At 36.0% G+C, this 62,175-nt stretch overlaps 3 protein-coding genes across 4 annotated transcripts; 1 reads left to right on the top strand and 2 right to left on the bottom strand.

Moving 5' to 3' along the window:
- Window positions 1-3,872: 3,872 nt before the first annotated feature.
- LOC145068497 (cucumisin-like) lies at window positions 3,873-7,710 on the bottom strand. 2 transcript variants are annotated; one of them, XM_079015466.1, is made up of 5 exons: window positions 7,613-7,710; window positions 5,410-5,498; window positions 5,093-5,202; window positions 4,773-5,010; window positions 3,873-4,385 (listed from the first exon to the last, which is right to left on the bottom strand). In XM_079015466.1, exons 2-5 carry the CDS (start codon window positions 5,481-5,483, stop codon window positions 4,133-4,135), a joined length of 675 nt encoding a protein of 224 aa, XP_078871592.1. In that variant the 5' UTR covers window positions 5,484-5,498; window positions 7,613-7,710; the 3' UTR covers window positions 3,873-4,132. The 2 variants fall into 2 exon arrangements, with proteins under 2 accessions (XP_078871592.1, XP_078871593.1); XM_079015467.1 differs by lacking the exon at window positions 7,613-7,710 and having other exon boundaries at window positions 5,410-5,719.
- A 23,419-nt stretch (window positions 7,711-31,129) lies between these two features.
- LOC145070624 (cucumisin-like) lies at window positions 31,130-35,696 on the bottom strand. Its single transcript, XM_079017580.1, has 10 exons — window positions 35,568-35,696; window positions 35,305-35,393; window positions 34,096-34,187; window positions 33,772-34,009; window positions 33,159-33,672; window positions 32,939-33,039; window positions 32,614-32,829; window positions 32,415-32,526; window positions 31,900-32,113; window positions 31,130-31,801 (listed from the first exon to the last, which is right to left on the bottom strand). Exons 1-10 carry the CDS (start codon window positions 35,658-35,660, stop codon window positions 31,266-31,268), a joined length of 2,205 nt encoding a protein of 734 aa, XP_078873706.1. The 5' UTR covers window positions 35,661-35,696; the 3' UTR covers window positions 31,130-31,265.
- Window positions 35,697-51,288: 15,592 nt separating this feature from the next.
- On the top strand, window positions 51,289-54,220 carry LOC145067680 (replication protein A 70 kDa DNA-binding subunit B-like). The gene is made up of 11 exons (XM_079014765.1): window positions 51,289-51,438; window positions 51,551-51,818; window positions 51,928-52,027; window positions 52,107-52,220; window positions 52,844-52,985; window positions 53,053-53,061; window positions 53,119-53,255; window positions 53,345-53,465; window positions 53,547-53,726; window positions 53,805-53,873; window positions 53,963-54,220. Exons 1-11 carry the CDS (start codon window positions 51,289-51,291, stop codon window positions 54,218-54,220), a joined length of 1,548 nt encoding a protein of 515 aa, XP_078870891.1.
- Window positions 54,221-62,175: the final 7,955 nt, after the last annotated feature.

Below are 62,175 nucleotides of genomic sequence, written 5' to 3'. Positions count from 1 at the left end.
CTATAATTGAAAAGAAAATAAAAATTAATTAATGTTATAATTGGAAAAAACACACACACACACACACACACACACACACATATATATATATATATATATATATATATATATATATATATATATATATATATATATAATTGTTTAATTAACCAATAGGTTATATAGTTAACTTATAAATTATTGTTATAATTGGAAAAAAAAACACAAAAAAAATTATAAAATTGTTTAAAAACTTATATATATTTTAATCTCGACGGCAAAAAAGAACAACACAACAACATAATGTCTACTATAAAATTATTTAAAAACTTACAATTAATTTTAATTAAAATTAATTAAAAAAATGCATAAATAAAAATTTTAATTTATTTTTTTTATTTTTTTTTTACTTAATTTTTGTAATATTTTAGATGTAAAAAAAATGTGGATTGGAAAAAAAACAATGCTAATTCTGTATACTAAACTCTAAACCCAAAATTATGTTTCAGCAATATCATGTCTATTGATAAAAGCTAGACTACTAATCCATATCGAAACCATCCCGAGTTCCAAGCAGGACTCAAAGCTTTTATCGAGAAGTCCAAGTCGCACCTTGATAGTAATGGTAAAATCAGATGTGCGTGTGAAAAATGTGATAACCGTTACTTCAAGTACCCGACTGCAGTTGAACGCCATATATTTATAAATGGTTTCAGTAAGGCGTACAAAATTTGGATCTATCATGGTGAATCTTTTATTCCCCTAGTCGTCTTGCCAAGTAACGAAATGACTGATTTAATCAACGATGTGATGTGGGAGTCGAGAGAAAATGATACCAACCTCAATGAAGGAACCTCGAATACAAGGGGTAGCGGTGTGGATGATGATTTTGCACAATTGTTGGAAGAAATGGAAACTCAATTGTATACTGGTTGCATCTTTTCTTCCCTTGAGTTTCTAGCAAAGTTAATGCATATCAAGGTAATATAAATTAATAAAGGTAATATAAATTAATAAAAAAATTTGTTTCATTGATCTAACGAATACATAATACATATTAATTTATAATTGTTAGGTTCATCAAATGAAAATAGAAAAATCTCCAGAATTCCACAAAGAGTTGTCGGTTCTTGTAATGGGCCCGCAAATGAATGCCTATTCTTACACCGCATGCATAGTCAATGGTGTTAGGTTTATGGTACTTAGTCGTGACACACAACGTACAACACAAAACTCTGGGGTTTTAGCGGTGGGTGAGAAAGGCGAGAAATATTATGGCCAGTTAGAAGAGATCATAGAGTTGAGGTATACACATGACTATTCAACTGTACTATTTCGTTGCAAGTGGTTTGATACTCGAACAGGAGTTATTTCTAGTGATAGTTTCACCAGTATCGACACACGACGCGAAGCATACAAAGATGATCAACTCATATATGCATCACAAGCCAAACAAGTGTTCTACATCAGAGAGCCAAACAATAACCATCAGTGTGTTGTCGAGCATGTTAATCATCGAAGTATTTGGGATCTACCATCGAACGATGACCTTGTTCAAAATGTTGACAATGTCTCACACGAAAATGTAGACGATGTCGATGTACTTCAAAATATCTCTTCATCCGATGCTCCACTTTTTATCGATTTCAGCATGTACTTTCAAAACATTCCTAGAGTCATTGTTGATGTAGAAAGTGCATCTGAAGTTCCTCCACCAACTGGTAGAGTCAATGATGTTTCTGATTGCGAGACTGATTACAATGACACCGATTCTGACTATGATACCGAAGAAGACACTGAAGGATATGAGGAAGATTCTGATTAGAATAGTTCTTATGTAATGTGTATTTGTAATATGTGTTTGTAATATGAACTTTATTTGGATTTCTAGTTTAAATAGAAATGTTTATTCCTATCTAAATGTTTATTCCTATCTAAATATTTATTTCTATGTAATGTGTATCTATAATAAAAATTGTATTTGTATATCTTATAATTTTTCAAGAAATGATGAGAGTGTGGCTTTTGTTTATGTTTACCATGGCTGCTGTCATGGGTCGTGGACATGGGGGAGACGGAGCTAAGGACCCACCTTTCCCAGGTGGTAGAGGTCCTGGCCAGCACGAGCAGGACGGTAAGTCTTATCATGAATTTTTATTTACTATTTTTGTTCAATTATCATAAATTAAATATCGTTTCTAATAATTTTTAATTACATTTGTAGTTGAGGGACGTGCCTGAAGGAAAGTTCGAGGAAAAGCAAAAAATATAAAGCTTGAAAAAGCAATCTTGCAGAACCAGGGGAAACCAATAGGCATGCAATATGAAAGGGATATCACCTTAAATCCCGTAGGAGAGGCGGGAGACATGTTTTCCCGAGAAGTTGGGAAAACAATGTGGCAGATGGTCCCTTTTGACAAATGGAGTTGGAAAAGAGTTTCCCCTGATATAAAGGACACTATATTACAACATTTAGCGGTAATTATTTATTTAAATATATTTTATAGGTTTAACTATAATTGTCTTTTACTTGGTTAACTTTTTTTTTTTTTGTAGACAAAGTTTGTTCTCAATCAAATGTACCAGGATGCACAAGCTACTCTATTAACAGAGAGTTTTCAAGCAGCCTTGTTAAAAGGTTATCGAGAGCGTAAAGCCGACGCAAAAGAATATTTCAAGATGGTCGGAGGGTATGAAGATATCCCGAGAGCATTGGCCAATCCTCCGGATGGTATGCTTGTTGATAACTGTGCGAAGACAATTGAGTATTTTCAAACTGACGAACACATAATTGCTTCAGAAAGGAACAAAAAAATCCGTGAAAAGCAAACAAATGTGAATCGTGGGGATTCAAGCTCGTATAGCAGTACTTGCTATAAGAAGGTACCTTACGATACATGTAATTATTTATTTAAAATATAATCTAATTTTTAAACTTAAACAGAACCTTAAGAGAGTGGAAACATTTCGCAAAGCTCATACCAATAAGAATGGTGTATTTGTTACTGCTGAATCGGAACAACATTATGTAAGTATTTAATTATAATTTTATCATATATTTAAATATTTATTTATACTTAATTGTTACTCACTTTTGGGAGTTACAGAATCGGTTAGTTGAAGAGCTGTTAGAACAAACTCAAGGTGAAAGTGAGTTAACGCCCGCTCAAGAAAGAGCTACGTTCTAGAAAGTATTAGGAGAGCGACGTGGCCACATTAGAGGCATTGGCCGCAAACCTTCTGGTCACCCGACGATTCCACAGCCTTCGCAACCATCACAACCACCATCACAACCATCACAGGTAAAATAGCAATCTACTTTAGCATCGTAAAATGCATGTAGATTTGGTAGTTTTGGTTTTGTGGTGGTTATTTGCTAAAAAGTTTGGTAATTTGGTTTTTGTCCCAAGTGCAAAATATAGCAATGTACTTTGATTTTCTATCTTTGTTTAAAAATAGCAATGTATTTTGATAGTTTTTGTTTATGTTTGACGATCTAACTTATAAGTTTATATATATTGTTATTAATTATGTAGTTGGAAAATCTTCGTGCAATGCTCGCCGACCCGACATGTAGGGATGAGGTTTATTCGTTTTTTCAATCCCAAAATAATCAAGGAAACGATGGGAACGACGATGATGGTATGTAAGGATGGGTTTTATTTGCATATGTTGTCTCGTTTTGCTACTTGGTAGATTGTAAAAATTTTGTTGTTTGCTACTCGGATATTATGACTTTTGATATTTAATTGTATTTGGATGTTTGTTTGTAATTTGCATTGAAACTATTATGTTTGATATTTAATAGGATGTTTGTTTTGTAATTAGCTTCGACACTATTGGTTTTGATATTTAATCGAATATTGATATTTAATTGTATTTGGATGTTTGTTTGCAACCAAAATCATTATTTAAAAAAAAATTGAAAAAAAATTACCGGCGACACTTTTACCGGCGACAAAAGTTATTACCGGCGACACTTTTGCCGGCGACAAACGTCATTACCAGCGACTAGCTTATTAGCGGCGACAATACTCATTAGCGGCGTCATAATCAATAGCGGCGACTTTTTTCATTAGCGGCGACAAACTGATCAATAGCGACGATGCAGTAGCGGCGACTTAGTACCGGCGACGCGTCGCCGTTATTAGTATTACCGGCGACTTTTGGCGCCGGTAATGGCCTTTTTCCTTGTAGTGCAACAAATTTTATATACTACGATTCTGGCCCTGGGCACACCCCCACGAGCTGTTCCTGAGTGGAGGCTAAGAAGATTGGCATTCGATACTATGTTTCCTGCAGCGGTGGATGCGGTGTGGGATCCATGACCATCATCGTCGCGTGGTGATTTGAACTCTTTTGGGTCGTACATTCCGTCTGCCTTAAAATGTCGAGCTCCAATTATGCTGTTTACATTACCAAGAAAAAAATCAGAAACTCGTAACATTGATAGCATCCACAATGGGAAGTTCAATGACAGAGTTGAATTTGGTGATAAGTGTATTTGCAATTTGGCATTCAATGGATTTGAAGTTTAATGAACACTTAGGTATTCAACAGAAAAAAAAAGTTTTCTATTTTTTAAGTAAATACTATAAATTAACATTTATAATGTTATATATATTGAACTTTTGAGGATTTAATGCATTGTAGGAAAACGTCATGGATTTGTATGAAGAAAGATGATGTAGCAATCCATAAAACTTTATAGAATGCAATGCATTGTAAATGATCTGAAAAAAAATTGGTGCAGGATTTAAACAAATATACATATAAAGAAAATTAATTGTTACTTATTGCAAGTGAAATTGGCTTCGCAAATCCCCTTCCATTTAGCAGGTGGAGGACCATATCCTTTATCACTGAAAGTAGGTGATTCCGGCCAAATGCCCGAGTCAAAAACCCCTATAATGATATCACTTTCCTTTGTTGATCTTTTGGCTGTAATAGGAAAACCTAAGAAATCCCATGAACTTGTTGTTGCCATTTTGTTCATTCTGCTTGGGAACACAGAAACAATCCCCTCCATTCCTATATGTATATATGAAATTTCCAAGCTTAAAATGAATTCATATGATCTCCTGCATGTTTAATGACACATATATATGCGCACCTGAAAGTTTTGCAGCCTCCTCTTCAGTAAGTCTTGCTGCAAATCCATGGAAGCTTTTAGTGTATCTTTGAAGCATATTGTATCTTTGAAGCATATGGTTCGCTGAATCCCTACATGCTTGTCAAATGTCAAAAATATCAAACCTTCCAAATTTAAAATTAACGAAATCACTTTAATTATGGTTTCCATTTAACCTCTTATATCAATGTCCATAGTTCTTGTGCTAGTGTCTGTTCAAATGTTGGGAACATTTGAAACTCTAACATAAGAAATATCATGTTGTACATTAAATATAGAGACTAAAATGAGGTAGTGACCTGCCAATAACTTGTTGTAGCATGCTCAAGTGAAGGGAGGAGGCAGATGCATCGTCTAGAGTATTGTGTCCCATATACACCACTTATACCTGCATGATACCAGTTACTTCGACTGGCCTATATACACCATGTATCCCTAGCTAGTTTCTCGCTAGCTTTTCTTTTAGTTATACAATTTCTTGACATTCAAAATAAATAACGATTGCTTATCAATTGAATCGGAAGCATTTTTATTTAGAGATTTTCTAATGTGTGCGTAAGGGATCATATTAATTATGAAAATATTACCATAATTCAATACAAAATACATTTATTATGGAGATTATTAATGTATTTCACATTTAACTATATTAATAATCCTTACAATTAATGCATTTCATATTTAATTATCATACGATTTGTCATTAATTAATGTTTGTCATTTGTGCCCTTATGGCACATGTTAGAATTTCCCTTTTTATTTAAGATAAGGCACTTGAGGATCCGTGCAAGGTTCATTAAATCAAAAGTATTTGGTACTAGTGCTTCGGCGACTGAAACATCTCAATGGGCGAATATCTTGGGCTGTGAGGCGGGAACTATGCCGTTTAAATATCTTGGCGTCACTATTGGTGCAAACATGAACCAAGCAAAATATTGGACGCCTATAATAGAAAAATTCCAGTCTAAGCTCTCAGGGTGGAAATCCAGGACCCTGTCATTTGGAGGGCGCCTTACGCTTGTAAAAGCTGTTCTTGGGAATTTACCAACTTACTTTATGTCCCTATTTAGGGCACCTAAGAGAGTTGTGGAGTCCCTGGAAAAGATTTGGCGTAGATTCTTGTGGGGAGGATCGGAAGGAAACAGGAAAATTAATTGGGTGTCATGGGAGAAGGTCACTTCACCAAAGGAGCATGGGGGACTGGGGATTGGGTCCATCAGATCTCTAAATATCGCTTTGTTGATTAAGTGGTGGTGGCGTCTAAATAAAGAGCCGAAATCACTTTGGGCTAGGGTCATTAGTGGGATTCATAATCTCAGAAACAAACCAATGGCATATTTACATAAAAAGAAGATTGCTGGAGTATGGGGAAACATTGCAAACATTAAAAATGATATTGAAGAATTGGGGATCGGGTACAACAATATTTTTAAAAAATCTGTCAAGTCTGGGACGGAAACGCAATTTTGGAGAGATTATTGGGTGGGAAACACCACTCGCAAAGAAAAATACCCGGGTCTATACGAGCTGGAGAGGAAAAAATCGTGTTCGGTGGCTGAGCGCATTGGGGAAAACGGGTTTACAGGTAGGTGGTATGTATGCCCTAGTTCGGCTGGCTTGTCAGTACAATACAACCTTCTACTGAGGGATATCGCTAATACGACCCCTAGTAATGGAGAGGACCAGTTTCGGTGTACCCTTGCACCTGATGGGGACTACTGTGTTGGTTTAATGAGAAGCAGAATTGAAAACAAATCAATCACAAATGCAGGTGAACTGAGAATTAGTTGGGGGAAAACTGTTCCGATAAAGGTATCTGCTTTTGTTTGGAGAGCCAACATGGGGAGGATTCCTTCGGCCATAGAACTCAATCGCAGGGGCTTGAAGTTAGGCTCTACTTATTGTAGCTCGTGTATTAGCGGAGACGAGTGTTGTGACCACCTGCTAGTTAAGTGTCCTTACGCAACTATGGTGAGGAATATGATTTTTCAATGGTGCAACATCATCAGACCTCAGATGGAAACAGTCGGAGACTTGATACAATTTGCAGCGAACTAGAGAGGTAATGGGAAGAGTAAGGTAAGGCTCACAGCAATATGCTATTGTCTCATATGGTGCCTATGGAGAGCCAGAAATGAACGAATTTTTAAAGGAATGTTTATTGCGCCTAATCGAGTAGTGGAGAACATTAAATCCCTTGTATTCCTATGGGTGAAATGTAGAGGGAGTGGCAACTGTGAGAGGTGGGAAGACTGAGATATTTCCCCATCTCTTTAATCTGTATTTTGTTTTTGTACTTTGTTATTGTACTGTTTCTTTTATCCTGCCCCCTTTTAGCTTCTCGTTATTTGGGTTGCTCTATAAAATTTCGGCTGTTTCAAAAAAAAAATTAAGATAAGGCGGCCTCTATATATGCGGGGGATTCCTTTTTATTGTCATACAAATTGTATTGATTATTGTGGGTATGAATATGTCTTAAAAAGTTGGAATAAAAACATGTACCTGTCGGTTGCCTTCAGATTCGGCTTGAATTGATAAAGGTAGAAGCAATAGTAGCAAGCATAGGTTTAAAAGCAGAGAGAGTTGGTTTGCCATTGAAGATATGTTTGGCTTGATAATTCAACATTCATATGTGTGTATTTATAAACAAATTTGTCTAGCTGTGTTTGATAAATATCAAGGAAAATGTCCATGCCTTTGAATAACCACCATGGATATATGGTCCTGTAAATCCACCAACGTCTGTCTGCAACACCATAATGAGGTATCTTTAACTTTAAAATACCACCACAAGTCCACAATTTCATGAGGAAACTCATATTTGCTACTTTTATGATATATATTCTTCATGAAAACGATCACAGACATATTTGAGTCTCAACAATCGACCCTCCAAAGAAAATAATGTCGTCAACATTAAATATTCACTTCTTTGAATAAAACGTTGTAAATATGAGTTTTCTTGGTATTTCAAATTGTCAAATCTGGAATGAAATAATTTCTTGCCTTATCTGTGTAGTTTAATTCTGGAATGATATTTTTTTAATAGCTAATAGTATTAAATACAACCCTCTAGCAAGGTACACCATTTATAAACAAGATACCAAACGGAGAGAAAAGCCACCGCAGAACCAAAATCCAAAAAAAGAACCTGCCTTGAGACAGGAATATAAGATCGGACTTCATGAATAGCTACTGCTTAAAACTCAACAGCACTAAAACCCAGATGCTCAATGAAAAAAGAATGCATGCATTGAAGAGAGAACATTGAAACGCACCAGCACTTGATCCAAACAACTGAAGTAGAGCAGCAAAATATGACAGCAAGATGAACCATTCAACATTCAGAAGTTTCTCTTGACAGAACAGAGTGGAATGCTTTGTGACCCTTGGGGAAAGCAGAACAACACCGCAACCAACAAAAAAGTGAGCTTTGAAGTGACTGTTGGGAACTTTGATCTAAAGAACTCAAATATGAGAACACAACAATCTTTAATGATTACTTAGCTCACTGTGTCAATAGGCTCAAGCAGTAATTCAATACTAACTAGCGGTTGAAGTGCCGAATTCCGTAAAAAATATTCTAGGTTTAAACTTTGTAACCCAAAATATTATTAGTGTTCCACTGTTTGCCATTGCACAATGGGCCCTGTGGTGTGGTGTAAGTTGGTGTTGGGCGTGGGCGTTGGCTGTCAAGAGGATGCTTTATTTATTTATTTATTTATTTATTTATTTTTTTCCTACCGAATCCAAGGGGATGCAGTATATCAGCAATATTTCATAAAACATAAATGGATGTTATATGAGAACCTTCTATTTTTTTTTACCTAATCCTAGGGGAAGCAGGAAATATATTTAGTAAAACATAAATGGAAGTAATAAGAGAACCTAAAAATCAGCCTCATTTAGCTAAATTAGAAAAACTTACAGCAACCAAGAAAACTAACACTACAAGAATAAAGTCCTTTAGTGGCGACAAAGCATAGGTATTAGTGGCGACGGGTCGCCGCGAAAAGGTCGTCGTTGTTGGTTCATCGCTAATACTCAAAAAGTCACCGCTAATGCTATGCATCGCCGTTAAATGTGTCAACCATTATATATATATATATATATATATATATATATATATATATATATATATATATATATATATATATATATTTGTACGAAATATGAATTACAAATCAATAGATCGAAACATAAATTTAATAATACGATATTAATCGCAAAATATTAATCAACCGTTCAAGTACAAATATGTTAGAATTTTAAAAACATTACATAAATCCTAAAACTAGCTACATGTCATCATCGCTCCGCTCGTTCTCCCATCTTTCCCTCTAGTATCACTTCTTCATGGTGTCAATGATAGAAACCGTTCTTCAAGTGCCACACTACATATTGAGTCTCTTAGCATTGTTTGAACCATATCCAACTACAAAAGAAGCAACATAATACCAAACTACAAATTACAAACGTATAGCTAAACTAACGATCACCAAGCTACAAAATACCATATATAATATCAAACTATGACCAAACTAACAATTACCAACATACAATTTATTACCAAACTAACGATTAGCAACATACAAACTATTACTAAACTAACAATTACCATCATATCAAACCATTACCAAAGTAACAATTAACAAAACATAACAAAACATAACAAAACAAACAATTACAAAACCAAAAATACCAACATATCAAACTATAACCAAACTAATAATTAACAACATATAAACTATTACCAAACTCACAATTACTAACATATTAAACTATCACATAAATAACCATTACCAAAACATAACCAAACTAACAATTACCAAACTATAAAATACCAATATATCAAACTATATGCAAACTAACAATTACCAACATATAAAATATTACCAAACTAATAATTACCAAAACATAACCAAACTCACAATTACCAAATATAAGCAACTAACAATTACAAACTACAAATACCAACACATCAAACTATAACAAAGTATATATCAAATAATTTAAAATCAGATAGTCTTGTTGCCTTTGATTGTGGCTGTGACAATGGTGGCGGTTGTGATGGTTTTTCCCTATCGTACATAGACACAACCGTAGAAGGTTTGCGCTCGATGCTTTTAACATGGTAGTGTCGAAGACCCAAAATGTTTTCAAAATCATGTAACATCCGGATTTTCAGGTACATTATTTATTCATTCATTTTTGGAGATTTTGGGAGGGACTCGGCGAGTTGATGCTTAGACTCGCCGAGTAGTGTCGCGATTTTCCATCCGGGTTAATGACCGGACTCGGCGAGTCGACTAGTGGACTCGGCGAGTCCACGTTGTTTAATAAAACCCTAATTTCCGGGGATTGAGACCTATTTAAAGGCCCTTATGGCCTTCATTTGCGACTACCAGTTGATAGAGAGAGACCCCATAGTGTGTGAGCGTTTTGAGAGAGAAAGGAAGCCATTTTTGATCCTTGTGTAGGTGATTTTGCAAGAAGAAGGTGACCAAGGCAAGAGGAAACTGAAGAGGGTGCTAATCTGTGGATTTCAGAGCTTAAGGACTTCATCTTGAGGTATATATTCGATCCTTCTTCAGTTTTGGGTGTTAATCCTTGAGAGTTAGGGTTTCTAGCCCATTTAAAGTATGATTGTTAGTGCAATTGGTCCCTTATTGTGTTGAGGTTGCGGATCTGGATCCAAAGAGGTCCAGATATCTAAGCCTCTTGATCTTTATGGGGTGTCATTGGGTTATATGAGCTTAGGGTGGCATATTGAGGCCATTTCTTCAAATAAAGCCATTGGGTCCTTGCATGGGCATCAAGATCCAAACTTTACGTGTTTTTATTACTTTAGGAGGCCATATCTATGAGTTAGAGGAACAGATCTGACCTCAGGAGCTCATTTGAGCTCAAGCATGGCATGAACTCGCCGAGTACCAAGAGCAGACTCGACGAGTAGGGTTAGGGTTTCCCCATAGTTCACTCAGTAAGTACTTGCCGAGTTGGGGGAATGACTCAGTGAGTCAGAAGGAATTAGAGGACTGAAGTTCAAGGTGGAACTCGCCGAGTTCATAATTGGACTCGGCGAGTTGAGTCGGGGTGGCCCCGCGATTCTTGCCAGGTGTAACCCGTCGAGCAGGGGAAAGACTCGACGTGTCATGTGGGACTAGAGGGACAGTGGACACACATAGACTGGCCGAGTCACCCAAGTGCACTCGGCGAGTCGGGTCAAAGTCTGACCGTTGACTTTGTTGACTTTGAGGGTTTGGTCAACAATGGGGTCTTTGTGTCAAGAGAGGGTTGAGTCTAGTCTCGAGAGTTATATTTATGAGAGTATTTTACTTTATGTGATTAGGCGGAGGCTAGACCATATTTCCATCGAGTCGGAGATTTACCAAGACATCTGAGGTGAGTCTTCTCACTATACTTACCTAGAGTGGTAACAGAGTTATATGCTAGTATACTGCTGAGTTATGTGTCAGTGTATTTGTATGCTATTTATGTGTGTTATTGTGATATGTGATATGCATGATTTAGAGTTTCCAGAGATAGTACCAGTGGTCCAAAGTGTTAGGGCTAGAGAGCCCACAGAGAGTTGGTCAAACTAAATGTTGTTAGACCAAATAAACAATTATAAATCGGTGGGTTCAAATATCTATTTCATAACACACGGCTTTATATATATGTATATATATATATATATATATATATATATATATATATATATATATATATATATATATATAGGGAAGGGTTATTTGAAAACAAAAAAACCCTAAAAATCATTAAAAAAATGCATAAAAAAATATAAAGACATCACAAAACTTTTTTTGAATTTTTTTATTAAAAAATCATAGCATTTTTTAAAATTTCACTGAAAAGAAATCATTTTTGTTTTGTAAAAAAAAAAAAAAATTCAGCGATTTTAACCTAAAAGTTGCGATTTTTTGATAAAAAAATTCAAAAACAAGTTTTGTGATCTGTAAGTATTTTTTTATGCATTTTAATGAATTTTAGGGATTTTTGTTTTTCATAGAACCTAAACATATATATATATATATATATATATATATATATATATATATATATATATATATATATATATATATATATATATATATATATATATATAAGCTTCGTTATAAATCGAACGATAAGATATTCTTGTTTTATCATTGCGAATAAACAATTAGCATACAACAAATACAAACACTACGAACTTAAACTCGACAAACCATAAAAGATTTAATGATTAGGCTCAAATATCTTCTATTCGTGCTAAATATTGTAAGACCAAATAAACAATTATAAATCGTTGGGTTCAAATATCTATTTCATAACACACGGCTTTATATATATATATATATATATATATATATATATATATATATATATATATATATATATATATATATATATATATATATATATATATATATATATAGGGAAGGGTTACTGGAAAAACAAAAAAACCCTAAAAATCATTAAAAAAATGCATAAAAAATACCAAGACATCACAGAACTTTTTTTGAATTTTTTTTATTAAAAAATCGTAGCGTTTTTTAAAATTTCACTGAAAAGAAATCATTTTTGTTTTGTAAAAAAAAACATTCAGCGATTTTAACCTAAACGTTGCGATTTTTTGATAAAAAAATTCAAAAAGAAATTTTGTGATCTGTAAGTATTTTTTTATGCATTTTAATGAATTATAGGGTTTTTTGTTTTCCATAGAACCTAAACCTATATATATATATATATATATATATATATATATATATATATATATATATATATATATATATATATATATAAGCTTCGTTATAAATCGAACGATAAGATATTTTTGTTTTATCATTGCGAATAAACAATTAGCATACAACAAATACAAACACTACGAACTTAAACTCGACAAACCATAAAAGATTTAATGATTGGGCTCAAATATCTTCTATTCGTGCTATTAGGCATTATGACCCAATATCATGATTTCTTGGGCCTAATATAATCACACATGTTTATTGGGCTTCTGGTGACCCAATTGTATGCCTAACGGACCCTCAATGGCTTTTACATGCTGGCGAGCCTTAGTGGCCCAATTGCATTGCTAGTATGGTCCAAAAATTTGTCGTATGTGTGATGGACTAACGCGTATGTCGCATACTCGACAGCCTAAAATAACATACATGATTAGTGGGCCTCTGTTGCCCTTTTGTGTTCGTCTGTTAGGCTTACCTTTTGGTTTAAGTAAACAAAAACCAGGTTGTCAAACAAGGTTAATCAAATTCAGTTGGATTTAGTGGGAAATAACAGGTGACACCAAAGAGTGTCGGTCGTAGTCTGTATTTATAAAAAGAGTCTCCTGGAGGGAGAGCGAGAGTTTGTGTATAGATGTATAGGGGGGTGACTCCCCCACACCTAAGATGTTCGCTACAGTTAGACTCGGCCAGTCTCGGGTGACAAAATCTTAATTCAATATCGGCATTCGCAAGAATGCCAAGACAGACGAATTAGTCATTATTATGCATGGTTATAGCAACTCACATAGAGATCCAACACCATCTAAGTAATCATAGGGAATCATATCCATTCGATTGTGACGATACAATAATACAAAAAGATCATACTATTTACATCGGAAAACATCGGGTTTTCCTGGGGAACAACATTTTTCACTTTTACTTTCAACAACTATAATACAAAAATTTATTATGAGAAACATATCACTTTTACACGTTTGAAATCATTCACGCATATACTTATGGATCATCACACTTATTTAGTAAACAATTTCCATTTCAGGAAATATCGGATTTTCTGGGTTTTACAAACTATACAAACATTCTCATATCAAACCTGCTTATGAACTCACCAACATTATATATGTTGACCTTTTTCAAAATAATTTGTATTCTCAGGTAACAGATTGTAACAATCATAAAATTTACGACAATTTAAAACATTTTAATCCATTCAAAAAGCATTAAGTAATTACAACTTGTTTTCAAAATAGTTTAAACATCAGAGTATACCCAGAACCAAATCACAAAATCATGAAATATGAGGAGCGGTACGATCACGCCTTTGCCTTGCCACGATCTCCTGATGTACCTGAAACAATAAAGTGAAACTGAAAGCCCGAAATCTTAGTGAGTTCCACCAAAATACCCATACACACATAACCATACACATACAACAATGAACAGCATACTATAGGCCCAATCAACCATCCGGTTGGAATACTCTTGGCCCTCAACCTTTGGGTTGGAGTGCCAACATACTACGAGACCAATCATCCTATCAGGATGGAGTACTTTCGGCCCACACCTACACATACAAAAACAACTACTATGGGTTCAATCATCCCTCAGGATGAAATAGCCGAGGCCGTCAACCATCGGGTTGGAATGCCAACCTACTATGAGTCCAATCATCCTACCAGGATGGAATATTCTTGGGCTACAACCATCAGGTTGGAATGCCCTACCTACTACGAGTCCAATCATCCTACCGGGATGGAATACTCCTGGCCCACAACCATCAGGTTGCAATGCCCACACACTAACAAACATGTGCACCTATCAGATAATCACATAACAGTCTACAGAAACAACATACTAGGGCCCTATCATCCTACCGGGATGGAATACCCTCTACTATTGCTCAAACATGTGCACATATAACAGGTAATCTCCTACCAGCATTTACACAGTCAGACCAACTATAGGTCACTAAGCATAGTCACATCTAATCTACCAGGATTCTGATTTAACAATCAATACTAACACACAATCATCCTTTCTACCAAAATGCCAACTAACATATAATAGCAGTAACTATCTCAAATAGCAATCAAAGGGTCGGCCTTGGTGCCTTAGACCCTTGGGTATAATGAGGATAACTCACCTTGCAACTGTTGAACCGAACCACGAAAGCGCAATCCTGAAGCACTGCTCCAGTCTCCAACACCTATAGCCATCAATGGTCCATTGACATAAATATCCAATTTACCAATATACCCTTGAAGATCAAACAGGTTAGAGTCAAAGTCCTGGCCAAAGTCAACCTTCCTGATTGAACCTACTCGCCAAGTCAACCCATTGACTCACTGGGCTCTTAAACTCAGAATACTCTCATATCATGACTCGACTCGCCGAGTCACCCCATGACTCGTCGAGTCCATCAATCTCCGAGTCCTATCCTGTCCAACTCACTGAGTCACCAATCAACTCAATGATCCGAGTCTTAACCATATGAGGTTGGGGGTTCTGCGCTATAACTCGCCAAGTCGAAGAACAGACTCGCCGAGTCCACAACAATCTTCATCAGACTCGCCAAGTTGTTCATCTAACTCGTCGAGTCCATGTCCACCATCATATGACTCTGCGAGTCAACCCATGAGACTCGCCGAGTCTCTTCAGTCCTTCATCCATACAGTCACTTTTTGAGCCATGCAGAGGCTCCATACTGAGATCCATCCTCCTAGGGCATGACTCTCACGTAAAGCTGCGTGAGTACAAGGTGCTATAGGCCAAAAACAAGCTAGGGCTAGGGTTTAAGGCAAGAATGCTTCACAACCAAACCAAGGGCTGATGCTTTATGATTTTTTGGACCAAGGCAAGTCTAGATCTGAAGTTTCAACCTCAGATCTAGACCCATAATCTGAAATGCATCGTAAACATACTAAAATGGCCCCAAATCCATCCATAAGTTGATCTAGAAAGGAATGGATCAAGGTAACAACTTGTTACCTCAAAAGTGTGCCCAAACTGAAGTAGATTCTGGATCTATACGAGTCCCTTGATGCTATACACTTGATCTATAAGCCTCCTTTGCTAGAATCTCCTTCCAAAGCTTCTAAGCTCACTCCAAAGGCTCACACACGATTTTAGGGTTTTCTAGCTCTCAAGGGGTAACAAGGAGGCTGAGGTGAGGACTTAAAGTCCTTCAAATAGGGTGAAAACCCTAAGATTACAATTTTTTCTTCCCAGCACCAACTCGTCGAGTCCAGTTGCCGACTCGACGAGTTGGTCACTTAACTCACGACCAGAACCCGCTTCGACTCGACGAGTAATCGGACCTACTCATCGAGAAGCTTCCTTAATTTACACTTTAAGCCCATAAATCATATTTCTGAAGTTTGGGATCTTACAACTCTCCCCCACTTAAATTAGGCTTCGCCCTTGAAGCCTACCACAACACACGATTTTGGATAACACCCCCACACTGCAGACTCTGATTTCTCAATCAAATCAGGTCCTTCCAGATGCTACTACCGTGCCCCTCTTAAAACAACTTCTTCTCGTGCAGTATCCTGCCAATATTCCAAGCCGACCATCGGCTTTTCTGCTTATTGACAACACACATCAACAAAGTATCACCTGATGATACTGCCACCTTCCTGCGATGAACACATTCTCGTGAATTGTGAAAGTTAGATACCAAAATGATTCAATGGGTCCTCTCACAATGCCAAACTATCCTCCCCTTCCCAAAATTGGCAATAACCCGAGTAACGCGCAATATTGGAACTCATCCTGTCCCCTCCCTGAATCTATTCCCTTTTCGCGCTGACAGGATGATGCATCCTTCAGCTTCTAGAAACCCCCATGAATTAGCCAGCTATATCACATAATCATTCATACCTGTCCCAATCAGCCTTGGGATGGAATACCAGGTACGCCTATAACAGCTCGAGTCATCCCTAGGATGGTATACCCTCGCATTATCACGCATGTTTGGCCCAATCAACCCGCAGGTTGGAATACCAAACATACCAGGTCCAATCAATCATAGGGTTCGGTCATCCTCAAGATGGAAGACCCTAGATTGGAATACCACCACTTACATAACCCAAGCCTACATCCATACTTGGAACATAAGGATCTAACCTTGCAGCTCCCTCAAACTTCTCTGATTCGACATAACTGAGTACGACTCGTCCAACCTCAGCAATACGTCTACTCCAACATTGCCACGGCAGGAACATATCCATTACGATCTTTATGCCCATGACCTATGACTGGAATACCCTCACATAGTTCTCAGCGTAGGTATAGATTGCTACCGAGTCTATCAACCCCGCTACACCCAATTCTACTATCCAAATCTCCATCCTGGAGATACTCACTTCCCCCATCTATAAGGAGACTTAAACCATGACCTCACAACCTCAATCAGTGTCACAGTGTCAGAACCTTACCCTACATCATCCACATGGAACATGTCGCTACCCCATAGCACGTATACATACGCCAAAATTGATCGCATAACTATCAATCCATAAAGAGTCTTCCACATACCTCTCAACATTTTCGACACTTGGGGATAATCCCACTATTTGCTATAGCATAGCAGTATCCTGAATGCTTGCTCATAGATCCACAATACATACGAGGTCTGTAACATAACTGGTCCGCGTTATTGCACCACTCCAGTGTCGACATCCAAACTGCGTCAGGCAACGTCTCTAACAACAACGCCCCATATGAGAATTCCCAGTTCTCCCCCACATAGAGCACTAACTACTGTCTACCGGTGGAAAAGCAGGTACGCTACTCAATTGTCCCAATCCGAGACAACGAACTTCAAGGAATCCGAATTTTCGTTGATGATTCTGAATCCCTGAATCATAACCTCTCTTTCTCTTGAATGCACCACCGGATATTATCCCTCTAGAATCCCGTAACAATAAAATATCACTAGCATCTCCTATGCCCTAATAAATCATGCAGGAAAATAAAAGGAACTCATAATACCAACATGAAGAAAAGATAGGAAAAAGACATACCGGCTGTCCCCTCTGGCGCTGTCCCGGTCTCCTCGGCCATGAACTAATATGCTTGCCCTGGAGCCTTTGGAGGCTCTGTTCTACCCTAACCCTTGGCAGTAAGTCTCAATGTGGCTGGTGTTGGGGCCTGCACAGGCCTGGCAGCCAATAATAGACATTGGGCCTTCATATGGCCCACCTGGTAGCATTGATAATAAAGTCGGACTCCGCAGCTGGAGTCTGCTGTCTGCAGTCCCTGGATATGTAGCCTTCCTTGCCACACTTGTGGCACTGAGAGGAAGACCGACATCCCCCTTCATGTACCTTGCCGCACATCCCACAAGTGCGGCCCCTCTGACTTCCCTGTTGATAATCAGCGGCCCTCATCCGTTTCGGCGCAGGCTGCGACTGCACTGGGGCCTGCCTCTGCTCCCTCAGCTGGAGCTCAATCTCTAACTCGCGCCGCCTGGCGGCCACCTGCAACTCGACCATGGTACTACATCTCTGCGTATATACAAACTCTCTGATATCCGTCTTGAGCATGCTCAAGTACCGGGTCATCTGAGTCTGCTTCGAAGCAAACTCAGGGCAAAACATCGCCCTCTCTATAAACATCTTGGTGATCTCCGTCACCGACTCTGAATCTTGTTCCAGCTCCAAAAACTCCTGAGCCAACCTTTCCCGCTCAACCCGCGGAACATAACGGGTATTGAACATGTCTCGGAACTGATCCCAAGTAACCGCAGCTCGCTACGCGTCAGAATATGATCTCGTAGTCAACCTCCACCAATCCTTTACCCTGAGCCTCAGCAGGTTCAGAGCACACCTCACCCTCTGGTCAGCAGGGCACGAACACGTGAAGAAACATCGCTCCATGTCAGACAACCATCTCATCGCAACAATCGGATCCTGAACTCCATTGAAGGTAGGGGCTTCATATTATCGAAGTCCCGATACTGAAAACCCCAACAGGCTCCTCCCCTTGCCACTGCTATAGCTGATGCGGCTGCTGCGGAAGTCGTCTCTGCAAGATCTGCATAGAACTCATCGAAGTACTCAAGCATGGCGGTCTTGATCGACCCAAACATTTCTGGTAGCTGAGCCCAGAACATAGCAGCAACCTCATCATGCATGATCTCACGAATCCTAGCATCCAACTCATCTATTCTCATCTGACCAATGACCTCGGGTGGTGCTGATCTATCCTGACCACCCTTTCCTGATCCTGATCCTGATCCTGAACCGGATCCTGCTCCAATGCACCTCGTAACCACCATACTAAAATTCATCAAGAAGGACATTAGACATTTCTCATAAAATCATGGACACTATCTCCCAAACAAAACACTAGGGGTTGTGACTTCCTTGATATGTGTATGTGTCTTGTGCTTTCAATAGTACGGGCCCATACTACCTTCCACACCTACCCATATTTATCTCAAGTATCATCACAACACCCTAACAACATATACAAACATAATGAGCGCTCAATCCTCAGTCCTAGAGGAATACTGAATATCTCATAACTGACCTCCCGGCCTTTTACTACTCACCCATCCATGAAAGTTCCATCAACCCTATAGCACTAGTGTATGCTAGTCATACATAATGTGGGACCCTGTAGACTTTTAAATATCCAATCCTACCTTATGCTCAAATCAAACATTCTCAGGCTATAAGATCTTAATTATGCACAACCGCAATGCATATACTAAATATCTACAGTAATGATGTCAATTTGATACAAAGGAAATCCTAGCCTAGCAGGCATCATGTAATCAGGCAATTCTATCATGCAATTCCTGAAGATCCCTAGCCTAGTACTAGCATGATGTTCTAATCATATCACATAATCAAATAACTTGTATGGTATTTTGGGGTCTACTTACTGGCTCCGGCTGATCGTACCCTCTGCATCCTCCTTTACTTATTTTGAAAACCATTTGAGAACCATATGAAAATCTTTCCTTGATTTGAGACTGGATTCACACGAATGTTTCTCCAATTCGCTCAAACCAAGGCTTTGATACCAACTTGTAACACTCATAAAATTTACGCCAATTTAAAACATTTTAATCCATTCAAAAACCATTAAGTTATTACAACTTGTTTTCAAAATAGTTTAAACATCAGAGTATACCCAAAACCAAATCACAAAATCATGAAATATGAGGAGCGATACGATCCCGCCTTTGCCTTGCCACGATCTTCTAATGTACCTGAAACAATAAACTGAAAATGTCAGCCCGAAAGCTTAGTGAGTTCCTCAAAAATACCCATACACACATAACCATACACATACAGCAATGAATATCATACTGTGGGCCCAATCAGCCATCCGGTTAGAATACCCCTGGCGCTCAACCTTCGGGTTGGAATGCCAACATACTACAAGTCTAATCATCTTATTAGGATGGAATACTCTCGGCCCACAACTATGGGGTTGGAATGCCCAGACACCTACACATACAACAACTACTACTATGGGTCCAATCATCCCTCAGGATGGAATACCCTAGGCCCTCAACCATCGGGTTGGAATGCCAACCTACTATGATTCCAATCATCCTACCGAGATGGAATACTCCTGGCCCACAACCATCGGGTTGCAATGCCCTACCTACTACAAGTCCAATCGTCCTACCGGGATGGAATACTCCTGGCCCACAACTATCGGGTTGGAATGCCCACACACTAACAAACATGTGCACCTATCAGATAATCACATAATAGTCTATAGAAACAACATACTAGGGCCCTATCATCCTACCAGGATGGAATACCCTCTAATACTTCTCAAACATGTGCAGATATAACAGGTAATCTCCAACTAGCATTTAGCCAGTCAGACCAACTATAGGTCACTAAGCATAGCCACATCCAATCTACCAGGATTCCAATCTAACAGTCAGTACTAACACACAATCATCCTTTCTACCAAAATACCAAGTAACATGTCATAACAGTAACTATCTCAAATAACAATCAAAGGGCCGGCCTTGGTACTTTAGACCCTTGGGTATAATGAGGATAACTCACCTTGCAACTGCCGAACCGAACCACGAAAGCACAATCCCGAAGCACTGCTCCAGACTCGAACACCTATAGCCATCAATGGTCCATTGACATAAATATCCAATTTAGCAATATACCCTTGAAGGTCAAACGCGTCAGAGTCAAAGTCCTGGCCAAAGTCAACCTTCCTGATTGACCCTACTCGCTGAGTCAACCCACTGACTCACCGAGTTCTTACGCTTAGAAGACTCTCATATCACGACTCGACTCGCCGAGTCACCCCATGACTCGTCGAGTCCATCAATCTCCGAGTCCTATCATGTCCAACTCACTGAGTCACCACTCAACTCACTGATCTGAGTCATAACCAGAAAAGGTTGGGGGTTCTGTGCTATAACTCGCCGAGTCCAAGAATAGACTCATCGAGTCCACGACAATCCTCATCAGACTCGCCAAGTTGTTCATCCAACTCGTCGAGTCCATGTCCACCATCATATGACTCGCCGAGTCAACCTATGAGACTCGTCAAGTCTCTTCAGTCCTTCATCCATACAGTCACTTTTTGAGCCATGCAGAGGCTCCATACTGTAGATCCATCCTCCTAGGGCATGACTCTCACGTAAAGCTGCCAACTTTACATGAGTACAAGGTGTTATTGGCCCACAACAAGCTCGGGCTAGGGTTTAAGGCAAGAATGCTTCACAACCAAACCAAGGGCTGATGCTTTATGATTTCCTGGACCTAGGCAAGTCTAGATCTGAAGTTGCAACCTCAAATCTAGACCCATAATCTAAAATGGATCTTAAACATACTAAAATGGCCCCAAATCCATCCATAAGTTGATCTAGAAAGGAAGGGATCAAGGTAACAACTTGTTACCTCAAAAGTGTGCCCAAACTGAAGTAGATTCTGGATCTATATGAGTCCCTTGATGCTATACACTTGATCTACAAGCCTCCTTTGCTAGAATCTCCTTCCAAAGCTTCCAAGCTCACTCCAAAGGATCACAAACGATTTTAGGGTTTTCTGACTCTCAAGGGGTAACAAGTAGGCTGAGGTGAGGACTTAAGGTCCTTTAAATAGGGTGCAAACCCTAAGATTAGGGTTTTCTCTTCCCAGCACCAACTCGTCGAGTCCACCCGCCAACTCGGCGAGTTGGTCACTTAACTCACGACCAGAACCCGTTCCGACTCGACGAGTAATCGGACCTACTCGTCGAGTAGCTTCCTCAATTTACACTTTAACCCTTAAATCATATTTCTGAAGTTTGGGATGTTACATAGATAAGTTGAAGAAAATTACCAAGTACGTTAGGATGTTATGTTTTGTGACTCTCAAATAATTTATGCAATGGATATATAATATTTAGACAATGTACTTGATGTGAACAAGGTCAGTTGTAATGTATTAATGCATGGTGATGTTTATGTTATGTTTCATGTATATTCATTGTGATGATATTTCAATTTAAGTCACACGAACCCCCTGACGTTTTCGCCGTCTGGTTCGGGGGTGTGACAGGTTGGTATCAGAGCTTTGTTTATAGTGAACTAGCATATCTAATCATACATGATATGTAACTATAAACACAATGGGGCTAGATAACTCTGAACAGAGTAAATAAAATACTTACCTATGTGCGCATTTTAGAATAACAACATGATACTAAACAATAAAAGTCTTTGGGGGATTTGGACATTACGAATTAACATGGGCAGTTATGTAATTGTATCAGGGATCAATATAGCCTGATAAACTACATTCATTCAAAGTCCGATCAACATATGTTTGGGAAAAATCATGATGTCAATAAACTGAAAGCTTACCATCTAACTATCCAAATAGGTTAGAGGAACTAAACTTAAGAAAAATAAACATGGTAGGAGTATTTTAAGAATGCTATCCTTATACACCCCAACACACACACTTTTCACACCTACACTTCCCCCGTAGGCGATATGGCAGGAATGCAGCAAGACAACCCCTACTATCAAGCTCTAGTGGTCTATGGAGAGACTGAGGTAGGTCTAGATGACAATCCTGAAGAAAACCCTGAAGGAGGCCCTGCAATGGGTCAGGAAGTGGTACCCGGAGTGGAACCAGAAGAGTACGTGGTAACTAATTATGAATATGTCGAATCTGACTGGGAAACCCTATTAGAACCACACACGATTCAGGAAAGCGATGTAGACTACATACACTCTCTTGAGAAAGAAATAGCCAATCTCAAGCGTCAACACTTTGCGGCCAAAGCTAGAGCTGTTTGAGCTGAGCAAAGGGAAAAAGTAATCACCCAGGACGTGAATGAGCTAGCTGAACTCCTGATACGCCAACTTGACAATTGAGTATCATCATCATCATAACTGATAGAACGTACTCTACTACTTGCTATTATAGGTTCGACGGTATGTAGGGCCAGCCGTATCTCCTACTAGTATTGTGTTTCTATGGATATTATGTCGTAATACTGTCAGATCGTACATTTTCCTATAAAATGTTTGCCATTCCGGAAAATTTTCCTGTATTAAAAATGGCTATTTCTAGTAGAAATGCTATATGTTTTAATATGAGGTTTCGCTAATGTGCACAAACAAACCATCGAAACCGTTAGATACTCAAGAACCTTGAAACCAAAATAACCTATGAACCCTATGAATAAGACTTAATATTCGTGACAAGTTTACAAATTACCTACTATCATAAACATACCATAGGAATATAGATCGAAACATTGTGAAACATACGACAAAACGTGCAAGTTACGGAGCACTACCGAAAATGACCATCGTTGCTTACAATCATGTTTATCATCATGCAGCAGGAGATGTCATTCCAAAGAAATAACAAGCACACCCGTGAAGCACCACTCTTGCAGATGGACCTTACTACATTCCAAGTTTCTGTCACTGATGCCGTAATCGCTGCTATGGCACAAATCAACGCAAACAACACCAGTAGAGGAGGAAATAGCATTGATAAATCCATCCGTAGGAACAAGCACGGAGAGCAACAAGTAATCGCTTATCAAGGCACTCCAAACCCCAAGCTTAAGAGCAGGAAGCGAGAGTCAGGGAATAAGAGGAAGGGACAGCCAACTCGAGGGTCCATGACAACTACTACACCAACACCAGGAAGAACATATGTTGGAAGTCTTCCAAAATGCAACAAATGCAGTTTCCATCATCATGGAAAATGTAGGGAGATGCATTGTACCAGTTGCAACAGAAAAGGTCACACGGCAAGATATTGTAGGACTCATCCCCAACAATACCAACGGCTGACCAACAACAACAACAACAACCGCAACAACAATGTGACAGGGGTTAGTTACACTTGTTACAAATATGGAGGAATCGGTCATTTCAGACGCAACTGCCTTAATGCTAAAACCCAAGGAACGGGAGGATCAGGAAGGGTTTTGACTGTAGGACAAGGCAAAGCAGTCCAAGACCCTACCGTTGTCACCAGTACATTCCCACTTTACAACTCTTTCGCCTACCTCTTATTCAATAATGAAGCTGAGTGAAGCTTTGTTAGTAACATATTCAAACACTTACTGAAACAACAACCCTAGAGGCTAAACTAAGCCTAAACGGTGGAGATGACTAATGAGAAAAAAAACTGAATCAACTAAAGATATTTATGTAGGGTGCACCTTAACACTAAACAACCACTCATTTCTAATAGGTTTGATGCTAGTAGATATTAGGAGTTTTGATGTGATAATCGGCATGGATTGGTTAAGCCCCACCCATCCTGACATTTTGTGTCGCGAGAAGGCCGTTCGCCTTTACCTCCCCAATCATGAAACCCTAAAACACACACACACACACACACACACATATATATATATATATATATATATATATCCATGGCAATAACCCTGGCGCCAATCTTCATCTCATTTAGTGCACCAAGGCACAAAAGTGCCTTCACAAGAAGAACTATGCAGTTCTCGCCCATGTGGTGATGAAGCCAAGAAAGAGGTAAACATTAAAGACATCCTAGTGGCCTGCGCTTTTCCCAGATGTATTTCCTAAAGACCTACCGGGAATACCTCTAGAAAGACGGGTCGAATTTCGAATCAACCTAATAACAGGAACCACAATAATTGCCAATTCACCCTACAAGTTAGATCCCGCCGAAGTTTAGGAGTTATCTAGTCAATTAAGATAATTTTTGAGTAAAGGATTCATAAGACCAAGCTTTTCACCCTGTAGGGAGAGCTCCCGTCTTGTTCATCAAGAAGACGGATCCTTCAAAGTGTGCATCTATTGTAGGAAATTGAATAAACTCACTATCAAAACCGATACCCACTATTTCGGATTAACGACCTATTTGACCAGCTCCAAGGAGCTAGTTACTTTTCCAAAATAGATCGAAGATCCGGATTTCACCAGCTCCGAGTCCAAGATGAGGACATTCCAAAAAAATTGCTTTCCGAACTCGATACAGTCATTTCAAATTTGGCGTGATGCCCTTCAATCTAACGAATGCCCCAACAGTATTCATGGACCCCACAAACTGAGTTTTCCAAACCATTCCTAGCCAACCCTTAGTTATTTTCCTCGATAACATACTCGTTTGCTCGCAAAACAAGAACAAACACTGTCAACCCCTACAACCTGCCCCGGAGACATCAAAACCAGGAAATACCACAAAGGAATGCGCTGCGTGGGATGGATAATACTTTCGAAGCCAAAGGGGGACGAAAATGGAGTTCGACCAGGCACCTATTTGGCTGATCGACGTTAGATTCACTAAGACTGCTCATTTCCTGCCAGTAAAGGGAACTTATAAAATAGAAAGATTAACCACGATATACATCAAGGAGGTAGTGAGACTTCATGGAGTGCCAATATCTATCATCTCGGATCAAGATAGTAGATTCACTTCATGCTTTTGGCAATCACTTCAAAAGGCTATGGGAACACAACACGACATAAGCAATGCTTACCACCCACAGAAGGATGGTCAAAGTGAGTGAACCATTCAAATGCTTGAAGATATGTTTCGAGCATGTGTGATAGGCTTTGAAAGGTTGTGGGATACCCACTTACCTTTAATTGAATTTTTGTACAATAACGGTTATCACAAAAGCATCAAGGTTGCTCCCTTTGAAGTATTATATGGGCGTAAATGTAGATCATCGTTGCGCTGGGCTGAGTTAGGTGACACTCAGCTAGCAAGAGGTCAGACACCAAACAATGCTTTAACAAGGCCAGAAATCATACGTGAAACAACAAAAATGATAGTTCAAATAAGAGCTTGAATTCAGGCATCACGAGACCGACAGAAGAGCTATGTTGATAAATGGCGAAAGCCCCTATAATTTCAAGTCGGGGATCAAGTGTTATTGAAGGTCTCTCTGGAAAGGGGTGATTCATTTTGGGAAATGGGGGAAAACTATACCCACGATACATTGGGCCATTTTAGATTCTAGCCCGAATCGGTCCGGTGGCCTATAGGCTGCAGCTACCTACCGAGCTCGGCAGCGTACACCCCGTGTTCCATGTTTCCAATCTGAAAAAGTGCTTACCTGATGAAACTATTATCATCCCATGGGAAGAAATCAAAATTAACGAGAATCTCCTGTTCATCGAGGAACCAGTTGAAATCATGGACAGGGAAGTGAAGAGTACTAAGCAAGGTCACATTCCGATTGTGAAAGTTCGATGGAACGCAAAGCGTGGACCGGAATTAACATGGGAATGCAAAGACTAGATGAAGCAAAAGTACCCTCATTTATTCTCGCATCCTCAAATCTAGCGTCAAAAAGAATTTCGGGACGAAATTCCCTCTAACGGGGGGATGATGTCACGACCAGGAAATTCTATGCTTTTGTAAACATTAACAAGGACAAAATTGTAAACAAAATCTGGAAGCGTGCATGATGATTATTCAATGACAATAAAATTTCCATCAAAAACTCTATGCAAACACTTCAAATAGTCAAGTAAAGATTGGAAACCCTACAAATCCTGATTTAAGTCCAATATGGACTAGGATTTTCTTATTGGGCGTAATGGACCAGTAAACTTCTAATTTGACTACTTTGGGCTTAGAATCCTTAAATGGGCTCTAATTGGACCCACTTTCATGATATTTAACATTTTTGCCATAATGGGCCTAAAATGAAATAAATTACTCTAATGGGTCTTGTTGGGCCATAACAAATCTAATTCGCCCTAATGGGCCACAAACCTATTCTATTATACAAATTTGGTCCGTGAACATTCACAAGAGCCCAATGGACTGAAGAGATAATTCTTGGGCTATATGATTTCAAGCAAAGATCAAGAGTAGGCCCAAATTAATTTACTTGTGACTTTGAAGCCCATTTTGACCCTAGATAATATATATATATATATATATATATATATATATATATATATATATATATATATATGTCACAACCAGGAAATTCTATGCTTTTGTAAACATTAACAAGGACAAAATTGTAAACAAAATCTGAAAGCGTGCATGATGATTATTCAATGACAACAAAATTTCCATCAAAAACTCTATGCAAACACTTCAAATAGTCAAGTAAAGATTGGAAACCCTACAAATCCTGATTTAAGTCCAATATGGACTAGGATTTTCTTATTGGGCGTAATGGACCAGTAAACTTCTAATTTGACTACTTTGGGCTTAGAATCCTTAAATGGGCTCTAATTGGACCCACTTTCATGATATTTAACATTTTTGCCATAATGGGCCTAAAATGAAATAAATTACTCTAATGGGTCTTGTTGGGCCATAACAAATCTAATTCGCCCTAATGGGCCACAAACCTATTCTATTATACAAATTTGGTCCGTGAACATTCACAAGAGCCCAATGGACTGAAGAGATAATTCTTGGGCTATATGAAAAAAACATATATATATATATATATATATATATATATATAATGAAGTTGAGTGAAGCTTCATTAGTAACATATTCAAACACTTACTAAAACAACATCCCCAGATGCTAAACTAAGCCTTAACGGTGGAGTTGACTAATGAGAAAAAAATCAAATCAACTAAAGATATTTATGTAGGGTGGACCTTAACACTAAACAACCATTCATTTCAAATAGGTTTGATGCTAGTAGTTATTAGGAGTTTTGATGTGATAATCGGCATGGATTGGTTAAGCCCCCACCATGCTGACATTTTGTGTCGCGAGAAGGCCGTTCGCCTTCACCTCCCCAATCGTGAAACCCTAAAGCACACACACACACACACACACACACATATATATATATATATATCCATGGCGATAACCCTGGCGCCAATCTTCGTCTCATTAAGTGCACCAAGGCACAAAAGTGCCTGCACAAGAAGAACTATGCAGTCCTCACCCATGTGGTGATGAAGCCAAGGAAGAGGTAAACATTAAAGACATCTTAGTGGGCTGCGCTTTTCCCATATGTATTTCCTGAAGACCTTCCAGGAATACCTCCAGAAAGACGGGTCGAATTTCGAATCAACCTAATAACATGAGCTACATCAATTGCCAATTCACCCTACAGGTTAGATCCCGCCAAAGTTTAGGATTTATCCAGTCAATTAAGAAAATTGTTGATCAAAGGATTTATCAGACCAAGCTTTTCACCCTGGAGGGAGAGCTCCCGTCTTGTTCATCAAGAAGACGGATCCTTCAGAGTGTGCATCTATTGTAGGAAATTGAATAAACTCACTATCAAAACCGATACCCACTATTTCAGATTAACGACCTATTTGACCAGCTCCAAGGAGCTAGTTACTTCTCCAAAATAGATCTAAGATCCGGATATCACCAGCTCCAAGTCCTAGATGAGGACATTCCAAAAAATTGCTTTCCGAACTCGATACGGTCATTTTGAATTTGTCGTGATGCCCTTCAATCTAATGAATGCCCCAGCGGTATTCATGGACCCCACAAACCGAGTTTTCCCAACCATTCCTAGCCAACCCTTAGTTATTTTCCTCGATAACATACTCGTTTGCTCGTGAAAAAAGAACAAACACTGTCAACCCCCACAACCTGCCCCAGAGACATCAAAACCAAGAAATACCAAAAAGGAATGCACTGCGTGGGATGGATAATACTTTCGAAGACAAAGGGGGACGAAATTGGAGTTCGACCAGGCACCTATATGGGTGATCGACGATAGATTGACTAAGACTGCTCATTTCCTGCCAGTAAAGGAAACTTATAAAATAGAAAGATTAACCACGATACACATCAAGGAGGTAGTGAGATTTCATGGAGTGCTAATATCTATCATCGCGGATCGAGAAAGTAGATTTACTTCATGCTTTTGGCAATCACTTCAAAAGGCTGTGGGAGCACAACACGACATAAGCACTGCTTACCACCTACAGAAGGATGGTCAAAGTGAGCGAACCATTCAAACGCTTGAAGATATGCTTCGAGCATGTGTGATAGGATTTGGAAGTTCGTGGGATACCCACTTACCTTTAATTGAATTTTCGAACAATAACAATTATTACAAAAGCATCAAAGTTGCTCCCTTTGAAGCATTATATGGGCGTAAATGTAGATCACCGTTGTGTTGGGCTGAGGTAGGTGACGCTTATCTTGCAAGAGGACAAACACCAAACAACAATTTAACAGGGCCAGAAATCATACGTGAAACAACAGAAAATACAGTAGGAGCATTTTACCTCTATTGAACCATAAATGGAGCTTAACTTCTGGATCTACTCTCCTCCTTCAGGTCCTTGCTCTTTCTTCAAGGACCCTCTTCTTCAACTTTACAAAGAACACACAAAAACACTTAAAAGTGGATTAGGGTTTCGTGGCTAGGGTTTGGGGTGATGGAGGCTGCAAATGAGGCCAACATTTGAAGGTTAAGGTGTCTAAATAAGGTGCAAAACCCTGAAATTAGGGTTTCACTCTGCCAGACCTACACGTCGAATTAGGGATCCCAACTCGTCGAGTAGGTTTCTTAACCCACGTCCCAGAAATAATTCCTACTCGACGAGTTTGGGGCCTCCAACTCATCGAGTTCTCATATAAAACTGAATAAAGTTTATTTAAAGTACATACTAGGAACCGTACATTACAATATATCGGTTGATGTAATATAAAGTAGTATATTTGATGTGGTGTATATTTATTTGTTGATAAGTTGATTTATATTATGATATATGTTGTTTGTTATTGTAATAGTTATTCCCTAAGCCTTTGGCTTACATTGTTTAGTTTTTGTTATGTTGCTAGTTAGGTTGTTGTAGTACTCGGCTTGGATCCTATACTTGATGTCACTACGATTCCTATTGATAATATCTTCTATTCAATGTGCCAGTGTAAACTAAAGTGTTTTATAAGTTGTAATTAAACAAATTTTGGGGTGTACTTAGTACAAAAATATGGGTGTTACATGTAAGTATGTTGACTTATATATTTCATGATTTTCGCCGACATTTTTTTATGTTGACTTCCTGGCTATCATTTTGGGTTTTGACATTTTTATCATGTTATATTATGAAATTATCTTTGAAATGTTTATTTCTATAATTAAATGAAATTCATAATGCATATTCTAACATATGTATCGAGGGGAGAAAAAGCGATATATGATCAACTAATAAATAATACATTGCAACAATTAAGTGTTACCCATGCTTCAAAACGTGTTCTCATTCGTATTTAAAAGGTATTAATTGCATATATACAAAAGAGAAAAAAGTGTTGCATTTGATACATAAAGTGTTGGTATAGATTGGATGTAGTAATGAAAAAGTAATGCATACTGTGCGAAAAGTGTTGTATATGATAGGTAAAAATGTTGTTGTAGGATGGTGAAAGTAATGAAAAGGTGTTGTATGTTTTGGAAAAAGATGGTCCACCTTAAAATTGTTGCACTTATAAAAAGAGGCAACACTTTCGAATAATGTGGTATATTCTAAAAACATTGTTGATTTAGACCTAAAGCAACACTTGCTAAAATGTTCATTAGGCATAATACAAGACTTTTAAGACATATTGCAACACTTTATGGGTGTTGCGATAGTTTCATTTGGTTGAAGTGTATTGATAGCCAAACAAATTGGTACTAAGTATATTTGAAATCATAATGGTAGCAGGATTTTTATACCAAATATAGTTCGTATGGTACTCGATTTGAAGAAAAAAGGAGTGGTACTCTACCATGTCACCTCTACCAAAAAGAATAACAAAAGCCAAATCTTTCAACGTCCTTGTGAAGGTTTAAAAGTTTCACTTCTTGAGCAAAGATAAGCTTCCAAAATAACAGTTTATTAAATTATTGAGGTTTGCAGAAAATATTACAAATTGGAAATTTAGTATCATACACAACAAGAAAAATATTATTAGAGAATAGCATAATCTTTATAGTACATTACATAATGACTATCATGGAACATGCACAACGATAGGGCTCCTCACCTGATGCACTCCATCATCCCATGTCAAAGCACTAGAAACAATTGGGTCGTCTAACCTCCTTATGATTCCCTGCACAGACACCTTAAAAGACAGCTTTTGCCCAAGTTGTTCGAACCGTAAAACATTGGGCTCAACCTGTATCCTCAAACCACTAGCAAGTGGTCTTGTTATGAAAGCTCTATATGTTGATTTTGCAGAGCCGACATTGGTGACAGTCCTATTAAAACTTGAATCAATCAATCTGTTGCGGAGTGTTGGGATGACAAAAGTAGGATAGTTTAAATCTTTAGTTTGTTCCATGAGCTGAGAGCAGCTACTACTGTTGTCCCCAGTGAGGCTTCGAATATGTTGGCTGGTGTAGCCTTCAAGGCACAAAAAACTCAGATAATCGACTTCCACAGCTTCATACACCAGCCCAGGTTTTATAGCTGCCAATGGATTCAAATTGCCAGCTCCGTATGCAAATTCAGCATCTGTATTGATCTTGTCACTCATAGCAGAAGCTGAAATAAAAAAAATGAAAAAAAAATTGTGTAAGTGATGTTTCGCCCCATGATTGTCAGTGGAGATGCGATATATATATAACAACTAGATATGTTACCTGTTGTCATGAGAGCCGACTTAATGGCTGCAGGAGACCATGTTGGGTTAAATGTTTTGATATACGCAGCTATCCCACTCACGTGTGGGCATGCCATTGATGTCCCTGATATCATGTTGAATGGAACCGCTCTTCTGTCTCCTTCTACTTCGGTAATTGGAGCCACAGGTGGCCATGCTGCTAGAATTCTTACCCCAGGAGCTGTTAGGTCTGGCTGCAACAATCGAAAATTTCAAATATGAGTGTTTCTATTCAACACCAAAGTCCAAATCACTTATGTTTTCATAACTGTTACATGAATTGTTGGGAAAATTTTAATATTCATAAAAATATAATCATAAAGTTAGTTATTTATTGTGATAACAATCAATCTATTAAGGTTTGTGTCAGTTCACTCTGTATATAGCTCTATATATCTCTCCCTTATGTATTATTAGTTTAGTAGACAAATAGTTGAATAAAAATATTGGTTTGATAATTAATATTAGTTATAACCAAAAAAGAACATGAATTACCTTGAGGATGTTTTGGTGTATCGCATTTGGACCTCTTCCGGAGAAAGAGGCAACATATGGAGCAGACGCATTCTTGACAACTTCACTCTTCAATATTAGAGCAGTTGCATTTCTGAAGAAGAAAAATTCAAGTTCATCAGTTTGTGTAAATAAACTCAATTTATTTGAATACAAGTTAAAAAAGATGATTTATAATTGCCTTGTTGATTGTATGTAGCGAGATATAGTTGCTGCTTGTTCCGAGTTTACAACACTAACAGGCAAAGGATATGACATCACAGTGTCAGAATATGGATCTGTCATGATGGACCCAACAGCACCAGCCAACATTTCAGTTTCTCCAGTCGATATCCCATCACATAATATTATTTTCCCTTTCACTAAGTTCTTGTCCAAAGAGTTCCGAGAACAAAACCTGGTGATATACATTCATGAAACACCCATCAAGAAAATGACCATTCAGGTAAACAAATGCAACACAAATTCGCTGGAGAAATATCTTTATTAAAAACTTATATGTATACCTTGATCTTGAACTATTAAAACCAGCCGTGATATTCGGAACATCTCCCGCATAAATCAGTGGATACATTCCATCAAGTGTGAATGGATTTATTGAAACTCCCTGAGATACGATCAGATAATTTAAATTGTAGTTTCCATCAAAAAAGAAAAAAGTCAACAGTTTTTTTTTTTTTATAAATGATATATAATCTATTAGGTTTAAGGATAGATAATACTCACATCAACAACCACACCATTGCCTAGTCTTACTGGGGTCATCAAATCTATATCTTTAGTGCCAGCAGCAACCGAAAGAATCCATGGAGCGATACTACCAGTGGTCTGTGGCATCGGGCCTTGATTGTTTCCAGATTGTACAGTCAATATTCCATTCTTCATAGCATGAAAGGAACCGATAGCAAAAGGATTAATGAAAAGCTCTTCAGCAACTCTTAATCCAACAGAAACGGTGATTATGTCAACACCATCAGCAATCGCAGCGTCAAAAGCTGAAAGTATGTCCTCGTCGCTACAGCCCTGTATCCAACACATCTTATATACTGCGATCCTGGCTCTGGGAACTCCCCCTCGAGCTGTTCCTGTGTTGAGGCCAAGATGATTGGCATTCGTCACTACGTTTCCTGCAGCGGTGGATGCAGTGTGTGTTCCATGACCATCCGTGTCTCTTGGTGATTGGAGTTCTGTAGAATCGAATATTCCATCTGCCTTGAAGTATCGAGCTCCAATTATTTTGCTGGATATGTATGTGATAAAGAGAGAAGTCAGAAATTATAAACCCTCGTTTGATGAAGATGATGTGAGACATATATTATTTACAAAATGAATTTATTACTTGTTGCATGTAAAATTGCCTTGGCAAATGCCCTTCCATTTAGCAGGAGGAGGACCATATCCTAAGTCAGTGAAACTGGCTGATTCAGGCCATATGCCCGAGTCAAAAACTCCGATGATGATATCACTTTCCGTTGTTGATCTTTTTACTGTAAGTGGGAAACCTAAGAAGTCCCAAGAGCTCGTTGTTTCCAGTTGGCTTAATTTGCTAGGAAACACAGAAACAACCCCCTCCATGCCTATATATATTCATGAAACTTCTATATGATTAAAGTGGATTCATATTATCGTCTATTAAATGTTGGAATATATATTATATGCTTACCTGACAGTTTCTTAGCCTCCTCTTCGGTAAGTCTTGCAGAAAATCCGTGGAAGCTTTTAGTGTATCTTTGAAGCATATGCTTCCTTGCATCCCTGCCATAGTAAAGTCACATGCGAGCAAGCAGTTAATTAGTATTATATATCTACTATGTGTTGGATTAATCAGACTTGACCTGAACAACTTTCAAAAGCGGTGTTTATACCCCGGGGTATTTTATGAAAGTTTTGTTTTTTAAGCTTTCTTTGTATTAAAGTCAAAGTCTTTTAGTTTAGTATAATTGATTGCTTTTGTTTAGTTTAATATAAAGACTTTTACTTAGATTTTTTCAACAATAAAGTTTTGGTTAACTAGTAATATGAATGTTTCTTTTCTCCCTAGTAATATTAACCTTAATATTAACTAATAATATTAACGTTTCTTCTACCTGATTGCACATTTTTCTTGGGCATCAAGGTATTACAAGGTTGATATCTCACAAAATTGGCCTTGGCAGCCGATTAATAAGTGATTAATCGTTTGGCGGTCTTAAACAGATTAAAATTACAATGCTTGACATAAATTGGTAAATATCGTCATACTCAGGCTTGGTGGTCTTTGGCGGCTCTTGATGGTCATAGGTGAGAAATATTTAAAAAAAGATTAAATTTATTAATTTTCAAATATTACACCAATACTTTTTAATTTTCAAAGTTTTAAGCTTTACAATATTAGGATATTATACTAAAATTTTTAAATTTTAAATTTTAAATTTTGAAATACTTTTTTTTTTAGAATATATTAATTTTAAATAATTTTATTAATAATTAAAGGTTTCCGATTAATCCCGTCTATACCCATTAATCGCTTAACACAGTCGACCACCGAGCTACTGGCAAGCGATTTTCACAACCTTTGGCTTACACCATATGTCATTTTCTTGCCAAATGTCTAGAATATAAAACTTTCAAAACCAAAACTATATAGACCTAGTGTCATACCCTACACGAAAGAACCATATTTAAAACGAAATTTTGATTACGGTTTTCCTTTTGTTAGTGACGGGTTCAGTTGGTCTGCATCCTTACAAACGGCTATTAAGTGTTGGAATATATATTACACACTCCAAATTTCATTTACTGCCACTAAAGATCCTTAGCATATAAAGCCTCTCCTCTAACATCAGAAATATTAAACTGTATACTAAATGAAGTGTAGGGTGGGATAGGTGACCTGCCAATAACTTGTTGTAGCATGCTCAGGTGAAGGGAGGAGGAAGCTGCATCGTCTAGAGTGTTGTGGCCCATATATACCACGAATACCTGCACATAACCAGTTACTCAACATCGAACATTTAAACCGAAAACATTAGTCACGTTAAACAAAACACGGCCTTTATCCACGGGATGACTTTTAGTGATAGAAATTTCGTCATGTTATGGTGACATGTATTCTGTGTCAGAAAGGTGGAAGACTGGAAGATTGCAAGCATGTACCTTTCGATTGTGGTCAGATTCAGTGTGAATTGTTGTAGGCAGAAGCAGCAGAAGGAAGCATAGGTTTAAAATGACAGAGAGTTGGATTGCCATTGAAGAGATGAGTCGGTGTGATAAGTTCTCATTCGGTAGTCGTATCTACGAATTTATATACAAACTTGTATTGTATTAGTTTAATAAAATTCTAGGAAAAGGTCCATGAGTTTGAATAAGCAACAGGTATATATTGTCCAATAAGAGTCCTTTTCGTTTGATAAATTCATATATTTGACCTGTTTTGTTTATTCTTTTTGCAAAGATTAATTAATAAATGTGCGATCATATATTTTCTTTTTAACACGAACTAGAGGATACAATGTATCCTTATTTAGAAATTAAATACAATACCGAGTTTGACATATCGTCTAATTAATATCTATATCTCTATATATAAGATCGACTTCGACACTAGCATATAGTAAAGATATATATAATGGCTACAGAACAAGGTTAATCGTTACATGTTTAAATACATTGCAGACTATGGAAAAGTTGTATTCTAATATTAGTTGAGTCTGTTTTTCTTTTTGGATGAATGACACAAGAGACACTAATGTGTTCCTATGATGCATGTGCACGTTTGTATATAATACACATAAGTTGCTTAAGTGAAAATATTTCATGTAAAATGTAGTAGAAATCATGGAAAAAAACATCGTTTGAACCTAGAAGAACAAAAAATAAATTCTTGTAGTGATTCATTGGAAATACCAACATATTAGTGATAGATTCATGAGATTGCGTAAGAAATCGATCCCTCACAAAATTCCAATAGATATATGTCACTATTCCGTTGGCAATGTATCGCTAATTTTCAGATTTTCAAGGACCGGAATTTGGAGGTTCAAACATGTTTTTTTCGTTCTCCTTTTTTCGTATGACTTCATTATATATGGAATAGTCTTATTTCATCAATTTGTATGTATTATATACATTCGTATATGTGCACCACCAAACCTCATCTTAATCTATTTATCACAAACCTATCCTTTTAGAAATTAATTACAATATTAACTTTTTACATGTCATCTAATTAATAATATCACTATAAGATAATAGCAAATTGTAAGTTTCTTTATCCTTTTACAATAAATTATATAACAATTTGTATAGGACGACTATTACATATATAACATTTATCAAAATGTTATACATTATTGATTAAGGTCAATTAAGCTATATCGTTTTTTTAAGTGAATTCTACTTTTGGTTCTTGTAGTATTCAATTAGAGAAAGGACAAAATTATGTAGTTGGTATGTGGTTTATAAAACACAAAACATGTGTATTCATACACATGACAACTATTTGAACATCTACAACTATTTGAACTTCTAGGCGCTTGGTCTCTATGGTTTATTTTTTTGTCCGGTCATTTTTGCAATGTAATACACATCACAACTATAATAATGTAAATCCCACCCTACCTCTTCCTTCTCTTTATTTTAGGTCACCTCTCCACGATCACTATTGTCATCTTTTTTCCGGGTGACCATTTTTTTGGTGACTATTGTTCTATCTATTTTGGTGTTTATTTTTTCACAGTCATCTCCACCAACCACCATTAGCCACCACCAACACCATATCAAACAAAAATAGTAGCAAAGACAAACTTGAAATCATAGTCATACTTGATCAATACTTTTGGGCAATCAAAATCGAACTTTACAAACTAAATCAAACTTCATCCACACCCTGTATATTGAACCCACCACCATTATCATCCAAATTTACAAAATCCCTATTTCATTCTCTTCTTGAGTCCAATCATCCACCACCACATATGGCCATGGCTACCCAAGCTTTGTTCTTAGTATCCATACTCCTCACTCAAACCTCCTATGGATACAATCATAACTCACCTCCTTTACCTCCGTAAAACCAATTACCAAGCCCACCACTCATTTGTACCTTATGGAATTTAAACAATACTAAAATTAAGAAGCAGTACAGGATTGATTCATACCAAAAAATCGTCACAAATCGTTTAGCTTCAATGGTGGTGGTGAGTTTTAAAGAAGGTTTCCTACCAATGCATGAAGAGCTAGGGACGGGGGAGCATTTTCCTCAAGTGGTATCATTTTTTTCAAACTCTTAAGTGACTCCCCTTTCAAAGTATTTTTAACTTTTGTACCATATAGACTTAAAACTCTAATCCATATATAAAATTCTCAGTTCAATCATCTCTAATATTCTCATATAGCTTCGATAGGTTCAGTTGTGTATCGTAATTAGGGTTTATATAAATTGGACCCATGTGATAGCACTAATACATGAGTTGGATATTAAATTGTGACGATAAGTTGATAACATCTTCAAGAGTGTTTGTGTGTGTGAGTTTATTCAAACGCATTCACGATGAAGAGATTTACATTGAGGAGAATTATGGTGGCGACTTGGAGAGTTTGGTAGGTTTATTGTCAATGGAGATAAATAACGATATAAAGAATGGGAGTTTGATGGGTTCGTCTTAAGACAAGGTCAATTCATAGAGTTGGCCCAATGAGTAGGTTTTGTAAGCCATGAGTACTAACCAGTCAAGGAATGAAACCGTAGGGACCTAGTACGTATCACGTATGATAATTCTCCTGTATTCACATGTTTTGGAAAACAATATCGCCCAACCGCATAATTTTTCTTAAAGTAAATAAAAGAAACGATCAATGTGTGAGAACATACATCAATGGTCCGTGTGTTAGAAAAAATTACAGAAACGGTCCCTCTATAACAAAATTACAAACACATTCTCAATTAAGACAAAATTACAGAAATCATCATATTGTAAAGGATAGATGAAATTACATAAATTATCCTCGTTTAAAATAAAATTACAAAAATGGTCCTAATGTAACAAAATAATAGATATAGTCTTTACATACCACAAAATTATAGAAATGGTCCTTGCTTGTAAAATAAAATAAAGAAATTGTCTCTATATAACAAAATTACATTAATAAACAATCTCCTGCAACACATGGGCATAAAGCCCTCACAGAAAGCATTTGCATACCATAAAATAGGAACTAACCAACAATTAATGCCCCACTATTGTGTTATTTTTATACCACTGGTTTTAAATTTATAAAACCTATCGAATCTCAACTAGTTTTAAAACACAAATAGGCAGTGTACATATAACAATCGGATCTTCGAGGTACTAAAATCCAACTATTTTACATTTGGAAGTAGGTCACGAAATGAGTTATGCCGCGTCATGTCGTGAGTCAGCATTGGCTACGAGAATGCACATTTTTTTGGGTGTCACGATGTGAGCCATTATTGGTCATGTCGTAAGAGCCATCTTATGCTCAAAAACCCTAATGGTTTAGGTATTTAAAGGAATAAGGAGGTTATGGTTGCTAATCACGATGTGAGGTTTGTTGGTTGACATTATGGGTTGTTGACTTTAACTTTGACCGTTGACTTTTTAGCTGAGTTGGCTTTTGGTTAACTCCTTATTTTGGAAGGAGAGCTAAGGGTTTACCCGGTGTGGTTGTATAGGTAGTGTATAGTATTTGTATCCTTGGCATTAAGAGCGGTAGCAGTTGATCATCGTCTATTAGGTGAGTCTCCTCACTATACTCGTGGGTCGAAGGCACCAATCCCAGCCCATTGAATTGTGCTGGTTGTCTTTGTGACCCCTGCATTTTTATGATAGGATGGGCCCATTTGTATGTTGGTTTGGGCCTATAATTATTTTCATTGGGCCTATTTATATGATGGATTGGGCCTATTATTGTTTATGTTGGGTTGGGCCATTTATATGTTAGGTTAGATAATTATTATTTATGTTGTACTGCGCCCATTTGTATGTTGGGTTGCGCTTATTATTATACGTGCTAGGCTAGGCCCATTATCATGTATGTTGGGTTGGACCTATTATTACGCTGGGTTGGGCTCATTTATATATGTTTGGTTGGTCCCATTTATGTATGTTAAGCTGGGACCATTTATATCGTATATGGTATTTTGGGAAACTCGCTAAGCTTCGTGCGTATAATTTATGGTTTAACATTTTCAAGTACCTTGAGTTTGAATGGGAAGGTTCTGGAATGATTGCATCACATCCCCTGGAGATTTCATACGTATGATTTGATGATACTCTAATGTTCTTTTTGAAACACTGGTTGACATTGATGATCCTTTATTATATATGTATTAAATGTTTTCCTAATTAAAAATAAAAAATAATTCTATGAGTCTTGGGACGTTACAAGTTGGTATCAAAGCCTTGATTTGAGAGATTTAAGAAGACATTCGGGTGTGTCAGAACTCAAACTAAGGAATTGATAACCTTTTCAAACAAAAAATAGATTTTCTAAAAATATTTTTGCAAATAAAAAGGGTTATGATGTGTGTAATCAGTCGAGTTCAAGTAAGTGATTCTCAAAATACTCATACATATGTATTATGACTAGTATACGTGATATGTGAATTGCATTCTAGAGTATGGCTAATGATACCCTTAGGAATCGTATGCTAGAATTTCCTGATTTATGTGATGCCCTATAGCCTAGGGGGTTTGACGTTATGTATTACTTGGGATTGATATCGACTAAGTTACTTGCTAAATGTATGATTTTAAAATTGTATACGATTAGGATAATATAGTGCTAGAATTATTGGTTTAGCCTTATTTCTTGTTTCTTGTTTGGTTGTGGGCTTAGGGTAGAATCATTATTTGACAGTCTATGTGGTCCCATTTTGTGTATAATTTGGATGCATAAGGCATCCATCAGTGTTGGTTAAGGTTCTTAGTATAGCATAGATAGGTGAATTAAGAATTTGTAGGAGAGCCTAGGAAAGGCCAAAGTAGGAGTTGTATGCTGCTTAGTATAGGATTTGTGTGTATAGATTTAGTGGGTGTGACTTAGAGGATTCGAGACGGTTCTTGAGGAAAGTATGGATAAGTGTGGAAGGTAGTATTGGGTCCGTATTATTGAAAGCACAGTTAATATACTCGAATCAAGGATGGTCTCGGGGATTCTAAGGAGCCTTTAGAGTGACAGTTCACTTAAGTTTATTCTGATCATTTCTATGTTTGTGTTTGAAACATCTCAAAAATACAACCCAAAAAAAATTATTTTAATATTACTAAAAACCATAATATCATATGTTATAAAATAAAGCCATGAATCATATGTCCCAAAATGCCATAGTAAATGTATCAATTCAAAACTAAAGTCAATATCATATAAAAATATCTGAATAAAACTCCCAGGATAAAAATGCAGTTGTGGTGTGTGCCATGTCATCCACCCGAGCTCTTCCCTTTGCTTGCGGAAGTACCTGAAACCAAAACTGATACTGTAAGAACAAATCTTAGTGAGCTCCCCCAAACTACCACATACCATACAAAAACACATAAAGCACATATTGGGCCTTGCCCACTGCATCAGACCAAAATCCGGACTAACTGGGGCCTTGCCCCCTGCATCGGACCGAAGCCCGAACTAACTGGGGCATTGCCCCCTGCATCGGACCGGAGTCCGGCTAACTACATCAAACCGAAGTCCAGACTAATTGGGGCCTTACCCCCTGCATCGGACCGAAGTCCGAAAACTGCATCGGACCGAAGTTCGGACCAACTAGCTGAACATAGCATAACATAATTATAACTACTAGCATAAACACATATACTGCTTACGACATCGGACCGAAGTCCAGAACACATAACACAAAAACATGCTTGAATCACAAAGACATCAAGCACACTGAACTACTGCATCAGACCGAAGTCCGGAAACTACTGCTAACTAGATGGGTCGGCATTGTGGCCATAGACCCGTTCGTACTGGAAGGAAACTCACCTCGTAACGTTGGCTGCTGAGATACTGACTCTAAAACTGGTTGACTACTGCTCTGGAACTCTCCGACTACAAATCCCAAAAACACTAGATCAGGTACTGATAAATGCCCTCAGGGTAAAATGACTATTTTACTCCTAGTCAAAGTCAACTTTCAGTTGACCGGACTCGCCGAGTCAGGGCGTAGACTCGCTGAGTCCCTCCATCACTAGATCTGAACTCTAACTCACCGAGTCCATTCCCACTCATTGATTCACCTTAAGTTCTGAAATCAGGGAAAAACGGGGACTCGCGACTCGACTCGTCGAGTCTGAAGAACAACTCGTCGAGTCCCTAGAATGCAGATTCCATACAGTCGATTCTAATCCACTTCATTACATCCAACCCGTGGATCTAAGCTCCTATGACTATCTGAACACGTAAAGTTGCTAACTTTACATGTAACCAAGATGTAATGAACCAAAAACACTTAAAATTTAATATTATGGGGTTAATAAGCCAAAACAAAGCCATGGCTGCCAAAAACGGTGATCTCCTTGAACTTCTGGAGCTCAAGAGAGGCTAGATATGAGATATGACTCGATCATAAAGCTTTATCACAAAGGATTTGGGGTTTTTGAGCTTAAAACCAACAATTTGGGGTCAAACTAGATCTATTAGCACAATAAGCAAGATGGAACATTTATTACCAGAAGGGATGACCAAAGAGGAGTGTATTTTCGATCTACTTCTTCTTCCTTGAGCTCTTCAACCTTCTCCTTCTTCTTCTTGCTCCAAAATGCACCAAAAGTTCCTTCACAAGACAAAATCACTCACATACACTTCAAGGAGGCTAGGGTTTGATAAGGGATGCTCTGAGGGTGATGGAGGCTGGTTTGGGGTGCAAAAAGGTTGTTTAAATAGGGTGTAAACCCTTGAAATTAGGGTTTCATCCAGACAGGCAGACTCGTCGAGTCCTAGAATATGGACTCGTCGAGTAGCCAACTTAAACCGCGTGAAAATCCCGTCTCTACTTGACGATTCGGGCTACTGACTCGTCGAGTACCCCTTAAGAAATGGAAAATACTTTATTTAAATCACATACCAGAAAATAGGGCGTTGTAGTGTTTCGGTATGGTGACCACTCGAGGAGGAGCTTCTTTTTTTGGTTCTTGCTCTAATGTTGAATCGATTGATGAGCGATTATGCGAGTTTATCACATCAGAGATTACTTGTGATATTATGGAGGCCACCCTCTGATCTTCGGTACCATCAAGGGGGGATTATGGAAATTTTAGATGAGCGAATCAGGGCCTTCTGGGTCGAGATCGCCGCAGGACAGTTTGGAGCTTGGACTCCTTCTTTTTAGGAGTTCAAGGCATATGGAGCTTCGAATTTTTATGAGCTAAGAACCCTATTACAAGCCGCTAATGGATCTCTAGCATGGAGAATGCTCAGCTAACGACCTTCTACCCTAAGAAATCGAAGGTGGGATTTGCATCATGCCTTCTGAGGGACTGAGCCTACGATTGGCAAGAGGATGTTGGTAGTACATTGTGATCTGTGGATGTGGTGGCCATGAATTGGGAGGAGTTTGTGAGGAGGTTACATGAGGAGCTTACACCACCCATTGAGGTGCAACAGCTGGTGAGGGAGTTTCAGAACCTTCTCCAGATCGGGGAGATTATGGTGGAGTTGATCACTATGTTCCAGGAGAGAGCTCCTTTGGTGCCACATTATGCACCTGGCGAAGAGATGAAGAATTCAAGATATCATGACTATTCGGAATTTTCTTTAAAAGCTTACTTTACAGAGACACTGAGGAAAACTTACAAGGAGTCTGTGAACCACTCACCAAGTCCATCTGAGTGGGAGATCCCTAATGATTTGATGATTGTGAAGCCACCCATAATGGAGAGACGTCAGTCGGGTAGGCCAAGAAACACTGACTGTATTCCGTCGCAAGGTGAGCGTCCCATATGACAAGAATGTTCTACATGCGTTCAATTTGGACACACGAGGAACGATTGTATGGGTAGGGGATCGGGGAGCGGATCTGGGGTGAGGAAAAAATCGACAGAAGAGAGCATAATGACTGATGAATTAGCATCTGGAAGCGGGTCACAAAATGAAAGCGTGTACCGTACTTTTGATTTTGATAGCACATTTGATTTAAATTGTCCTTAGATTAGTATAGGAAAGTAATGAATACCCGTATTTGTAATTTGCATTGCTTGTATTAAACTGCACTTCTGAAATTATTAATTAAATCTAGTACCCGACTTATTATCTACTTTATTCCATGAAAAATAAAACATAAACATAAAACATTATAGAAAACGAGATACACCAGTAGCAAACATTACATAAGACATTTCACATATAAGAGCCTTCTACATGAAATATTTGTTATTTTTAACTAGAATCCAAACATCCTCATACTCAAAGTCACTTCCCTCGTGCTCCAAAATATAATGATCTTTAACAATTTCTAAAAGATCTTTGTCGTTGTTTGGATAACGATAACTATTTTTAAGATGATGATACCATCGATTGAACCATGTGATTTTTTCCTTTAAATCCATCCACTTACCAACAATATTTGCTTGTGTCTGGTGTTTTTCTTCTTTCAACGAGAGGTTAAACATAGCTGTTATGCGGGTCCATTCATCACCTTCAAAGTAATCATGGTTAACCATGGTTGTTACATCCTCGTAAACATGTCCGAAATTCACTGTACGATAAGACAACACTTAAAGTAGTAGTCAAATGCTAGTAGACAGTAGTCAATCCCTATAACATAGTAGTCAAATTACAATCATGTGTCTGAAATTCACTGTACAATAAGACAACACTTAAAGTAGTAGTCAAATAGTAGACAATAGTCAATACCTATAACACATTAGTCAAATGACAATCATGTGTCTGAAATTCACTGTACGATAAGACAACACTTAAAGTAGCAGTCAAATGCTAGTAGACAGTAGTCAATACCTATAACACAGTAATCCAATTACAATTATGTGTCCAAAATTCACTATACGATAAGACAACATTTAAAGTAGTAGTCAAATATTAGTCGACAGTAGTCAATGCCTATAACACAGTAGTTAAATTACAATCATGTGTCTGAAATTAACTGTGCGATAGACAACACTTAAAGTATTAGTCAAATGCTAGTAGGCAGTACTCAATACCAATAAAATAGTAGTCTAATGGCAGTATATAATTGAATATATTTACCTATCCACACTAATAAAAATTTACTTCTCATAAACCAAAGAAATGACAATTTGCAATTGTGGGGCTCAAGGTATTATAAGGACCTCAAGAACTACTAACAACCTGGACAGTTATTTTACGCTTGTCCTAAAGAGGTATTTGGGTTATCCTCTAATTATTTATATTATAATTTATTATTGAATATTCACACAATATACATAATATTTTTATATTTATTTATTAGCCACCACAGTCTGGGTTTATTTGTTAGGTGGATGAAGCAAAAGACAATAATTCTTTGATAATTTCTAACTTAGCTCGTTCAAAGAAGAAGCTACAAAGCAAAATATTGCACTTAAAGATAGCGTTACTTTGTATTTGGATTTTCTTTTTTGGTGTTGTTGTCTACAAGTTGTAAGCTAAATGTCCATCAACTAACTTTATATAGCACTTATCGGTTACTCTATGTAAAATGTAATGTATGTTTTTATTTGTAATGGTTTATGTTTCCATCTATGGAAATTTGTTGTGCTATCCTTTTCATATTATTTTGTACAACTTGTAATCTTTTTTTTCGTTTAATTGTAGAAAATATGTTGTTTACAAATAAAAAAGTCAAAAATGGCAGACAGGAACATTGCGTTGAGTAACCGATAAAACAAACATGAATTCTAGAATATCAAAAATTGATTACATCAAATAGAAATTAGACTTAGGGAAGGAAGTTCAAACATAGATAAGTTCCCTACCATACATTTTAAGCTACAAAACAAACTTCATCCGAGATTAGAAAATAATTGAAAATAAGGTAGATTCTTCATAATATTCCAAGAATCAACATGGACAAACTCTCTACCATTAGATTCCAAACGAAATAACTCCATAGCCGCCAGTAAAATTCTTTGTTCATCCTCATCCGGACGTGCATTTTCGATCTCGCTATGAATTCTATGAAAGTGCTTCACATGTCGTTTCACTTGTAACATTTTTAATTTTACATCTATTTTTGTGTGGTAATAACCTCGACCCATCTCATAATAAAACAAGTAAAAGATGCGACTCCAAAAAGAACCAATACGACATTCTGGGGGACCATGTAGATAAGCTTCTTCTATGATGGTAATCCAAGAACGTATCAAAATTCCTTCTTCTTGGGTGTTCCATGTTAGTGGTACAATAGGCTCCATCTTTTATGATGCAAACTAATGTCATATTACTGAATTGTTATATAGACAAGTATAGAATCTATTAGGTCTCATATAGTACATGATATTTTGTGAAATCTTACACAAAAACACATGAAAAGTATCTACTTTACTGTTCGAAATAAATCAACTACTATTCGAAATAAATAAAAATACTACATCATATGGATAAAGCGTCACAATACTATAAGACAGTGCTACTAATATAAATTAATTCAACAATCCAACCACTAATAAAAAAACATACATAGAGACCAGAGATCTTTTACCTTAAAATTACTAATAAAAGACATACATAGAGATACATTACCTAAAAATTACTTAAACAAACAAGCACATTATTAAAATATTACTCATCTTCTTCTTACATCGGAAACTTGTACGGATACTCTTTTTTCATAGCATTGACTTCCTTTTTTGTTTTCTCCAAATTGTACTCATGAAGTGCTAATTCATTCTCTAGCTTTCGAACAATTTCTTCACCAGAGCGGATCGAACTCTCGGTATATTTGATTTCTTGCCTAGTAGTTACGATCCAATTCTTTTTACGATCAATGTCGTCCCAATAGTTGTCTAGGACTTTTCGTTGGAAAGCAAAATCCTTATAAGCCTTATCCACATCAGCTTCTCCTTATAACAACACCTTTTTCATTTCCTCATCCATCTTCTCCCCATTTGATGTAGATGGCCAATTAAATTTTGCCAATATCTTTTTCAACTCCTCTGATCTTTCTGTCATTTTCACACTCCAATTTTTTTATTGTTCCGTTGATTTATGAATTGAAAACACATTTACATTATATATATGACATTAGATAATAGTCAACGGCTAGAAGATAGTAGTCAAAACTTATAAATCAAGTAGTCAATCACACAAAGTAGTAGTCAAGCGCTAGTAGACAGTAGTCAAAACCTATAAAAAAGCATTCAAATTACAATCATGTGTTTGAAATTCACTATACGATAAGACTATACATGAATCAGTAGCCAATGGCTAGTAGACGGTAGTCAAATCGTATACAAATGTAGTCAAATTAGAATAATGTCTTGGCAAATCACAGTACGATATGACAACACATAATATAGTACTCAAATGCTATTTGATAGTAGTCAAAGCGTATAAAAAAAATAGATAAAGTGTCAATTACATATAGAGACTTATATGTATTGGTCTGAGATTTACAAATTGTATATTACTCGTTATTCTATAACCATAATACACATACAATCATGTCTACCTCTCAAGAAAAATGGTGGTTAATGTCACAAGAGAAGCGCTTGCAACTATTAATAAAAGAAGAAGAGATCAAGAGCGAGATTAAAGGCATTGAAGAAGATAGGAAACAGTTGGATGACTTACAAGCAGATATTTGGTCTAATATGAGGTCGGTTCAAGACAAAGAACGCGGCATAAAAACTGCAAGGGTTTGGGTACGAGATGCAATAGATTACGCCAACAAAGAAGAGGTTAAAATGGAAAAGCTTCTAAAAAATATACAAAAAAATTAAGAGTGGGTACATCAAGAAAAAACAAAATATCCAACTGATTTTCCAAATCATTAAATTTAATCATTTTTTATTAATCAACTAGTAAGTTTATGTATTTTATTTATGAGTTTAATCTAAGTAATATGTACTATTATCTTGTTAGTTTGTTATATAATAATGTTAAATGTTTAATAATTAGGGGACATTTTGTTAACATAAACTAAAATAGATCCTTAACAATCGTGCTGAAATATTGAATTTTAAATGTCACTAAAAACCTACTAATCAAAATAATTGAAAATCGCTTTTCTAGAATATTCATAATATATCATGCCCATCCTACTGCGAAACTGTGTAGCAACAATAACATGTGCCGTCGATATACCAATCGGTTGACCTGAAACAAGCTGCTCCATGTACATCAACATAAATACACCACATTCTCCAAACATCCCTTCTTGTTGGGGTACATCCATAACATCCATAACATCCGTAACAATAATGTCTGATTTTTGAACAAGCAAATCCATGTGTTCCGATAACCAATGTCCAGTAGAATGTGGTTAATATGCTCTTCAAACCGCACAAAATCAATAAGCTTCACGGAGCCAAAGATCGGAAGTTGCCGTACAAATTCAACGACAATGTGTCCATCTATAACTCACCAAGAACCCAATGATGTGGGTTGATGCATATTGGAAAATAAACATGTTTTAACACATAACCGTTGCGACTAATTAGAGCGTATAATTAGTGTAATTTTACAATTTAATGGACTCATATATATATTATATTTTTACTCATGCGGTCAACTTCTAGCCAAGATTTACATCCATCCAATGGGTCAATCGGATTTCTCATTGCACTTCCTGCCCACTAGAACATCTCAAATGCACCGAAAAATGAAAATGGCATGATTGTCCATAGTTCATCGTTTGGTCTCCGCTTATTCAAAAGCCTTCCCCATATGTCAACATGTTGCAGTTAAATTTAATTTAAACATAAGGAGCTTATAAATTATTTAAAATTTAAATATAAAGAAATGTTTTCATTTCGCTTCATCTAAAAATCCCAAGTCACATGCATAAAAAAGCAGATCCCAAAACTTGTCTTCCTTTTTTCATTGTATAACTGATATTTCATAAAAACAGTCGGTTTGTTTCTCATGTATAGAGAAGAGGCGTTACAACCCGGCATCACATACGGCTTCAATAAAAGTGTCGAGGGATCGCTGACAGATACGGGGGGTGGTGGTTCGTTGTGTATTACCCCACATGTACGATATCGGGGGGCATTTTGAACCTACATTATATACGTGGTCAATAACTATCCATATAGTAATAAAATTTTAGTAAATATAATTTTTAACATACTTACCGAAACGTATGAAAAGGTAAGATATTGAGAAAGTTTCAATAGCCTAACCGGAAGACTTGGTTTTGCAATAAGAGGCTCGGGCATATGATTTTCCGCATCACAATGTCGCTAGCAACAACCTTCTTTTTCTTCTTCTTCTACAAAAAACATATAAATTTTTTTAATATACTTTCAAAAAATAAAAAATGTAATGTACAAAAAAATTATAACCTCTTTCACGATTTGTTTTTGTTTTCTACAATCAAACTTTGGTTGATTATCAACATCATCATCCTCGTTTACTCGATTTGATTTCCGTGGACTACCAAATTCTTGGCCCACCGGGTTTGGCATCCGATAATTAGCATCGACATTCTCATTCCCGTACATTTAAAGAAAAAATAATTAATAAAAAAGCAAAGCAAATTTAACAATTAATTATTTTACCTCAAAAGCTTTATTAAAAATTGATAGTAAATTTCTAAGATTAATTATTTTACCTCAAAAGCTTTGTTAATAAATTCTTCCAATTCATCCTCTTCTCGAAATCCCCCTTTATTTTTCATTCATCGGATTTCTTCCTCCAAAGATTGAAGTCTTGCCAGTATTTCTCGGGCTGTTCTTTTATTAATTCTCACTGTATGAGGTTGTTCGGTGGACTGGGTAGATTGGATGTTTCCACATGATGGATCAGACGAAGATGCCCCCTACATAAATTATTTTATTTATCAATAATAGTTGAAAAAATATTAATATACTAGATTCTACTTTTACCATTATACTTACATCTTTTCTAAAGTTATAGCGTACAGAAGAATAGACTTCAGACGATTCACAATTCAAACTAGTAATATATGACAAATAATGTGCGGTAGAGGACTCAGCATCTGAGGCAATCATCTTTTTTTTGGGTTGATACGCATCGTCCTGGTCAACATGGAAAACATCGCAAACTTTCTTCCAAGTCAACTTCCTAATATGAAATCACTGCAAGATACGAGGATATAAATTATTTTGTTGTATCGCAGCATTTCCCCAAACTATTTGGAACATCATCCGTATCCATATCTTGTAATAAATATACATTAGTTTATAAGTGTTAGCAATAAATAAAATTATCAAAAAATGAAGACCAAAAAATTTATAAATTTATTTTTTTAATTACTTAAATATACCTTCAAAGGAATAACAAAACCCGATAGTGTATACACATAAGGTTCTGTTGGATGTTTGGACATATGATCCTCAAATTTTTTAAACATACCCGACAATTTAGGTTATATTTTACTTCATAGATAACTCCCCCAAGAGAACCTTTATTTAAAAACAAAAGTATTAGTTAAACATATAAAAAATAGTATTTTACTAAAAATATTAAATTGATAAATACCTATTCCATCCATCCAGGTTCTCCAGCACCCAAAAAAAATTCTTTGGTGACTTTATCATTGGGCTCTTTTCCCAAAAAACCTTGATTCAAAATATATAGCAAAATGACACGGACACCATCGTGAGCCGATATATCATTGAGTCGTTGATTCAAGATAAGGAGCTCTAAATTTTCTACAAGTAAACTAGTGTCCGTACGATATGGCAAGACTCTGGATCGAAATGTATTTTCACCGTATTCGTGTTTATACATTATTGAAAATTCGATCATTGATCTAGGACACCGGCCCATGTAAAGTCCGGACACAGTACAAAACTCCTCGGGCCCAAATGATAATGTACGTCTAGAAAACCTAAAATGTAGATGCTCAACTGCGTCCGTTTCAGTAGTGGGACGCAACATATGTAGTAACAACAATGAATAAGAAGTCTGTCTCCGGACAGAGCTGGTAGGTCCAACAAGTAACCGAAGCTAGTTGTTGAAAAAATACATCGCACTAGTCCGTTCAAGCCATTCAAAACTTCATGCAACTTATGACATGAAACATTGATAGATATGTTACACATCATGTTTTTGTTTGGAAGCTACGAAATTATATAAACATTAAGGTTAAATAAAGTTGTATAAAAGAAAAACAGTGTTAGAGAAGTAGACAAATCACACAATATAACACTTAATCATTCATTTCATATATTCTATTTAGTTTGTATAAAATAACAAAGAAAAATAATTGACAACATTTTTTGTATTTTCTATACTAATAGTATACCAAATATAACATTGTACTTTGAAAATGGTGTGATAATAAAATATTTTATAACCCGAAACTACCAAAACACAATGTTATTTTATTAATACATTATACTTCAAAGTATCTACCCATTATACACATAGAAACTTTTTCAAATGGATAGTACATTGCTATTGTATGGTATAATCGATACATAAAAAATAACATACTTTATCACAAAATGGAAACATGGAATCACAACATATATACACTTGTTAAAATTCCGTAAAAATAATTTGTTTTTGAAGAAAAATGAAATATATATATATATATATATATATATATATATATATATATATATAACCGTAGGTTTTAGGAAACCTACAGTTTCTTTTTTTAAAATCAAAGAATCGACAACATATACAAATGTTTATTGGTTATAAAAATTTTTTAATAAAAAACCCAAAAATACGGTAGGTTTTTTGGAAACCTGCGTGTTACAGATTCATGGCTCCAAAAAACATCACACTACTTGGACAACTTGATTTGTCGCATGAGAAGTTCACTTTGAAAGTTCGAGTCATTCGATTGACTAAACAACTAACTTATGATAAGAAGAAGACTTTTCGTATTGATATGATATTAGTTGATGAAGAGGTATTTATTCAATTTTCAGTTTTTTTTTTACTCATTTTTTGTTAAGCATACTACTTCTCAATTGTATTCTAATAATTATGTTATTATTCTAAATTATGATTTTTGCATATAGGGTACTAAAATTGAAGCTCAAGTTCCAAGTAGGTGGGTTTTCAGATTTGAAAAGATGCTTGCTGAAAATGAATCTTATTATATCGAGAATCCTCAAGTTGGTGAAAACACTGCGGATAACAAATTTGTGAATAATTCAAACAAATTACATTTCTGTCCAATCACAATGGTTACCAAATCCTATGATTTTGTGGGTCCTCTGTACGGTTTTTCTTTTGAGAACTACCAAACAATCATTGAAAATAATATTCCAGAAAAAACACCAGTCGGTTAGTGCTTAATCTAAATTTAATTATTTAATTTATTATACTTTTCTTTCTTACATTACCATTCCTAATCCCTGTGTTCTACTTTGTGTTATACTTTGATTTTCTCTAGATGTAATTGGTCACGTGCTTTTATATTTTCCAATGGAGACTTTTATGTCAAAGCATGGCAAGGAAACACTTAGACAGAATGTGCAAATCCAAGATTTAGAGTGAGAATCGTTTATTGTACACAAACAATTTTATTTTACCTGTATAACAATCTCATTTCCCCTTACTTCATTTTTTCAGAGGCCGAAAAGAGAGTGTTACTTTATGGGATGAGTATGCTCAACAATTTGTTGATTATGTGTCAAATAATCCGGAAGAAAGGACTGTTATAATAATTATTCAGTTTGGAAAAATGTCTGATTATTGAGGTATGTTTCTTACTTTAATAATATTTTTTGTTTGGTTACCATTATTGTCCCTTCACAAATCCAATTTTTTAAATAAAGCTTGAATTAAACAACTAACCTATAGACAATATGCATCATATGCATATTTGTGCCCTATAAATTATGTTTTATAGTTTTTTCATTATAACGTATACTATTATTCTTTTTCATGACTAATTTGCCCCTGAATCTTTATATTATTTTTCCAAAAGTAAAATTTAGTACAAAACATCAAAAGCAAAAAACAACATTATACTTTAACAAGTAAAAAATTCCTCCCACTTTAAACAACAAAATCATAGTATATTTTATTGGGAACCAATTGTACTGTTTTCACCCTACTCAAATAACTACAACATAAAAATTAATATTTGTTCCATTTTTTACACAGAAACCTGAAATATAACTCTTTTTTGCAGGTCGTTTGTCTGTTTCAAATTGATACTCTGTTACCAAGCTTTACATCAATGCTAACATAGAAGAAATCCTACTATTCAAGAACACGTTAGATAGCTTCCATCTTTTTTTCTTAATATTGTATTGTTTTTATGCATTTTTACATAACAAAAATTAAACTTTATTCATGAACAGTTTGGTTTCCAAAAATTCTTTTGAAAATCTGTCTGCTAATCGTAGCAAAGATTCATCATCCCTGTTGTTGTATTCTAAGACCGATGAGTTTCTTTTGAAACATGAGTTCAAACCCATTACCGAAATCCAAGAAATCACAAAGGTATTTTTTTTCAAGTTTTACCTAATTTCAATTGATTGTATACTAAAACAACTTCTGTTTTTTATAGGTAAGCCGAGTAATTGTGCTTGGTACAGTTAAGCGTGTGTGCACAGATTTTTCATGGTATTATTAGGGATGTAAATCGTGTCATAAGAAGTTTGATGAAGATATTATGATGAAAATTAAGCTAAATGATGGATCAAACGGCAAAAAAATGGTTGTGTGTTCATCCTCAATCTGCAACAATAAAGTTGTATCTGTTCTTCCTAGGTATTGAACACATGCTTTATGCTTTCTCATTGTTATTATTTTTTTACACATTAATGAAATATTTCATTATTGTTTTTTAATATGTTTAGGTTTAAAATCCCAATTAGAGTCGAAGATCCTACAGGAGTAATTTCATTGACTCTTTTTGATGGTGATGCTAATAGGCTTTTAAGAAAAAATGCACAAGAATTGTTGGAAATTTTTAATGAGGTTGGGTCTGTTTTACTACACAACTTAATTGTTCTTCTCATGTTTTATCTTACATGTTATTCAATTCCATTTGTCTTGTAGGATGGTAATACTGCTATTTTCCCAGTTGAAATCACTGATTTGCTTGAGAGGAAATTTGTGTTTCTGATTGAAGTTTCTAAATATAATTTGAAAAATAAAGTACAAGGGTATTCAATATGCAAGTTGACTGCTGACCGTAAAATACTTTCTGAACTTGAAAAGAAGTTTACAGTTGACGAGGTATTAATTTTGCACAATTTATTTAATCCCTATAATATTATATTGTTTAAGACATTCTTAGTATGTTCTTATTGGTAGCATGTTGATTCCGACTCATTCAACACTGCAACCTTTGAAGTCACATCTCAAGAAACTACCAATTTGAAGGTGCTATTTATTTTAGATTTAAAGTTTAATTTTAATTTAACTTTATTTGCATTACTACTTAACTAACATTTTTTATGTACTTAAAAAAGGATGCAATATCATTCACCGGAGATAACATCACTCCAGCCTCTAATGTTGAGAAAAGCACAGCGACGAGTCTGTTGGCCAAATACTGTTTTTCTAAAGTTGTATCTCCCAATGCAGAGCTAAAGCGCAATCTTTATGAAGTTTACGATGTTGATGACCCACTAGCAATGTCATCGACAAAAGTGCGTTCAAATATCATGGATGATGGCTTTTCGGGACATGGCAAGATGGAACTTTTGATTCCAAAAATAGAGAAATAAATGCATCTTTAAGCATATAGCCCAATTGGATATTTTAAGTGGATTCTCCCTTTTAAAACTATTTCAACTTTTGTTTTTTCTTTGTGTGGGTTTGTTTTGCTTTGATGGTTGGAACTATTTGACATTATTTTATTTGGATTGAATTACCTTTATGAAGTTATTACGATTTTTTTGGTGAAAATTCCATTTCGCTTTTTCTATTCAGTTTTACAAGTTTTGCTATGTGTTCCTGGTTTTCCCTTGAATTTATACATCTTTACTTAAACAACACAAAAAAGCAAATAAAAAATCAATCTTTATAACACATATTCTCTTTATAGCACATATTAGCTTCCTTTTATTCCAATTGTACAGTGTTTGTTGATTTTACTGCATTAAATATGTTTGTTTTAATAATGTAATAGCATTCTACTTTATAGATTGTTTATTTTTAACATTATAGAGCTATATTTGGGTTTAGTTTTATGATTTTGCGGTTCTTAAATAATATTTCCCCTGCTCCTGTTGTTTTTGTTTGTTAATTTGTGTAATAGCATCATAATTTATATATTGTTTTTACATCATAATAGCATCATACTTGCCTATTATCCATTAATAGCATCATAATGTATTATTTGATCGATACAAATGAAAGTATGATGCTATTAAGGGATAAAAAATGAAAAACTTCATTTCTTGTAATAACCTCGTGTAGTACACGGGTCTCACACCTAGTATATATATATATATATATATATATATATATATATATATATATATAACCGTAGGTTTTAGGAAACCTACAGTTTCTTTTTTTAAAATCAAAGAATCGACAACATATACAAATGTTTATTGGTTATAAAATTTTTTTAATAAAAAAACCCAAAAATACGGTAGGTTTTTTGGAAACCTACGGTTTCGCAATTTTCTTTTGTTTTTTTTAAGTTTTATGAAAAAAAAATCATGAAGTAATAACATATATACAATTCTGATCATGTTGCATCAAATTTAAAAAAAAAAAAAAAAAAAAAAAAACGAAAAAAAATAAATTATGTACGGTTCATACAAAACCGCAGGTGTACAAGTCGAAACTGCACAATATGTGCATTGCGCACTTGTACACCATAGGTTTCGTATGAAACCTACGCTTTTATTTTATTTTTTTCGATTTTTTTCAAAAAAAAAAAAAAAAAAAAAAAAAAAAAAAAAAAAAAAAAAAAAAAAAAACTTAACCCCATATACGAAAACTACTCTTAATCAAGAACATGGTAAAATTTTGATGAAAAATAGACAAACTTGTTTGCTCTTCGGATGCTCCATTGAGAGAAAAAAGTAGTCAAACCAACAAAACAATAATGTAAAATGACCTAATCTGAAAAAATAAACATTATATACTTCGGGCTAATGGGTCACAAAAAAGTAAACGTGTCATGAAACAGTAGTCCGTTACCACGAAAAACTAGATTTCATGTGTTGACCGTAGTCAACTGTAACCCACCTACTCTTTGGTAGGCTATTTTTGGCTAACTTGTTTTTTTATGCTATTTTTTATAAGTAATTCAATATTATGGTTAGATTAGTAATTTCTTTTTATTAGATATAATTCAAAAAATAAATGGTTTTTATTAATTATTAAAACGATGAAAGGTTATAGAGTTTTCAAACTAATGAACATGATCTATGATGGTCTCAACTTGAAATATATCTATTTTATGATCTTTATTATAAGATTATCTGTATATTAAGTAAATGCACGCGCAAAATATAGTTGCACAGAATATAGTTATAAAATTAATAATATTTAAAAATATATGCTAAGAAAATTAATTTTGACTCGGTTTTTAGCTTTAAAACAATAAATATTATACTAAATGAATATAAATGAAGCTATTTAATTATCTTGAACTATATGATAAGATCAATAAAAATTTCTTCAAACCATATAATATTTATCATTTCTCACCATGGGTTATATGTATAAAAATTAATACCATTTTCAATTTATTGTTAATTTTAGAAAACAATAGGCGGTAACTAGTCGGTTGATTAGGATAAAGGATTAATCTGGGTTGGCAGGGATTAATCGGAAATTAATAAAAAAAAACTCATAATTATAAATTTGTTAAATTTTAAAAACTCAAATTTGACTATTATGATAATAAAGTTAGTAAATAGTACTAATATCATAACAAATTAGGTTAATATGATTAATACAATACTATTTATTTATCAAAAAATTTCTATTGAGAAATAACTTGTTCAAATGTTAAAAATTTATTAGGTTCTACAACTTCACTCATTGTCTAGGAAGGGTTTAATCTCTTAGCACCTCTCGTCAGCTAAGTAACACCTAGCGACTAATCGATGATTAATCGGGGTCTAATTAAAATTTTTACAACACTGACTATTCGTATATATTTAATTAATTACTATTTTTTTCAAATTTAAGTAAAACTTGTAACATTCCAAAAATACGGCCCAAAAATTTCGTTTTGATAATAATATAAGAACTATAATCATCTATAATCAATAAGAAAACCAAATGCCATGCATCTCAAACTCTATATCAAATATTGTATCCAAAACAAATGAGAAAAATATATCAGAGTCTCAATAAATGTCAGGCTGGAAGTTGTGGTGTGTGTCATGCGATCATTCTGAGCCCTTCCCTTTTCTAGTGGAAGTACCTGAAACCAAAACTAAAAAGTGTAAGCATGAAGCTTAGTGAGCTCCCCCAAACTACCACATACCATACAAAGCACATATAACAAATAACATAACTTTGGGACTACTCCCAACTGCATTAGGACAAATCTTGGCATCGGCTTAGCCGGCATCGGACTCCTGTCCGGCATCCGACCACATCGGGTATCGGGCTCACCCCGACATCGGGCTTACCCCGGCACATATACAGCATAACATATTGATGGGTTTTGGTCATAAGACATCCTATGTGATCATACAAACCCTAAAGCTTGGATCTAGGTTTCTCTATTGTACATGCTTTGAATCCAAGCCTATAAACCCTAATTCTAGCATATGGAAATCAATATTAACATATAAATGGGTTTAAGAACATACCTTGATTGTTATATGGCAATAACAATCCTAATCCTCCTTGAATTGACTTTGGAAGGCTTAGAGTCACAAATGTCACTCCTCTAATGGCTTACAAACACCATAATCAAGTGGAGAAGGTATAAAGAGAGAGGAGAGAGGTAGGAATTCGTCCTTAGATGCTCTAGGGATCAAGTGTATGAATTCTAAGGCCTTAGGGGTCTTTATATAGGGTTGGGATTAGGGTTTCAGTCCTTATCCTTATCTAGTTACTTGCCCATCAAGCAACCATAAGATAAGTCTTAGAAAAACCCTTATCTCTTGGCCTTGGACGATTTTAAGGATATCCTTGTCCTTGAATTCGTCCATCCTTTAACAAGGATAACCATTGCCCTATTTTGCAACTATCACATAATTACAATTCAGCCCCTCTAGTTTAGTTAATTACACTTGATCACAAAATTATTTCTTAATTAATTATCGACCAATATTAATTAAACAAATATGATTTCTCCTTTAATATATTATTCTTATAACATATTAATCAATCATAATAACCTCTCTCTCTATTAATTTCTCCAATCAAGTTGCTTTGGTGAAGGCAACCCAAAAGGACCATGCACCATCGGGTCAAGTACATACCAAAATAGTTATGGACTTAGACACTAATCCAACAGTCTCCCACTTGGATAAGTCTAATAACTATTATGCGTATGACTTCGGATCCTGATCTACAATCGTAGATTTCCAAAGCCGTTGTCAACTCTGATCATATCAGATACGTGTGTCCTTAGATAAGGGATCATATATTCCTCCATTCTAGATATCATATGAGATATGATTTCAAATCATTCTCTTTGTACTACTTCTCGATTTCTGATTTATGACGACTGACTAATTGAACAAATCAAATTAGCCCTAGCCCGGCCGAGCATTTACGTTTGTCATCACTAAACCATCGAGGGGCCCAAAAGATATCGTTTTTATCCTACCTTGGATAAAAGGAACGGATAAACTTTGATACAATGCTTGCTTGCACTCACTAACCAAATCACACACAACAATATGTTTTATAACACCAAGTTACTAGTGCGTTTACATATTATCAATGTGCAACCGATTCGCAAGATACAACTTACACATCTCAGTTTTAAGAATATAAGATGTTATCATCTCACCAATCACTCGTGATACAATTCATGGAGTGATCCAAGTGAGCGTGGGTTTAATCCAATGCTCAAATCATATTCATAAGCACTCATGAACGTTGCAGCAAACATTTGCTTATGTCTAATGCTCTTTAGACAATCCACACACCAATTCACGACAGTCTTCATTCATATCTACTTCCAACATATGAACGATTGTGGCCCGTTCGAATAATTCGATTATTCTTAATAAACTCAATTATTCTGGAAGTCAAAACATGCAAAGTGAAACGCAAGAATAATACTAATTCCATATGGCCTCAAACCTTTGAGTATAAATAAAACACCTTTTATTTATCACCATATCGATTACTCATTATTTGTCGTTTCGGTTAATCAACTTCTTACTTGAATTCCAACACTTGTCCCATGCTCCTAGCATGCACACAATGTTTACATATGGTTCTTACTTTGTGAAATAGATCACATTGAACACATTTCCAATCCTTCTCATTTCACAACTCCAAATCCGTTTTTCGTAAGTCAAAGAATATCAAATTCTTGCTACTTATAGAATATGCTAGATTCTAACATTCTATGCAACTATCCTTTGGTAATGTCACTGCACCAAAGTCACAAAGACTATTGCCAATGATATTACAAAGTCCTCTATCGGAGATTGTTACAAGTCAATTCCATAGACGTGATGTCTCTCACTCAAAGTACATTCTTTGAACATCCTTTTGCATAGAAGTTTCTAATCTAGTCATAGATTTTTCAATATTCAATTCCCAATATGGACACACTTCCATATGTTCCATATGACAACTTATTTTTAATAAAATCTTATCTATTCGTAATGATGTCGATACGGTCCATCCAATATGGAAACATTTCCGTATTTTCCAATACTATACTTCCAACTACTCACAAGCGACCAATCATTGTCGAACTTTGGGTTGTCCTTTGATAGTTGTTTAATTGTTTTAGTCAAAACCAATTCTAGTCCCTTTTCCCTCTAAATGCGCTCGACATTTGGAAAATTTTAGAATGGTCAAACATTAAAGCGTTTGCAATCGATCCTATACCCGAAGCGTATGGGACACGACGCATAATGTTTTATTTGCTATGTTCTCAAAATTCGAATTGTGAAGAGGGATGTTGTAATCATAATCGAAATTTTAAGAACACACTATGTACCTTTGACTAAATTTTATTAACATTCCACAACCTAAGCCTTTAGATTTGAAATGAAGCATAATATTCTCTCCCTTAATTATAGCAAAACAATTCTTCAACTATTGCGACTTTGCAAAGTATGACTCTTGTTTTCTATAATTAATATTGCTAACCTTGCAATACTTTCCTTAATAATCATACAATCATAACTTTTATGCTCCCACTATCTTGATGATTATTATAAAACATAACACTTATGCTCCCACTAGCTTCGACATGTATTTATGAACATCTTAACTTTCAGAAAAGCAATACCTATTGAGTTTCTTAAGTCCATGTTTCTAATACTTAATGCTTTGATAATCTTTTATCAAGGCTTCTTGAACTTATACACCTTTGCCTTTGATAGTTCATATGTGTGTCTAAACACTTAAGACTAATTGCCAAAACTCACAATTCAAATTATGGAAAGGGATGTCGTAACCATAATCGAATTGGAGAATGCTATTTTACAATCACTATCTTCTTAAAATCTTTCTTAGTGAAAGCATTTCCTCACAATCATTTTCATGAAGGAGAAAATCTTATGACACTTAGATTTTAAACGGTGTATGTGTTCCTATCCATGTGAATTTGTTAAAACCAAGGTTTACGACAAATTCAAACTCATATGGACCGAACTTTCTTAATCTTGATTTCTTGCCTTATGGTAGCACGGCTGCCCACCATGTCTTCCAAGTAGTCAAACAGCTCACCTTTTCCTATCAATGTACCTTTCATCGATTAAGGTGCTTTGCCATTTATGCGTTCAAAATGAGAACTCATAGAACTTACATGCATAATTAACTCGATTGGATTGGCACAGAATCAAAATAATGTCATCACGATAGGTTGTAAACCTTAACTCGTGTGCTAGTGATGATCGATAAGGTTTATTTGATTTGTTCTTGAAACCTTTCAAGACCATTAAGACTCCCACTGACTCCTTGACATATAAGATTCTCTTGTCAATAACCATTTCTTGACAAACAAATATTCAAGAGTTAGTGTAGCTTTTATCAAAACTCTTCATAAATTGGTCCTAGTTGGTCTTTGTCTTATATAAGACATCACAACTTACCACATTTAATGAATGTTTTAAACCTTCTTAATACTTTTCACTCATTGTCACAATCTTAACTCTAAGACTTGTTTTGGAACGAAGTATGATTGACTTCTTGATTTGACCATTTCTTCAATCTTTGATTCCTCTTCTTGGACATACAATTGTACCAAGACTCACTTAGAGGATCAATTGAGATATGGTTCTTAATCATTAAGACCTATCATAAAGCATAAAAGGTACTCTCCCTTCTTCTTAGAATGGAGAAACTTTTATCTTTCTGCCTACTTGATTCTTGTTATTCGTTCTACTATTGATTTAAACCTTTTTTTAATCAATTTAGAATTACACTTAATCTTATAAGTATAATCATATTTACTAAACTTTTAGTAAATCATGACGAATATCTCGTTACTCTTGTGGTGGACTTTGATCAACATACAACTTTGTGTACTCGATCTCCTAGTCCTTCACTTGACACTTTGTTAATGAATTAGTCTAATTTCCAAATACGAAATTTCTCATTCATCATGCATCCACGTTGCATGATTCCAAGTTTCTGTCCAATTGAAACTTGGGCGATGAGAAACTCTCCCTATTTGGTAAATTCTCGACTTTCCATAACATAATAAGAACCAAATCCATTATTGCTAATAATAGAAACATTTTAACATCAATTTTTCATACACGCCATTGTAAGGATAAATAAATAAAGCTTAAAATCAAAATTTATTTTATTGCGGAAAAAATTGTCCTTACAATGCAACTCATTGAAAAACTTATGCTAATACATCTTTCTTAGTCATCTAATTCTAACTCTAAGTAGTAGCTCAAGAATCTAATCTTCGAGAAACGCGATCGAAATCCATTCCTTAACGGTTAGATTCTGCTCACTTCTTCCCTTAAGCTTCCCTTCTTTTCTTCAATCCTACAAAACATCAATTGTAATCTTATTACATTATGTATTAAGAATCTAGAATAGAAGCTTAAAAGAGTTAGTTAATGGATTTTACCTATCTTAGAGCCATACGTTTCGACTCTCCCATCTCTTAGATCTCTTAGGTAAATAGGGCAGCTTCGTCTCCAATGCCCCTTCTCTTGGCAATAAAAGCAAATCGACTCTTTTGGAACAGGACATGGAACTACTTCAGACATCGCCTTTCTCTTATGATCAATCTTTTCAATCATAGCATGTCTTTCGTTGCCATTGTCTATATCCATAGAGGTCTCGAAGGCAGATTCACCAATCAACTTTGCTTTTCTATTGTGCCAAATCATTGCTGATTCAACAGCAATAAGCATATAGGTGAGATCTATAAGGGTCACGTCGTAGTTCATCATATAGTACTCTCTTACGAACTTACTATATGAGTTGGGAAGTGACTGAAGAACCCAATCAACAGCCATTTTCTCACAGACAACGGATCCTAACATTCTTAACCTATCAATGTGTGACTTCATCCCTAGGACGTGTGCACACACAGACTTTC

This window comes from Lactuca serriola, chromosome 8, assembly GCF_051521515.1.
Source record: "Lactuca serriola cultivar US96UC23 chromosome 8, Lser_US96UC23_V15, whole genome shotgun sequence".
NCBI classification, from domain to species: domain Eukaryota; kingdom Viridiplantae; phylum Streptophyta; class Magnoliopsida; order Asterales; family Asteraceae; genus Lactuca; species Lactuca serriola.
Note: the sequence above shows the minus strand (reverse complement) of the source record. Positions and strands in the feature narration are given on the sequence as shown.

Coding starts and splice junctions, on each gene's coding strand:
- LOC145068497 (XM_079015466.1), bottom strand. CDS start 5,483: ATGGGACACAATACTCTAGACGATGCATCTGCCTCCTCCCTTCACTTG. Junction 5,203..5,409: donor CTACAACAAGTTATTGGCAG/GTCACTACCTCA, acceptor ACAAGCATGTAG/GGATTCAGCGAACCATATGC. Junction 5,011..5,092: donor GGAGGCTGCAAAACTTTCAG/GTGCGCATATAT, acceptor ATATACATATAG/GAATGGAGGGGATTGTTTCT.
- LOC145070624 (XM_079017580.1), bottom strand. CDS start 35,660: ATGGCAATCCAACTCTCTGTCATTTTAAACCTATGCTTCCTTCTGCTG. Junction 35,394..35,567: donor AATCTGACCACAATCGAAAG/GTACATGCTTGC, acceptor GGTTATGTGCAG/GTATTCGTGGTATATATGGG. Junction 33,673..33,771: donor GGCAATTTTACATGCAACAA/GTAATAAATTCA, acceptor ATACATATCCAG/CAAAATAATTGGAGCTCGAT.
- LOC145067680 (XM_079014765.1), top strand. CDS start 51,289: ATGGCTCCAAAAAACATCACACTACTTGGACAACTTGATTTGTCGCAT. Junction 53,256..53,344: donor GTTGTATCTGTTCTTCCTAG/GTATTGAACACA, acceptor TAATATGTTTAG/GTTTAAAATCCCAATTAGAG. Junction 53,874..53,962: donor AAGAAACTACCAATTTGAAG/GTGCTATTTATT, acceptor TACTTAAAAAAG/GATGCAATATCATTCACCGG.